Raw genomic sequence first — 72,089 nt, 5'->3', positions numbered from 1 at the left:
CCAGAACAGCCACCTTAGCCAGCCTACCACCAAAGCCAACCCCCTCTATGAACCAACTCGCCTGAATTCTAGGGTGACAGATAGCTTGCCAATTTTTACATGACCAGCAAAAGAGTGCCAGCAATTTCTGTAGAATAACTGGCAGTAAAGGGAACTGACCAAGGTGACCGCTGACTTAGTCTGGACTCAAAGGCAGAAAGTTTAGAGGCAAGAAATGTGAGGTCTGTCGGCTGGAGTACGGGGCCAGTCAGCTTCGGCTCTGGGCTCAGCTAGTTGCATCTTTTAGGTTTGAGTTAAAGACACCCACTGCCTCTAAAAGAGAGAGTCTGGTAAATAATAGTCAGGTTCAAAGCCATGTGAGCCATCATGGCTACCTGGTGGTACTAAAACCAAAAAATAGTTCAAGCCTTTTGAGCAGCAAGAAAGTGAGATAGGTATTGTCAGAGTAAGGCAAGGAAAAACCAAGCCAACTTTTGACCCAGCCAAAAGAACAGCTGGCTGTTAACGAGTAAAGACAACCGGGTCTACCGCTGAGCCAGCAGAAACAAAGGCTGACCTACTACCGTGCCGGCAGATCAAAAACCGACCTGCTACCAAGCCAGCTCCTGGAAGTACTAACCTGCCATCAAGTTGGCCTTCCTAGCAAAGAGCTATGCTATGATAGAAAAAGAGAAGGTCAAACCGAGATTGGCAGAACACGGGAAAGACTCATAGTATGTAATTGTCTATTAACCATACATACACTGTACATATTTGTATACATTTGTGAAAATATATATTGCCTTAGATACTCAAAGTGATGTGATTCCTTGTGGAGTAGTAGAGATTTGCAGCAGATTTTATATTAGGACGTAAATCAGTCTGATGTTAAGATATAAAGTAGTCTGATGTTAAGACATAAAGTAGTCTGATGTTGAGACATAAGTCAGTCTGATGTTAAGACATAAGACAGTCTGATGTTAAGATATAAAGTAGTCTGATGTTAAGACATAAAGTAGTCTGATCTTGAGACATAAGTCAGTCTGATGTTAAGACATAAGACAGTCTGATGTTAAGATATAAAGTAGTCTGATGTTAAGATATAAAGTAGTCTGATGTTGAGACATAAGTCAGTCTGATGTTGAGACATAAGTCAGTCTGATGTTAAGATATAAGTCAGTCTGATGTTAAGACATAAGACAGTCTGATGTTAAGATATAAAGTAGTCTGATGTTAAGATATAAAGTAGTCTGATGTTGAGACATAAGTCAGTCTGATGTTAAGACATTAAGTAGTCTGATGTTAAAACATGCAGTATATTGTATAAACAATGAAACATAAATAGAGCTGATAAAGATTCAAAGTACACTATAGTACATGCACAATTTGAGCAAGAAGAAATCTCATGCCGAGACAAATGGTAAAGCCTAATCAACATTCACTTGGGCTGAAATTGAGACAAGAAATGCTGCTAACCAACTTACCTTGGGCTCTTTCAAGTTTTTTCTTGAGAGCTTCCAATAATTTTGATTTCCATTTATATGATCTCTGTAAGAGTTAACCAACTTTATGAGTTGTTGTAAAAAGGTATAGCTACTTGAATAACAATTCCACACAAAATAACAAAAATACAGATGTGATAGCAAAAACACAAGTTTAAAGTTTTAAAATGGCTCGAACCACAAAAAGGAGAACTGAACAGAGGGTGGAAAAAATATACTTTTGGTACATACTGTAAAAGCGGGAATCAGTTGAGATTTCAACAAACATTTTGGTGTACTTTAATGCTTACGATTCAAGACTTCAACTTGAAGATGCGCTATGATGTTAAAAAAATGGCTAAAATTCAAAATTAGTCAGTCTCTGAGACACATCGACACTAGAATATTTTCATGAGAATAAAAAAATTATTTTTTACTCACATTAAGCTCATTGTAGTGAGATTTGTCAGTAAGCATAAACCCTTCAGGTATTGCAGGCTTTTGGGGCACCTCGGAGCTTATTTGGGCTCCGACATTTCGTCTACCAACTTGTGTATCGAAACTGTCTGAGGAAAAGCCATGAAGCAAAAGACTTTAATAAAATGTTATATTTAGCGTGCAATAAATGCAGCTCCTTTAGCAACAAATCATTTGCTTTAGAGCGCTAAGCATGGTAACAACTTATAAAATAATTTGTAAATGGATTTTACGATTAAACACACTATACTTCATATAGCTGTACTTCTGCAAAGTAATATAACAGATTGACAAAAAAAACATAAGCTATGTCGTTAAGTCAACATTACTAATAGACACATAGCAGAGGCTTAATGTAACATGAATGATAGCTCTAGATACAAACTTAGATGAAAACCTAAAACTTATGTTTCTTACATCAATTTGTTTCAACCATAACATGCGCTTTATCAATTATGGATTTCTTTAGCTAAAAGTATTATAGATCATAAAATATTTTTAAGTTCTGAGTAATCTGCCTTACTACAAAAATATTTACACTCTTTGATGCCTTGAATACAACTGACTATAATATAAGTGCAGCACGGCTGATTTTGGTGATTACATTTTTAGACAACTACTATATTTTTCAATACTAGGCGCTACAATATGCTAATTTCCTCCAGAAAATGTTTATTATTTTTTAATAAGATACTGCGATGGAAAACAATTCCTGTTTTCAATATTTTGCATTTAAAAATTATATTATGACCTTTTTTACATTGTAATAATTAGATGATGTTGCATGTATTCTGTAAATAGTTTTACTTATTCCATTATTTAACTAAGGCTGACTAGTAGACACCTGCTATCCATCAGTTAATTAGTAGGCTGGTTTACTTTACACTGTGTATATCTATGTAAATCTCACAGCTTGTCAGTGTGTACTTTAGTATGTCCATCTATAGCTGTTAAAATTTAGGATTGAAACATCCGTTTAATGCTGGATTTGAACTCACGGAGATTGCAACCGCAAGTTTTAAACGATGCATTTAACCACAGCGATATACAGTCCTTAGCATTCTATCACTCTTATTATATATACCGTATACCGTAAGTACTCACCAAATGTGCACTTTTGATTATTAACTAATATTATCCTTTGCATTTGTTATTATTTTAAATTGATTAAAAAACTAATTTTTTACTACTATTTTACCTTTTTAAATGTGCCATTTTAGTTCCAAATCTGCAGTTACATTTCTAGTCTCGATTTTTAGTAAGGTTTGTTTGCTAAATCTGTGCAGGCAAATACTTTTCAATTGGACAATTGTATTAGCTCGAGAAGAAATAGCCTCCACATTCTCTTTTCGTTCAGTCAGACAAAGAGAGTCCGACATCTTTTTTTTACAGTTGTACCAGTAACAAAGAATACCAGTATCATCATATGCAAAGTTTTGATAAATAGCTTCTAGTGGAACGGAAACCTTTTTTAAATACACACACTTCTATGCACAAATTGTTATTATTAATTCAACATATTCAGGATTTTTATTTTGTTTTTTCAGTTTGTGTTAATTGTATCATTGCTAAATCATCTTTTATTGTAGTAGTAGCAAAACAGATTTAATTTAGCTATTACTTGCTAATTTTTTCACATTTACATTTAAACACTATTATAGTTGTTTTATTTTGTTTCTTAGTTTATTTGACCAGCAAAAAAGTTTCCTAAAGATACAAAGATACGGAGTTTGAGAGTTTGACAAAGTTTAAAAGCTTTTACCATTGTTACATGTTTTCTCTTAACTTATTTAAACTGCACATAACACTTTTTTCTTGATATGAAGTTTGACAGTTAGAATGGTAACTGTTGCTATATGTTAAATAAAAATAAATGTTTTTGGCAAAGACTTTTATCACCCGGGCAATGCCGGGCATTCAGTAGTAAATACACACACACACGCGCACGCATGCACACACACATGAGTACATGCAAACGCACGCACGCACGCACACACACGCACATATATATATATGTGTATGCTAGCGGTGCTACCCGGCGTTGCCCGGGTAATAAAAATCCTCTTATAAACAATGGTAAGTAATGAGAGTTGCCTGTCACTTGCTACTAGCCTGGCACGTTGCCAATGGAAAACTTGAGTACGCCTAATAATGCCACCAGCTTCTCATGACGTTATGCTATGACCTGGTGTAGTAAAAAGCTGTTGAGTATTGGCTCCCATATCACAACATTTATCAGCTAGCAAACAAATCATTCTCTGTGGCCTTTTTGGTACGGCGCCGGACTTACGAATGGGAGGGTCTGAGATCAAATCTTCTTTGGTGCGGACTCTTGATTCCGAAATTTTAATAGCAATAGTCAGAATGCAGACGGACATATTCACATACAACACACGTACATGTACTTTGAGATATATATAGATATGTATATATGTAGTAATTGTAAAAGTTCTAACCAATTGAAACAGTCTAACAGGTACTCAACATTTGTAGCAACGAAGTGAAAAAGACTAATGAAATGTTTGTCACAAATTCCTACTAACATGCCAATATCAGTAACCAGTTTTTAGGTTTTATTTCATGAATTGCTAGTAATATGAAATATTTTCATCTATGTTTAGTTAGTTATTATATAAATTAAATAGAATGGAAATGAGGCTAGTAATGATATTTATATAAATGCTCACGCCAAGGTGTTCAGTACCTTCTGTGACATTTACACTCATTTTAGCAAGACGCCAAGAGTCTAGAGCGAGGGAACTTGTTTTCTTCATACTATCTATTGAGTTCTGCAGATGTCTCCTTGCTCGAGCTTTGCCTTGCTCGAGCATATCTGTATAGCCTTTCATTTTAGATAAAGTGGCCTCTAGTTCTTTGTTTCTTTCTCTCAGCTCCACGATCTCACTCATCTAAACACAAGAAAGTTTGTGCATTACGTTTCTCTATTGTACTAAACATGGAGACTCAAAAACTGCTGCTATGAATACTGACCTACAACATTAAAAATACGTGGATCTATGTATCTTCTACAAAGTAGCATTATTAGCAATGACACATTTGAGTTTTTATTGTTTTCGTGGCATGTAACAACTAACAATTCATCTAACAGATTTACCTTCTCCATTCTTAGTGAAGTCACGCTCTGCTCAGTTTTCTGTTGGTCATTTTCAGCTTTGGCAAGAGCTCGTTGAGCGGCAAGCAGCTGCCGGGATTGTGCTTGAAGGGCCTAAAAATATAGCCAAAGCTATTACCTTGACAGGCTATGATAACATAACACATTGGAAGAAGTTCATTAGATTGAAGTCAAGCAATATAACTTGAAAACCTGTTAGGCAGAAAATTTATTGAAGTGAAATGAGGTGAGATGAGGTGAGGTGAAATGAAGTGAGATGAGGTGAGATGAGGTGAGATGAGGTGAGATAAGGTGAGATGAGGTGAGATGAGGTAAGATGAGGTGAGATGAGGTGAGGTGAGATGAGATGAGGTAAGATGAGGTGAGATGAGGTGAGATGAGGTGAGATGAGGTGAGATGAGGTGAGGTGAGAGGAGGTGAGAGGAGGTGAGATGAGATGAGATGAGATGAGGTGAGATGAGGTGAGATGAGGTGAGATGAGGTGAGATGAGGTGAGGTGAGAGGAGGTGAGAGGAGGTGAGATGAGGTGAGATGAAGTGAGATGATGTGAGATGAGGTGAGATGAGATGAGGTGAGATGAGATGAGGTGAGATGAGGTGAGATGAGGTGAGATGAGGTGAGGTGAGATGAGGTGAGATGAGGTGAGATGAGATGAGATGAGGTGAGATGAGGTGAGATGAGAGGAGGTGAGAGGAGGTGAGATGAGGTGAGATGAGGTGAGGTGAGAGGAGGTGAGATGATGTGAGATGAGGTGAGATGAGATGAGATGAGGTGAGATGAGGTGAGATGAGGTGAGATGAGGTGAGATGAGGTGAGATGAGGTGAGGTGAGTTGAGTTGAGGTGAGGTGAGATGAGATAAGATGAGGTGAGATGAGGTGAGACGAGATGAGGTGAGATGAAGTGAGATGAGGTGAGATGAGGTGAGATGAGAGAGATGAGGTTGCAGTGTGCATTGCAAGAAGATCTAGCACACACATTCATCCAATACGGTTTTTTACTTTCACCTTTGCTGCCCTGGCAGGTTACAAACTCAGAGCAACAATAATCCATCACCTAAATATACAGATATGTTCTTTCTCACAGAAAGCTTGTTTCAAAACCTATTTTGACATAATTGTTTGATGCTTCCATTGGCAAGTTAAGCTGCTGTTGTTTATTTATTGTTACTAAAAACTTTAATTATCTTTTTTAAATGAGTTTTGGTAGAGTGATGTAGATAACGGCGTTAATGAATTTTTAACCATTACTGTTTCTTAACTTGTACGTATCTCTTTCAGCAAATTTCCAAATCACTATGTGAAAAAAACAAGATTAGAGAAGACACATTATTAGATATTTTAAAATTTGATGAACTACTCATGAACTACTAAAAATAACTATTGGTTTTAAAGTTTGATTAAATTATCCACTTGGTTACTAAAACGTTTTCTAGGAGTCTTTCGTCTAAGAAATGATTCAGATCAATACTAAAGCAACCTAGTAGAGCCACGATTGCTGTTATGCTCAGAGAGTTTTAGGAAGCTCAGACAGAGATAATCTTGTCCGCTAGTGTAATCATAGAATGAAGATTTTTCTTGTGTCACACCTGTTCAAACACATGTTATAATTAAAAAAGATAATAATTATAAAGTTGCAAAATAAAGACTATGATGTCATCAATGTCTACACCTTGTTGATGCTACTTTAGCATTGGCTATTTAGCCTCAAGTGAACTACAGAAAAGTTATTTTGCTACTAGGTGAGATATAGCTATTAATAAAACACTAGCAAAGAACAGCTAACTAAAATACATTATAGCTAATCCTCTGCATACCGCTTTCTTATCTTGAAGTTCAATTTGCAAAACAGAGCAATCTTGCACTGATCTGGCTGTGCCATGATGGAGTGCCTGAAGTTGTTGTCTCAGTTGTGCAACCCCTGTATAGGAAGAGTGATTATGAGAATGCTGGAAAAATATTCCTTGCAGTTGAAATACGAAATTCTAACAGCTCTACTCATGGTTGAATACCAGTATGCGAGAGATGAGGATTATAATTTCAACATTAAATATATGTACTGGTGAATCAAAAAAGGCATGTATATTTAAAAAAACAAATTCTTTAATAAATAAACAAGATACAAATCCCTAAAGTTCCAAAAGGCACGTACAATTGCATATTAGCGATTTAGCTAAAATTGTTTCTCCAGCAAGTGAAGTTGAAGGAAATTACTATCATCTAAAATATCAAATATTATTTACCGTAGTCCTTAAATTAATTTTTCTGTATTTTGCTTTATATGCTTCAGAATTATTGCTACTTTCATAATTGGTACTAATGTTCAACGTGGGAAACGCCAAGAGGATTGCTTGCAGAAAGAAGGCTAATAAAACAAATTGTTATCAGGAGCTTTTTATAGAGGTGCGGGGAAATGGTAACTAAAGGAACATGTAGAGCATGATACGATACATTGGACATACAAAATGTATAAAGGCTCGTTTCCACGGTATCGTCGTATGTCATGGTTGTCTTGTTCACGATTATCAGGGATTATGTGTACCCAAACTGATTGCAGCTGTTAAACTTTCTCGATGTTTCGTTGTGCATCCATGATATTCTGTGCAATGTGCCCTACTTCGGCAATGCTGATTGGCTGTCGTAAATCGCTTGATTTACATTTCCCTTTGATATGGTTGCTGCTGGATTATTATTTCATTGTTTCAGTGACTGCATTGTGTAATGAGAATGCTATGCCAGTAACTATTTGTTGATATAAATGCGAATGAGTTTTTGATCGTGTGAGAAATGTTATCCTAGCCGGTCACCTATGGATTGTGGGACATACTGTGACCCTGTATGAGCCAGCCTCAAACGACCACAATAGATTGAAAGTGCATCAAATTTTACGCAAAATTCATATGAAACATACCTTATTTGCTAAAATAGCATTTCTTATTTCCATATAAATGGCTATAAAAATAAATATAAATGTAGCTATTACTATGGACTACATAAAGAGATAAATGAAAAAGACCAACCATAAATAGATGTATCTAAGAAATACAGAGAGAGCTGAATTGAAAAGCGAACAATCATAGATGATTACAGAGTGAAAAAATAGAGCTGCTATGAGCAGACCATAGACACTGTGGCTATTGATTATCAGTAGCCTTTGCTAGAGCTGACCCCTTATAAGCAAGAGTTAAGGCTACATATATTATAGCAGTGGTTGAGGGTACATGTATTATAGCAGTAGATGAGGGTACATATATTACAACAGTAGTTAAGGGTACATATATTATAGCAGTGGTTGAGGGTACATATATTATAGCAGTAGATGAGGGTACATATATTACAGCAGTAGTTAAGGGTACATATATTATAGCAGTGGTTAAGGGTACATATATTATAGCAGTAGTTAAGGGTACATATATTATAGCAGTAGATGAGGGTACATATATTATAGCAGTAGTTAAGGGCACATATATTATAGCAGTGGTTAAGGGTACATATATTATAGCAGTAGTTGAGGGTACATACATTACAGCAGTAGTTGAGGGTACATATATCATAGCAGTGGTTGAGGGTACATATATTACAGCAGTAGTTGAGGCTACTCACATTTCTTGGTTACAGGATTATAGGTCATCTGCTGGATCCCATCAACGCATTTCCTTATGACCAAAAAGGCTGCCTTGGAAGATCTGTTAAAATCAGTGGCCATCGTCTCCTCTACAATAGAATACTCAACATTAGTACAAAAAATGTTTCGTTAAAATGCAGCAATAACACAAATGCTGTCAAGCAAAGTTAATTGTCATGATATGTAAACTACACAAGCTGATGTCAAAAATATTGGACAATTTACTCTTTATTTGCCTACTTTCGTCATTTAATTATGATAAGAACTTCTTTAAAAACTGGAGGTCTTAAAATATCTTATAACAATGATAAAGTTGCATGTATTATTTCCCAAATCATCTTTCAATTTTAATTGTGATACACATGTGTTTCACAAAAGACCCTATCAGTGCTTGCTTTGTGTATTAGCTTACACATCTTTCTTTCTAAACCTAACCAATTAGTAATTCGTAATTAAAATCACATTTTACAACAAACATTTGTAAAACTACTGTAAGATTATCCGCTAGATTATCAGTAAGATTTACTGTAAGGATTTGGATTTACTGTGTAAAGAATGCAACATTCGTCAATTGAGAAAAGGAAATAGTGCTTGTTACTATACTATATCGTTAGTAAAATAAACGTTAAATAACAAATTGACAAATATTCAGACAAACAAGGATGTTTTAATTTGAACTAAAATAAATAATGTTTAAAAAGATTTTTTAAACGAACAGAGATTTTGTATGTATTCGATGACTGTGGAGTGCAAGGTACCAAATCAACATCTAAAAAATATAATGTAGCTGGGAGAAAGTCTTTTGAGCAGCTAGAATAAACTAGTAGCGAACTAAATGTAGATCTAAAAATAAATAGCAAGTATGTAAACTACGAAATGTCGATGCAATATATATCTTTTTGTAACGTATATAATCAGTACAAAACTCACCAAATTTTAAGTTTGAGGTAAATTATTAGCTTCAACGAAAAAAAATGAAAAAGCACCACGTTGCATACACTTAAGTCCTAACATTTTTCTAAACAGAGACGTCGTAATGCGTGGGCGCAATGCTAAAATAGTTTATATGCGCATGTGGTATGAGTTATATGAAAACATCAATGATGAATATACCGTTCTAGTTCTGTGGTAGAGCATCCAGATAAGAATCTTGTTGATGCATTTGTTGTAGGTTCAAATCCATCGGCATGTGGAATTTTAATATTAAGATTTTAATAGCTATAGCCGAAATGCAGACACACAGACAAAGTTTCAGAAATATGAAAGATTTGACAAATACAATTACAATAGAACTAGTTCAAAAGTAAAATAAAACAATGCTTACCTTCAACTATTGCGGGAGGCTTTTTGCTACTCAATTGCTCTTTCCAGCCTAAGATACCAGCTTCCTTCATAACTTTATGACATAAACGCTTTAGCTTCTTCCCGGCATAGGCAGCTGGCAGCAACAGATCTCTAGTGACGATAAATGAAAAGTACTTGAACAGTTTTAGTTACTGCTCTACCAGATGAGTGAGCCAGTTAGTAGTGAGCCAGTTAGTAGTGTCACCGAGAGAAAAGTTAATCATTTATCATATATAAAACAGGATGAACTCTAGAGCATATTTAGCACATTTTCTATTACTTAGTAAACAGCCTACATGTGAAGATCACTATTCAATATGCTACAGTGGAAGAGCACAGGCTACCAAATGCAAAGCAAAAAGCACATTATCACAACAACTTCATAGGTAACTTCATCACTGACAGCTGAATTTTAAGAAAATTATCAAGTCTCACTAATGTAGTGCTTCTCTATTACCTTTTGTCATAGCCAAGCCTTCTTACAATGAAAAAAATTGCATCACCCTCTCCCACTGCGATTATATATAGCATTATTAGTTTATAAAATCGTTATAAGTACACTTTTGCATGACGTTGTATCTTTATTAACACGAAAGAAAAGGAAAAAAGAAATATGGATAGGCTCTATGCGTGGCACGTTTGTTCAGTCTACAAAAGAATCTATATATCACATAGCAAATGTTCTCTGCCCCCACTCCAGCAAGGAGAGCTCTACTACATTTGATATTGAAGAAAGGCAGTTGCGCATTATTCTTAGACAGAAGAAATTAAAATAAAAAAATGAAAAAGCGTGTTCCTTGAGGCTGAACCCGATTTTCTTGACAGAGCCTTGGTTTTTTGGGTGAAGGGGTGCTATTTGTGAAGCACTGCACTTTTTACATGAGGAATATTACAAAAATGTGTGTTTAATAAACCTTTCTTTGACCGTCTACGAGTTGTATCTCTTTATACGTGACAAAAGAGATTTTTTTGTCAACATGACAGAAAATAAGAAAATAGAAAACTTACTCAATGTTTTCGATAGAGTCTATCTCCAACCCTTCTACCTTCCACGGTGTGGCTGCACAAACTCCACATTCCTGTAAATATCGACAAATTGCCTTAATAAGAAAAAAACAAAAAACATGTGCTACATTTTAGTAGCGATGTAGAACGTGTCTCACATAAATACCATCTGAATGTGGTTAATAACGCATTACATTCTCCTAGCTTTAAATTTATATATCAACTACAAAACATTGTAATTTACAGTTATTTCTCCATCCTATTATTTTTAAGTTTGTCTATAGCAAGATATTTTAAAGCCAATGACTTCTAACAGCATCAACAATATGTCTGCAGTACTTGCATCCCATTGGCTGATTCTGCTAGTGATGAGCATATTTTTGTACTTTAGAAAGTAACCAGAAAGAATATGCTTTCCATTTAATTAGTTTAAAAAAATCTATGAGGATCCTTAAATATTGAAAATTAGCATGAGAAAAAGCCCCAACAGGCTTGCTCAACCTGTGTAGTAGTGTGTAGTAGTATGATGCAAATCGCTTAAAACCAGTGCTCTGAAATATTGTTCTTTGTGACCTTTAGAAGCAATTAGTCGAAAGGCCATCGGTTAAGCGGCGTACCAGGTCAGTACTTAGCTGATCAAGCCAGAAGGAGACTTGCTCCAGGAGTTTGAATCTACTGGCGGCGTCAGAGACACGACTTTTTAGCTGGGAGGAAAGGGCTAACCGGTTTTCCAATTCCAATTTTTTGTCTTCTCCTTCTGGTGAAGGAGGCTTTCGGGTTGATCCTGGCTGCGAGATTAAAAAATAGAATATTATTTTACGTGAAAGTTACAGGTTTATAATTCATTTCAACTTACCTGATATGAACATATTGCGCACAACCTCTAACAATTATTTTGATAATATCATTACTGGCTCTTCCCATAACAATTCTCTACCTAAAATCTGATCTTTTAACTCATTCGCACCCGACTAATTTTCAGGCAATTAGCCCCAAATACCGTTAATTTTTCAGAAAGTTGCCATAATTGTTAGTAGAAAGAGGTGATTTAAACGCTACATTGTTTGATATTATAGACTGACTATTGCATTTTTATGGCTTTTGTATGACATAATTTAGAAAACATTTTTGTTTAATATGAAGTTAGTGCCAATAAATAATCAACAAAAGTTATTTATAACAATCAAGTGTAATGCAAAGAGATCTCATAGAATGATTGCAAGTCAAGATATTTCTGTGGAGTCTACATCTTTAGATCTCTTGTATAAAAACATAGATCCATTTTACAAGATGGCGAATCTTACTTGTAGAATCTACTAACACAATTGGCTCTTGCTGCTTATGACCAAATAGTCACTTTCGGCAATGTAAAGAAAATTCTCTCATAAGTGCCAATATGATCAGCTAATATAAAAGACTCATGAAATACTACAGTCACAGTGTATATATGCTACGATATACATTATCTATTATTTTTATCTATCTTTCTATATGATGCTATACAGAGCTTAAATAAAGAGCTTCTTAAAGCTCTAACATACTATAATATAAAATAAGGTATAAAAATAGAAAAGAAATGAAACCATGCAAGGATAGTCTCACCAAAAAGTCTGATTCCATGTTGACATGGGACAAAGCCTTGAAGACCCGGTTCTGGACTTGCTGCAGTCTAGTAGCCAACTCAAGCCTTATCTGGCCTGTCATCGAAAGTAGGTTTGTATCCAGGATGTTAGTTGCCAAACCTTCTAGGCTGTAGGCTTTATCGGTGGGATCTATCTGTAAGTAGGTATCAGACAGCTATGTTAGCAGGTCTATTTGTAAGTAAGTGAAAGAACAGTCAGTAGGTTTATTTGTAGGTAAGTGTAAGGAGATGAGTCAGTAGATCTAGTTGAAGGTAAGTGTAAGGAGATGAGACAGTAGGTCTATTAGTAGGTAAGTGTAAGGAGATGAATCAGTAGGTCTATTTGTAGGTAAGTGTAAAAACATGAGTCAGTAAGTCTATTTGTAGGTAAGTGTAAGAAGATGAGTCAGTAGATCTATTTGTAGGTAAGTGTAAGGAGATGAGCCAGTAGGTCAAATTGTTGATGAATACCAGAAGAATTGGTTATCAGCAATCTGTCTTTACCCTTTCTCTTTGGCTTGCAGTGGGTTGTTTTTCACTCTAGCCTTAGTCATCCTCTTAACAATGATTTCACCTTAATCGTTATACCTTAACGTTCTGATGATATTTGCTGTAGATTTCATGTTTGTGTCAAGGTTCCGCTTAGCATATCTGGTGAGATTATTAAACTCACTTATAAAATAGTGCTGATAGCTGGGCTCACTGTCAGACAGATAGGTTGGTAGGTACTTTGTAAATAAGTTGTAAGTGATGTAGCTTGTCTGTCTAGCAAAAGGTAAGTATCACAGAGATGACCTGCTTTATCTATTTGAAATGTGTTTTTACCTGTGGGATTAACCGATTGAAACACTTTTACAAGGTTGCTGTGTATGAAAACCCAATATTGATAATGTGTACGAATACCGCCTTTATGTTAGTAGGAGAGTTGTAAAAGCAATCCGTCTTCAGCAATCGATACTAATATCAATATATAGTAGTATACTCACCGGCTGCACTCTCATGATCCCCCAGCCAGACTTGGACGCACTAGGAAGGCTGACGACTGGAACCGCTGCGTCATTCTATCAACAAGGCAGCAGTTTGATGAGTTTCATGTAACATCTTACTATTCTATAAAAAGCTGATTTGGAGTCAATTAGCTCTACATCAAGGTTCTAGTGTTATAAAATGGAGTGATAGTAGAAATCGGCCCAAAACATACTAATTTGATTTATGTCAACTATTGCCATGAGGAGAAAACCCTTGAAAGACAAGGCTTTAGATATTTGAGCTCTTTTTACTTAATGGCTGCTTGACATTAGTCACAGGTTAGAATGAACACTCAAAGTGCACATGAAAAAATGGGCTAGAATCATATTCCAGCCCTTATCACATTGCATTGCTTAATCTGGCCATAGACCATTAAAGGCTAATGATGTTTTACAGAAAGGGAGAGTGCACAACTACCGATTTGGTTATTAAACCCAACTACACATGAACCTAGTTAAGAAGTCATTTACAAAACTTGTTTGGCTTTTGCAAAGCAAGATTTTCAAATTCTAACAAAAGCAGAGATTTTTTTAGCAAACTTCAAATGAATACACAAGCGTGACATGTAAATAAACTAGCATAATAATAATAACAATAATAATAATATTAATAATAATAAGACAAGTGAAATTGCTAACATAGTTAGAAAATACCTGGAGCTTTGACTTTCTAAAAGCACTCAGCAAAAAATTAAATCATTATGTATTTATGAAAGAGAACAGTATTATTTTTACTCCAACAGAAGAAATATTTTGACCCATGATGCAATGGTAAGATCATACAGTTTAACATAAATAGTCATTTAATCTCTCATATAAATTCTCTCTGTTAAACAAGTTACCAAACTTACTAGAGGTTCATCTTCTTGAATCTCTTTTGTAACTGCTGTTTTCTTTTGCGATTTGGCTGTCTGATTCTGTCTAAAAGCAACTCTGTTGACTCAAAAATTCTACTTCTACTAAACTGGCCAGTTAGAAATATGGAAACTATTAAAGAATTTCTAGTTTTTTCATGTGTCAATAAACTGTTAGTGAGGATTAGAAGAGTTTTAAAAATTGAATAAATAGTGTGACAAGTAAATTTTGTGGCCCCTAAAGTAAAAGCAAATCTTCCATGCTTACTTTTCTTTTTCCAGCATGTTACGGACAGCATTTTGGATGACTCTGTTTAGTCTGACTTCTGACAAAAGCCTCCTTGAAATTGAATTTCGATTTTCGTTCTCCTCCATGGTACAAATTTATTATATCACTCAATGCTCAACCTTTAAGAACAACAGAGTTTTAAACCGTGCTTGAGTCATATCAGTCTGTATTCATAAACTTATTGTATAAGTTAGGCTTGTAAATTTGTAATACATGTGAGAGAGGTGTTTTATGAACAAGAATGCTGCTAGTACAACCTTGTAAGTGGTCAGCGCTTCGGGTCAAAACATTCCAACATTAAATAAAGCACTAGTGAATTTATAGTTTAACACCCAAATTTCTCAGCAAAACATTGAACCTTCTTTGACTAAAGTTGCAGTGTTGGTAAATTTATGCAAATAGAAGCCTGCCTGCTCGGTTAGTGAAATGTTTGTACTGACCGCATCTTGTTAGTCATGCAATAATGTAAAGGAATCGTCATGAACCCTATACTGCTCCAAAATTACCCATTAACTTTATGAGTTTAAATAATTTATATATATAAAAAATAAGTATATACAAATACAGTCAATGTGCTCAGACAGAAACTGCTGTCAAAGCTTTCCCATGCTCTACCTTTTCTGGCTCCTTAACGAGCTTGGCGTAATTGTAGGTTCCGCCCATTCTATTTGATGGCTGGATGACCAGCTTCTGCCAACCCGACAGCAATCTAGTCGTTTTAATACCAGCTGGGTGCCGGCCGGTCCACTCTTTACCGGCTTGCAGCCAGCCGGTCATGCTTCCGGTTGGCTCGGTCTTCGGAACAGCTTCTTCCCTCAGACTGAGTCTTTCAATCTGACCAAGCCATATTTTCTTTGTCGGGCCGGTGGGCTGGTCGTGCTGCTCTCACTCGGCTCTGAACCCGGTCATCCATGTCCGTTACAGTTCTATACTAGGGTCTGAACAACTAGCCTATAATCTATGCTACACTCAATTGACTTCCTGACCGTTAGTCAGCAGTGTATAGAAATTGCGAGTTGTTTTTTAAAGACATGGTGGTGCAAGTAAGTGGAATACAAAAAATAAAATTTGTACCCTTATGTACCATACAGCATATTGTAAAAGGGTAAATCATTTGATATAAGTAAGTGCAGATTAAACAGAGTTAAGACACCGTTTAGCTAGAAATCGATATTTTTGGTTGCTTACTGTACACAGCATTAAGATAAATTTAAAAGACTTTGTTAAAGTGTTATTTATGCTCAAATACATAACTTCTAATATATAACTTCAACTAAAACTTTGACGTACTTACTTTCTAATAGTTTATAGAACAAACTCACCCCTTTTATCACAAACTAATCCAGTATTTAGCTCTAAGCCTTAAGAATTGTAGAACAAAAGATTTGAACAGAGGCAAAGCTATGGCATCCATGCGCGGAATGCTGTGTGCAAAGTACTGGCTAACTCTGCCAGTATGCATTGTACATCAATCAGAATGAGAGTAAAACTAGTCAAAGCATAGTACTGTCGCACTTACAGTGGTACTGTTTGTGTCACCACTTGTGGACCGTTAAGTTACTTAAACTTAGTTTTAAGTAAGTTAAAATTAAAGTTAGACTTACCCTTGTTGGGTAAGTTTAGGACTAGGCAAATAGAGAAGCATAAGAAGGTTATATGTACATTTCGTATTTCCCTTTTATTGGTGCTGCAGTGTATGACCTCATAGCAGATTTGACTATAAACAAAAGCAGTTTATAAAGCATATTCTAGCTGTACTTCATAATTATGAAGTTTACCGTTTGTATAGAGCAATCTGAGACTGAAAAGGTGGTTTTGATGGTGTTTCCTAAAATGTAAAAACGCCTGCCAACAGCAAGTTCTAGCCACTATGGTTCATGACATCAGTCCTCTGCTGAGTTCAAATAAAATGCCGCCTTGTTACATGCTTTACCTACTGAATGCCCGGTAATAAACAAGTTTTTGCACTCAAAGCGCATAATTTCCAATTTTGAACTATATTTAATCCTGATCAACTCTATACAACATTCACCATTCTACCTTTTAAATAAAGGTGTTGGTTCATTTCAATGTGTGCTATACATGTAAGTTTAATTAAGTCTATGCTATATACATATATTTGTAGCATTTTTGAAAAACCTGGGCACATATTTTTCTTTTAGCAAATAGACTAAAATGAAGCGTGCGTATTTTAACTAACCGCCATTAAGATTTGGGAGGTTTAACAAGCGTGTGCACAATTATTCTGTAGTATAGCAGGTGAGCTGTTTGGTGTGGTAGATAGCACGCCTACCCTCAGATCCAGGGTTCTCTGAGTTCAATTCCAGTACGAAGTGTATTTTTAGCCTAGTTAAGCTTTATCACTATAACTAGACACCCGGACGACAAACACTCACATTTACATGTATGTAGATTTAAAATTTATATATTTATTGAAAGTCATGCTGTAAGCTTAACAGTGCGAATAAGGCTCACAACAGACTAGCGAAAATACGGATATTTACAACCCACATCTTACTCTAGCAGCTTGGTTATTCCACGAGTTTCTATAGTAGGAGTCACTTCTCTTAAAAATGCATCAATAAACCCACTTCACTGGAGTAGGCAGCGAGTCGTTTCACAGGCTAATATGAAATGTCTTTAGTCCACACCTACCACCTTCATAGAACTTATCAGCGTACCTTTACGAAAAACCAAATTTGCAACCAATTGGCTGTCTCATACATAATGACTAGCGTACAGCTAGCTGGAGGTGTTTAGGATCAAGCGAAAGACGCAATATGCCTAGAAACAGCACAGTAGCCACATTGTCTTATAAGCCTAGATAATGTTGCTATATTTCTGTATGAATTGTAGGAAGATCTACGATATGTGATTGTCAGCCATAACATTGCTTACACTTGTTAGTGCATTGTTAGTGCATTGTTCCCTATTGTTAGTGCATTGCATATTTGACATGAACCTTTGGCGGTGTGTTTGACCTTATGACCTTTGCGTGACATGAATGTGGTACATCTCATGAAATTAGCATATGGTGAATGTTGTATATGACTTGGATATACACAGTTGAAAATTCTGAACTGTAAACATTCCCACACTCTCATTATTAATATAGCTGCCTATCCGTACTAACCACCAATCTTGCTGCCGTTGTTTGAGATCACAACCTCAGATGAAGACCTCAAATGTAACAACCTAAGGACAAGACAACTAACAGCTATAAAATGCATTTATTATATTGAATGCAATACCATACAGTGCAATAGCTAACAAAGGCCTCAAGTCTACTAAATCTCCAGCAAATAGCGTTTGGAGACTATAAGATGTACACTCACGGACGGATAGGATAGCAGTAAAAAGGTGCTACAAACCAATAAACTGTAGTTAATGTACTTTGTAAAAGCAAGATGACCGATGAGGGTTACTCAGACAGCCTTAAAACTGGTTAGTTATATTATTAGGATTACAAGCTAAGAACATGACATATAGATAAAACTTGTTTATCTACAATATTTTGTTGAAAACATTATGTATACATGGAGGGATTTTCTAAACAATGAGCTGCGATGAAGCATGAGAACATAACCACTTCTATACATAAATCCATCCGAATTTCGATAGATAATTTAGACAGCTCATCACATCGATTGCATAGAACGGTATGTTAGAGATCTTTCCTTCAGATGCTCGCGTAGAGAGATCCAAAATAAATCTTGATAGCATCCTTGTTATTGGGCAGGTGGGGGTGGAGGGAGGTTGGAGCCCCCGAGCTTGCATTCACAGCAGAGACAATTGATGCTCTCACAGTCACAGTTGCCCATGTTACAGTTGCAATCACCGCACTGGCAGCCATCTTCGCAGCAGCCACACTCCTCAACACAACACCGACACATGATGGCATCAGCGAAGTTCATGTGCTGCAAATAAAGGACAGGACATACTAAACATGTTTACAGTACCGAGTGTAACTAGTAACTTTGACAGCATGAAGGTAACCAACATTAAACTCAAAGGGTGAGAAAACTAACTTTGCGACAGCAATAAACAGATGGAAGCCAATATTAAACTTGCCAACAAACAGTACAGTGTGCCTTCGGGTTACGATGACCTTTTATACGACTTGTTCGTCTTACAAACTGAAGCGCGATGTTTTTTCACCATTGTCATACGACACTTATTGGCCATACGATATCAAAAGATTTTCTCTCGAAATTAAAGTTTGGCAGTTGGCGTGCTCAATATGTCGGAAAAACGAAGATGCCTATATGCTATTCACCAAAATCCTTCCCACAATGCATGATATAAATACGATGCTTTTCTTTCTCAGTTCATTATTAATTATAGTGAAAATGAAACTGGAAACAGATCAGTGATAACATTTTTGCATATGACGAAGCTGAAGTTTAGTAAAATACATACTAAAACTCAACTTTACGTGTTTAGTAAGCTAAATTCATTTAAGTTAAATTCAACATTTATATTATATGTCTCTCTTGAAGGTAAGAACTATCCACGATATGTACTGCACATAGTGCATTGTAATGTTACATTTTATAGCAGATCATAACTATTAAATACACTAAAGTTGTTGTAGGCAATTATAGTTACTAAGGTTAACATCTTTTGTAACTAATTTTTAATATGTGCAGTCCGTATTTAAAATTTCGATGATTTTTAGCAAGGAGTGTTTGCATTAGATAATTGCTCTGGGTTTCTATACCCCTCTACACGACATTTTTACCTTACGATGCCAACACTGGAATGAAATATATTCGTATGGCGAGGGTCCACTGTATAGTTTTGCAGGCCTTAGAGATGAGGTGAATCACGCTCTATACAATATTAAAAATGTACATGTGTTTATGGTACATGCAAGCTGAGAAAATATGAGTGCATCTACCTATAGAAAGTCTAGCATACTAGTTCTAGTAAAACTATAGAAAAGAAACGGTGAGGAGACAAGAATGTGAAAGTTTGTGACCTGTTTCTCAAATGTTTCAATAAAACGACTTTGGAACATTGATTTAGGCAAGTCATTACATCAGTTCAGCTAGTAAGGATACTGGAATACAAAGAGTAGCTTCTTTTATGGCTTCAACTTGCTCAGAGAATAAAAGGAAAAGACAATTCCTAATTTTATGTTGCGGAGTTGGTAACAATCAATACCTTGCCATCAAATTCACGGCCTGCTCATCACACTTAAAATTGAATTAAACAAACATGTCAGGAGTCTCCCTAATGACTTATTTTCTTCCTAAAAATTTCGACCGAGTAAAGCTTTAGACGCAAAAGTTCACCTTCTACTCTCACAAGATGTTATGTTATCTAACAGTACAGTCAAATAAATAAGCTCAAAGACTTTACCGATATATAACATCATATATCATAATACCACTGACACAATCCACCTCTCTGTCAGTAATCTCTTATCTATTGTAAGAAAAACATCGCTAAAAACAAGATTAAAAAATATCCACCAAAAGATGCTTCAATCACGAAAGACTAATTACAATATGTTATTAATGGGAAAGCACCGAGAGTGAGAGAGCATCGAAGGTACAAGTGTTCAGCTGATATATGGAAGGCCCAAATAAAAAGAGAGGAACAACTAGATCATTAATGTCTAGAATAGCTGGTGTTTGCAAGTCTCGCCGCTTGCTGATAAATGAAGATTGGAATTACCTCCTCCGCATGTAGCCATACGACTAGCAGTGTGTCTCAGTGAAAATTTAGCTGCAGAAGACTATAAGACATGCGCTAATCAAATCTAGACTAGTACCTTCGTTATATGACTAGCTATTCATGTAAGGTTGATCTTACCCTTCTCTGAGGGCAGATGGCATCGAGACAACCGGTGACTGTTGGTGACTTGCAATCACAGGAAGCATGGCACGCCTCCACACACCACTGACCACATGATCCTTGACAGCAGTTGAACCGACACTCTCCGCACAGACCTTTGGCCTACAGTATCATCAGTAACTTATCTATACGTATAAATCTCAATGTTTGTCTGTCCATCCAGAGAAATCTGGTGCGCACTGGATTTGAGCTCACAACCTCCAGTTTTGCAGACCGGCGTGTATCCAATACACTACCCTGTTTAACTGGCTATACCATGAAATAACTTGGGCACATAGGCTACTTATTTGTGCATATTTTTTGTGGCTTCTGCAACACTGCAGGTAACGTTATGCGCGAAGCCATACCATACAAAATGTGTGCCCATACATGAATAGAAATGTTTAAAATCACATGGCCAACTAGACTATTGAAATCAAGTTAAACCTGTCGTAGGCACAGCAGCTGTTAGGCACTGTTCCGTACTAACCGATGCTTTTAACCCATTGCCTAACTTAACAGTACCGTTAGGCATTGTTTCATTTTTTCTTTTACCGCTAGAAGCGCACTAACCAGAGATTCCGGTTAATGCACCCTAGCGGTGAAAGAAAAGGCCACAGAATAGCCGCACCCTTATATAAGCCGTATGGCTCAAAACATCAGAAAAAAGTAGCGACTAATAGTCCAAAAAGTATGATAAACACCGGTATTGAAAAGTTAGAACAGTAGAAGTAGATGTTATATATGTTGATTAAAAATAAATCATCTTTGTAAAAACTTTTTTATTACTCATGCAACGCCTGGCATTCCCTAGTAGTTTTTATAAAGAAGCTTTAAAGTTAACTAAAGAAGCTTAAAGGAGACACCAGCTGTCCAAAAGGCTTATACAACAAATTTTCTAAACCATTTCATTTTCAACAAACGGCGTTGCCGTTAACACGTGACACAATCTTCCAAGAAGTTTGAGAGGCGACAAAGAGACTTGGATAAGCTAAAAGCTATTTATGGTAGTTGATTAACCTAACAAAATAAGCAGAATAGCTCCATGGTTTGTGAACTTTCCAAACACCACTAAAAATAAAGGAGAGGTCATGACCCTTCCTGGAGTCTATCATTATATACCAGCTTCAACAGTCAGAAAAATGAAAAGAGTTGTTGTCAGAGAATGTAGTATGAGAAGTTGCTTATAAGCAGCACGGTTGTAGCAAATAAAGAGAGAAGCTATGATAAATATTAAACAATAAAAATGGATTCTCAGATACAAACAAATTCTTTGAAATGGGCAAAAGTAAAATCCCTACTCACAGGTTAATAATGTAGCATAACATAATATGTGGGAAATAATATTTTATTTCCAAAATGCTGTTGTTGAAATAAAGATTCTTATACTGTCATTTGCAAAAGAAAATGTTCGATATGTCAGAATTGCGTTACTTGAGCACAAAATAAAAATCTGCAATAATCAATAACCTATTGATTTCTAGTACAAGTCATAGCTGTCATACTCACCAACACACACTGACGAATCATGAGAATGGTGGCGATTACTACAGCGTAAGCTCCGACAGCGATGAGCACATAAGCAGCGATGGGAATATCTTTCACTGTCTCAGACTGCACAGTTATTACATTGTCCCAGTTGGGAAGGGTTGGAGTCCCTAGCTACACCAGAACAAAAATTCTCATAAAATCAGTAACACGGCAACCAAACATATTTTGTATAATACATGCTATGATACATACACAGATTAAAACAAATAATTCCTAACTGTAAATTCAAGCCAGCCACCACAGACTTGCAAACAGTCAATGAAAAACCACTAACAAACAACACGATATGTTTATAGCAGAAAAGTGCCATAGTTTGTAAACTATAAATAAATAGATCTCATTTACATTGTAGGTCATAGCTCATGAGAAATCTAAATTCTAGCACAAAAAGAAAAAGGTGAAAGGGCAAGAGCTACGAAAGGTGTCAAAGGTCAAAGTTTACCTAAACTCCTTTAAACCATTAAGGCATTTGCATGTCTAATTTAGTTGGTGTAAACCTTACAAGGAAAAAATACACTTATTGCACAACACAGACCGCTATGCAATACCACTTGACAAGGTAAGTAAGTAATGTATTGCTATTTACATGTAAGTACCTTAACCCTTTGAATGTCGCATCATTCGTTGCGCCAAGTGCCACATTTTTATAACTCGAAAACAGGGCATTTCGTTTTGGCTATTGTTTTGTTATTACTTGATCTATCTAGCCCAAGTTATCAATATATATGTCATCAGAACCCTTTCAACAATGAAGTACAAGACATCTCCGGGTTACAATGTCTATGTTATATGGTCTTTTCACCTTACAAGGTCACACACAATGTTTTTTCGTCTTCGTCATATGAGATTTTTTTGCCGTATGACATTGTTTTGCCATATGCCGTCAACAAAAACTTTTCTTGAAATTCAAATCTGACAGTCATTGTGCTGAATACGTTAGAATAACGAAGATGCCAAAATTTTATTTGCTGAAATCCCTTCCGCAACGCCTGAACGAGATGTGATATTCGCTATCTCTCAGTTCAGTGTTAAGTATTCTATGGTGTAGCGAAAACGAAGTTGAAAACAGGTAATATAATTTTAGACGATGACAAAATATTGACGATGACAACTATATAGATCATAAACACTTGTTTGTTTTGATTTGCTATACAGAAGTTAGTAGTATTCAATGTAACTGAAAAGAAATATTAATACAAGCAGCAAGGGCACAGTGCAATTGTAAAAGACTCTCAGAAAGTCTCTAAGATTGAACCAACATTGAACATCCAATATATTGTCACTGAGCTACCTTTTACCACCGCTATATGAAAAGGATCATATCAAAAAAGACAAAAATGATAATCATAAAGGTGAAGGCTTTTAGCTCACATTTAGTGAGATTAAAACAAGAAGTGTGAATTGTTGTGCTAAGCTGAAGCACACCAAAAAAAGCAACAGAACAGGATCACGTGCAAAATGACCAGCTCTCAACTTCAGAAACGCCATTCCTAGGACTGGGCAAATCAAACCACGATCTTCGTTAGGTACTCTTGAAACTTATCTGCTTGAAGTACAGTGTGTAACTCATTTCTTTACTGTGATTTTAGAAGCAATGTTCAGCTTATCCAGCGTTTATTGGTGATTGTGTGGTTTAAGTTGTCAAACCTGATATTGTACAATGTAGTTATTCAGTTCATAAATCGACAAATCTACTGATCGTGATGAGTGAATGCAAAATTTTACAAAAACAATTGGGAAGGAATGCTAGACGGGAAGCAGAGATTCCTTGTCTAGATCTTCACTGATAAACTCAGTTTGAATAAATTTTGCTAACAAATAACAGTAATGTGAGTTTTATTAAGTGATGGTGAAAATGTAGTACAAAAAAGGAGAAAATTTAGGAATTTATTCCAATAAATATAGGATAAATTACTGAGTAATACCATTCTACAAGAAGCTGGTGTACCTAAGCAACTCATTATAACTCTAAGAATACCTGGCTCTAGCTATGAAAGTACCAGATGTTTTAACTCACATTTGAACAAAAGAGAACCAAACAAAGCTGTTACATTACATACAACCGTGTATGACTGAATTCCCCAATTAGCCAGGTCAAAAAGCGTATGTACAAAAAACCGAAACAAAATTTCTGCGAAAACCAGAGGCACTTTTCTACTAACTTGAAGAACTTCTACTTGTTGACGAAAATAATACTTTTAGGAATTCGCATAGCGCTTGCAATGACGCATGCAAACATACCATCGCTCCAAGCGACTAATGAATGAGTGGTATTTTCCACAGCCTGGTTAGACTGCGAAATGTCAGTGGCACTATACCCTTACAACACTATCATTGCAAGGACAGCGTTTTGCACTAACACAACAAAAATAGCGATGCTGCAAAGTTTTCTATAAACTATATAGTTTATAAATAACTTTGCAGCAGAGGTGAAAACAATAGAGATGGTGTTTTCCTATATAGGAAAACACCATCTCTATTCTGTTTTCATCTTTTTATGTTTATTGAATTGTTTATCTCATATCTTTATTTGTTGTTGACCCTTTTTTCCGATTTTTTTCACATTCAGTTTATTCATATTCTACTAAAAATTCAATGTCATTTAATATACTTCCAGTAGCTAGATAAATACATACATGTATATTAGCTAAAAATAAATACAAATCCTAACCACTGTACACAGGCTTGATGAAATGCTTTTTCCTTATTGGCTATAGTGTAGGTACTTAAGCTTGACCGTTCAAGTTAAAATAGAGCTTCTAGATCGGCCTTGGGTGAAAGTAAAAACTATCAGTATAAAATACGCTAAATCATAGGCCTAAGTTTTCGGTGTAAAACTGCTGAAATAAGTGTCTTTGGTTTGTCGAAAAAGCTATCGGCATTTTTGCATGTGCTCGGGCGCTCATTAAAACAGTATTTAGTGTTTTGTTCAATACAGTGTTTAGTTCAATAAAGGACTGTTCCTTTGACTGGAAAACAAAGTGAAAGGTTTCAACTCGTTGCAGTTGTCTTCAGTGTTGTGGTAACTCCAGACTCAACAGTTCCTTCTCTGGTGTTACACTGTCCTTTCCTTTCACATTATAGACGCTCCCCTACTTCCGAACATTCGAGTTACGAACAACGGTACATACGAACATGTCTGCGCGTATGTCCGATGCTATTAGTGACGGTATTACCGATGTATTAGCAGCAAAAAGAGGCACTTCTCAGAAGCACCACTCAGCATCCACCTTCCTCTGCCCAGTTCGATGCAGCACATAAGTGCGTGAACGTATCTCCAGTGTGCGAAGAACTTTTTTTCATTTTTACTGTACGTATTGTAAAGGAATTTACCGGCCTTTAGGCCTACTTGGCACGATCTAGACTAATAAATAAGAGAAGAGAGTGCGTGTAGTTTCATTCAGCTTTTTATTAGCATAGGAAATTTCACTAGCCGAGGAGCGTACGGCTATTTGCTCTGCTCAACTAAGTGAGCGAGCTCCTTTATATACAATAATATCAACCGTTTCGGCTAACGGTAAGAACACCAGCTAACAAGGTGAATAAATAGGACCACTAGCGCGTTGGTATGACAAGAATATAAGTGACGGTAAGTGATAGTGTTATGAAGAAATATCAGATATAACAATAGCATAACAAGTGAAACAACGATATAATAAAATGACAACACATACAAAAAGAAGACAACAACGATAAGTAATAGCATAACGATTAAAACAGCGATATAATAAAAAGGACAACACATGTATACAATAAATAAGAAATGCAGTGTCATGGCTCGGCATCCACCAGTATTCTCTCCATTTTATTAAATATTTTTTTCAGTACAAAACCAATACATGTTACTTATACAAGCCTTAAACATACTTATATAAACCTTCAATATACTTATATATGCCTTAAACATAAATTATAATACAAAATATAACACTGAAGCAACTTACGAACGAATTCACCTTACAAACGATCGTTCGGAACGTAACTCGTTCGTAAGTTGGGGAGCGTCTGTACTGACAAATTGCTTTATTCTGTGGCATCTCAAATGAATGTATGTGATCTTTGTAGCTCGGATCCCACACTTCTGATGCAAACTCTACCTTTGGTTGACAGAGTGCTTTGTAAGCTAGTAATTTTATTTTAGGTAGTGCTGCAGAAAGATTGTGTTTAAGTCTGAAAGTTTTTTATTTATATGGTTAGTTCAGTTAAAATCACTTGCTACAGAAACTCGTAAATATTTAATACTATTCACACGATTTAAAACCACATTGTTTAGTCGGTATTGGAATACTATGAACATTGACTACCTTGGCGGTACCAAAAGTTATAATGGAGCACTTAATGGATGTATTAAGACATTTTCTATTTCTGTGTCCAGCTTTCTCAAATATTTAAATCCTTTTAGAAAATATCTAGAAAGAATAGAAAAAGAACTGGTGATTGGGTAATGCATTAATGCATCGTCTGCGTACAGCCCTACAGTAGAAATTAAAGTGTGGCTAATGACATAGATATAAGTACAATCCCAACTTAAATTTATAAACGCTTAGATAAATTGCATGTTTTATCTAGGCATTGTTGTCTTGGAAGTATTAGCAAAAGCATATGGCGTAATAGAGAAAACTTAAACCACCAGAGATAGACGCATTATTACCGCGAACAAAAAAGAACCTAGTACATTAGAGGACTATCAAAAAAGACAATCATCATACACCCATCTACAAGCGAGCCAGAAACTTCCGGTAGAAGTAATCCATGAAGAAAGAAACATTAATTGGCCTGCCAGGAAATCATGCAAAAGAAATTAGACCTCTACCAGACATGATCAAAACAACAGGAGTTGGTCATAACTTCCAATTCGTACACTCCGATGATTTGCTTAAGACAGAACTACTGAAACGCTAACCCACTACAACATGACAAAAGAGCCAGACTGACTAAACATCTTCTCACAGGCTAACAGAGATATTTATAACAGAGAACAGCTCTAATGAATCAGCTTTTTTCCCTCCGTCTGCTGAGGCCTCACTTCCTTCACTGTTATGGCTCCTATTCCAACCGCTGAGCCTATATATATATATATATATATTAACTGTCATGATTATCGTTTGACTGTCCAGACTCGCAGCCGTACAGGTCTGGGCAAAGAACATGGACCATTGCTCTGTAATAAAAAAAGTGGACGACAAGTACGACACCGAGTTTCCACCATTGTCGTCGCAAAACAAAACCCTTAAAACGGAAATGATAGCCCTGAAAAGGGCTGAGGTGGTTGGTGAGACTACTGGCACTCAAAAATCGATTTTGACTGGTGAGTCCAGCAGCCCGAGAGGGTCACTGTCGTCCCCGATAGGATCTACCGATGGGCGAATGGTCTTGGACCCCACTTCATGCTTGTAAAAGCGAATGAGCTGTCAATCAGTGTGTACCCGTATTTGTAGACGTCAGAATGCGTAAGAGTTGATGACGTCTTTTCTAAGCCTATAATCCGGCAGCTTCAAATTGCTAACTCAACGGATCTATATTATGTTCATCGCAATTCAGACAAATTTGAATAGTCATTTATAAGGCGCACGCTTAACACTTGTCCAATGTAGAGTGTATGTATGTGTGATACTAGCAATTTTTTTATGTTAACCATTTATTACCATATTGTTCTAAGACTTGCATGTTACTATACAAACACTAAAAAAAATTATTAATACTCGTATTGCGTGATTAGTTAGTGACAAATGTTATCGTTTTTGTATTCGAAATATGTTATTGTGGAATTGGTTGACCTGATTACTGTGCAGCCAATCAATTGTGGATTTTTCTTGGGATTGCTATATAACCTGCCGGTTTGATCATTGTTGGTGTGTTACTGCTTGGTACTGAGAGATATAACACCAATAAAGATACTGCGTTCTTTACAAATAAGCTCTGCTTGAGTTTGAAAAGCGAATAGTGTATAACATTCTTGTCACTGTTTCTGATTTTAGCATTGTGATATTAGCCAGCGTATCATAGCTGCATTCACTATAAGTGCTATTGACCGAGCATCAAGAATTATTGCGCTTGGCTTACTAGGGTGTAATAGTTGAGAAAAGACACCATCGAGTCTGTTTATCAGCTCACCCACGAGTCTGTTTATCGGCTCACTCTCGAGTCTGTTTATCGGCTCACCATCGAGTCTGTTTATCGGCTCACCATCGAGTCTGTTTATCGGCTCACCATCGAGTCTGTTTATCGGCTCACCATCGAGTCTGTTTATCGGCTCACTCTCGAGTCTGTTTATCGGCTCACCCGCGAGTCTGTTTATCGGCTCACCCGCGAGTCTGTTTATCGGCTCACCCGCGAGTCTGTTTATCGGCTCACCCGTGAGTCTGTTTATCGGCTCACTCTCGAGTTTGTTTATCGGCTCATTCTCGAGTCTGTTTATCGGCTCACTCTCGAGTCTGCTTATCGGCTCACCATCGAGTCTGTTTATCGGCTCACTCTCGAGTCTGTTTATCGGCTCACCCACAAGTCTGTTTATTGACTCATCGAGTTTGCGTGAACTCGCTCTTGAGTTAGTTGTCTATCCTTGTCGAGTAGAATTTACTTCACTGGTGGCAGCAGTGGGATTTTTCTGCTAGAGCATTCTAGACGAACCCAGAATGCCTACACGCACTTGACGACAGAGGTTAGAAAAAGAAAGGTTGGAGAAAGAGAGGCTAGAAATGGAACGGGGGTGTCGTGACCATTACAGTGGCGATGAGGAAGAAATAGGGCAACCGCACATGAAGGCAGCTGTCCCACCACATCATCCAATCCCCGCACCCACATTTGATGGAACAGAAGATGTAGACACATTCATCACTAGCTATGAAGCCATTGCTAAACATAATAGATGGAGTGATGCTGAGAAGAAGCTACGTCTGCGGCTATCCCTAAAGGGCCCTGCTACAATGGGAGCTACTGGCGACTCATGTGAGGAAGTGTACGATAAGCTACAATCGCAGTATGGACTCACTACAGATATGGCAAATACTCTTTTGTGGGGGTTGAAGTTAAAACCTAAAGAAAGTGTTCATAAATTTGGGGAAAAAGTAATGACATTGGTGAAAAAGGCGTACCCAAACTTAACGACTGATCAACAGGATCAGCAAACGAAACAGGAAGTTCTGTGTGCAGTGTCAACAATGCCACAATTGGCATGGACATTACGGTTGTCACCACCAAGTTCTCTCGCAGAGGCAGTCGATATCATCCATAAATATCGCTCAATGACAACTGCCGATGTAGGGATCCACCGGTTAGAGACAGAGGACGTCCAAGACCTGAAAAAGCAAATAGAGCTGCAGGCTGAAGAGTTTCGCAACTCTCAAAAGGAAATGCTGGATAAATTTGCTTCCATGCAAATGGAACTAACCCAGAAATTGGTGGAGTCACAAAGACAGTTGGCAACCTCCCAGCGTGAGCTGTTAAATGGACTGGCGGCTAACCGGAGGCCTCAAACCACCAAGGACATACGCTGCTACAATTGCCAGGGTTTAGGACATATTTCTCGTGACTGCAGACAAAAGAAGGCGGTAAACGAATCAGTTCAGCAGTCATAGGCCCCGGACAAGCTGAACCAAACCTAAGGGGTGACACACTAGTTAGTTTCTGTCAACCTTTCGAGGCCACATCGTATTATGTTCGGGCTCAGGTAGGAAAGACAAAATTTTTGCTTCTTCTCGATAGTGGTTGTTCCCGATCCATAATTCCTAAAAGAGTCCTACAACAGCTACCCCCGTCTTCCTTCACCCACCCCCTACCTTTTGAAGGCTAGGGTGTGCTTGCAGATGGCCAACGAATTCCATTGGAAGGGACAACGAAAGTCACATTGAAGATGGGCAATGAAGAATTTGTAACGAACTTTCTCATTGCCGAAATAGATAACCATATCCTGCTGGGTTTTGACTTCTTCAAGAACTTTAACTGCCAGATTGATTTCAAGAACAATCAGCTGGTCTGCCAAGGACAGAAGATCGATTGCTGTGCTGCCAACGGAGAGCCCTTGCAGGTCAAGGTCCAGGCCAAATACACTACATCCATTCCACCCCGTAGTGAGAAGCTTGTTCAAGCTAGGTTGAATCGCGTTTGGAGGCATGGGGCAGCGTGTATAGAGCACACTGGCGGGCTGCCAGGGCTAGTAGTGGCCTCATCCATACATCAACCGAAAAATAAAGATGTCTGTATACGCATAATGAACTATTCAGATGCGGAAATTGAGCTGAAGTCGGGACAGGCCATTGCAAGCTGTTCCATAGCCGGGGCGGTGGAAGATAACCCAAACATGGGGCCGACCAACGGAGCGCTTCCGGAAGACCTTGAGAATGCTTTTCAACAATGGTGTCATAGGTTGGACGATAACCAAGTAAAAAGGGCAACAGGGTTATTGCAGAAAAATCAGTCAATTTTCAGTACAGGCAAGTATGATCTTGGAAGGACAGCTGTTGTCCAGCATACCATTCCTTTGGTTAGAGATGCACGACCCATCAAACAAAGGTCTTACCGGCATGGCCCTGTTCAAGAGGCAGAAATAGAGAAGCAAGTGCAAGAGCTCAAGAAACATGGCCTAGTCAAGGAGGGCCATGGCGCTTGGAGCTCCCCAGTTGTGTTGGTGAAAAAGAAAGACGGCAGCTGGCGCTTCTGTGTGGACTACCGTAAGCTGAACGAACTCACCACCAAGGATGCATACCCCCTCCCTAGAATTGATGATAGCTTAGATGCCTTAGGTGGTAGCAAGTGGTTCAGTACTCTAGATCTTGCCAGTCGCTATTGGCAAGTGGAGCTAGAAAGTTCTGCCAAAGAAGCTGCCGCTTTTACTACTAGATCCGGTCTTTGGGAGTGGCAAGTTCTTCCTTTCGGCCTTACCTCAGCACCATCTACATTCGAACGGTTAATGGAAACAGTTCTACGGGGCTTGCATTGGCGCACACTGTTGATCTACCTAGATGACATAATTGTGTTCTCTGCCGATTTTGACACTCACCTAGAACGCTTAGAAGAAGTCTTTCACAGACTCAAGGCTGTCGGATTAAAGCTGAAGCCATCTAAATGCACGCTTTTCGGGGAGAGGGTGCATTACCTGGGGCATGTGGTGAGCGCTGATGGGGTGGAAACCGATGCGACCAAAATTGAAGCTGTTAGCGAATGGCCCTTGCCCAAGCATAAGTCTGATGTCAAGGCCTTTCTGGGCACTTGTGGGTATTACCACAGGTTCATTGCAAATTATGCGGAGCTATCTCGACCACTCAGCCAGTTGTGTTCTACCCGAGCAGAATTTTGCTGGGACAACGAGTGTCAGCATGCCTTTCAGACTCTCAAGAATCATCTGACAACTGCGCCGGTGCTGGCCTATCCGGACTACTCGAAACCATTCATTCTAGATACGGGCGCAAGCCAAGTGGCTTCCGGAGCGGTCCTGGCACAAGAACAAGATGGTCAAGAGAGAGTAATTGCATACTATTCTAAGATGCACTCACCGGAAAAAACGAACTATTGTGTGACGCGGCTGGAGCTACTGGCTATTGTGAAGGCCCTAAAACCTTTCCGTCTGCAACTATATGGATGGAAATTTGAGATACGCACTGACCATGCCAGCTTGCCATGGTTACTGCGAGCTTCGACGCCGACAGGTCAGCTAGCCCGATGGTTCGAGGTACTTTCGGAATTTGAATTTACCTTGAAGCACCGCAAGGGGCTGAAACATAATAATGCAGACGGACTAAGTCGGCAGATCTGCCAAGATTGCAAGCAATGCCAACGCTACCTTGTCCCTGAAGCATCAATAATGCAGCCAGTACGCATTGATGCAGTATCCACTCATCTAGCGGGACGGCAAATTGATTTGGCCAAGGCTCAGGAGTTGGATGAGCACATTGGGGATGTGTATCATGGGGTCCGGGAACAGAAAGCCCCTTCAGACCGGTACCTAGGATGTCAGGCAGAAAAGCTTGTTAAATTATGGGAGCACCTAAAATAAAATGAATCTGGTGTGCTGCACATAGAGTTGCCTTATCAAAGTAGACGAGTCGCAAGGGTGGTATGCCCCCGTGTTAAACAAGCAGAGGTAACACAGACCGCGCACCAAGCTGCCCATCTTGGTTTTAATAAGACCCTGGCCATAATCCGCCAAAATTGGTTTTGGCCTGGCATGACGAGTTATGTCAGGAAGTGGGTGAATGGATGTGTTGCTTGTCAGAAAGCAAAACCAGCACGCCACCGACATTCTGATCCCCAAAACAAGCTGGGGGCCGGAAGACCATGGCAGGTTATTGCAGTAGATTTATGTGGGCCCTTGCCAGAGACTACCGAAGGTAACACCCAGATTTTAGTCCTCGCAGATCATTTCACCAGATGGTACGACGCCATTCCAATCCGTGATGGGCAGGCCTCAACAGTAGCTAAGGTTCTAGATGAGCGAGTGTTCAGCTACTTTGGGATCCCTGAAATATACACACGGACCAAGGAGCACAGTTTGAGTCAGCTCTATTTAGGGCCTGCTGTGAACTGTGGAACTGCAAGAAAACCCGTTGCGCTCCCTATCATCAACAGGGAAATTCGATAGTGGAAAGATTGAACCGGACACTGGGAAATTCCTTGAGGGCTATGCTGGCCGAGTCAGAACACCAGGAATGGGATCACCTAGTGCCCCAAATCATGCGGATCATACGGGCTACGCCACATTGAAGCACTGGAGAGACGCCCAACTCATTGATGCTAGGGCAAGATGTCCGACTGCCGCATGGCCTCCTGGTCAACTACCCCACCGGGTTGGATTTTACAGAGGACGAGTATGCAGCAAAACTACAAAAAGACATGCAGACCGCATACATAAAACTACGACAGCATCAAAAATGCTAACCTCGGACGGATGACAGTGAAGAAGAGCCAAAATTTGTCAAAGGTGATCAAATCTGGCTCAAATCATACTTCAAGACAAAAGGTAGAGGAACAAAGCTTCAACCCAAGTATGTTGGGCCTTACCGCATTACCAAATCTCTGCCCTATCAAACGTACGAAATGGAGCGAAACGGAAAACTGTCTGTACAGCACGAAGGCCGGATTAAACTGTACCAGGAAGCTGGTGCAAGCGCTCTTCCGAGAGAGAATGCTCGGGCCCGCAGACCAAGCTTTGCGGGAAGTGCAGAAGATGTAGCAACTTGTTTTGAGCCCGAACCCCCTGCCGCGGAAACGTCGGTGAAGCCAACCAACCCTGACGTAAAGCAGCGACCTAGGGTAACCAAGAAGCCAATGCATCTACAAAATTATTGGCTCAACAAAATGCAAACAGACAATGATAAGCTATCAGCTATTCTGGGACAGAATTCTGCCTTAGGAGAAGACAGTGTAATAAAAAAAGTGGACGACAAGTACGACACCGAGTTTCCACCATTGTCGTCGCAGAACAAAACCCTTAAAACGGAAATGATAGCCCTGAAAAGGGCTGAGGTGGTTGGTGAGACTACTGGCACTCAAAAATCGATTTTGACTGGTGAGTCCAGTAGCCCGAGAGGGTCACTGTCGTCCCCGATAGGATCTACCGATGGGCGAATGGTCTTGGACCCCACTTCATGCTTGTAAAAGCGAATGAGCTGTCAATCAGTGTGTACCCGTATTTGTAAACGTCAGAATGCGTAAGAGTTGATGACGTCTTTTCTAAGCCTATAATCCGGCAGCTTCAAATTGCTAACTCAACGGATCTATATTACGTTCATCGCAAATCAGACAAATTTGAATAGTCATTTATAAGGCGCACGCTTAACACTTGTCCAATGTGGAGTGTATGTATGTGTGATACTAGCAATTTTTTTATGTTAACCATTTATTACCATATTGTTCTAAGATTTGCATGTTACTATACAAACACTAAAAAAAATTATTAATACTCGTATTGCGTGATTAGTTAGTGACAAATGTTATCGTTTTTGTATTCGAAATATGTTATTGTGGAATTGGTTGACCTGATTACTGTGCAGCCAATCAATTGTGGATTTTTCTTGGGATTGCTATATAACCTGCCGGTTTGATCATTGTTGGTGTGTTACTGCTTGGTACTGAGAAATATAACACCAACAAAGATACTGCGTTCTTTACAAATAAGCTCTGCTTGAGTTTGAAAAGCGAATAGTGTATAACATTCTTGTCACTGTTTCTGATTTTAGCATTGTGATATTAGCCAGCGTATCATAGCTGCATTCACTATAAGTGCTATTGACCGAGCATCAAGAATTATTGCGCTTGGTTTGCTAGGGTGTAATAGTTGAGAAAAGACACCATCGAGTCTGTTTATCAGCTCACCCACGAGTCTGTTTATCGGCTCACTCTCGAGTCTGTTTATCGGCTCACCATCGAGTCTGTTTATCGGCTCACCATCGAGTCTGCTTATCGGCTCACCATCGAGTCTGTTTATCGGCTCACCATCGAGTCTGTTTATCGGCTCACCATCGAGTCTGTTTATCGGCTCACTCTCGAGTCTGTTTATTGGCTCACCCGCGAGTCTGTTTATCGGCTCACCCGCGAGTCTGTTTATCGGCTCACCCGCGAGTCTGTTTATCGGCTCACCCGCGAGTCTGTTTATCGGCTCACCCGCGAGTCTGTTTATCGGCTCACTCTCGAGTCTGTTTATCGGCTCACTCTTGAGTCTGTTTATCGGCTCACCCACGAGTCTGCTTATCGGCTCACCATCGAGTCTGTTTATCGGCTCACTCTCGAGTCTGTTTATTGGCTCCCTCCCGAGTCTGTTTATCGGCTCACCCACAAGTCTGTTTATTGACTCATCGAGTTTGTGTGAACTCGCTCTTGAGTTAGTTGTCTATCCTTGTCGAGTAGAATTTACTTCAGTTCGAGGGTGTAACTTTTATTGGCTTTTTTAACCATTTGTCATTAATATTATTGTTTTAAAATCCTGTAAGTTGTGTATTTTAATTTCTGGACATATAGAATAAAAAAGGTTACCTTTACTGGTAAATATCAGTAGGCCTATTGCTTACAATAGCTTAACACTTTCGCCAGTACTTGAACCAGTAATAATGAAATTAGTTCACACAAGCTAAGCAAACGAGCATAACCTAAACACAGCCAAAGTAGAATAAGATGACAAAGCGAATTCAACACTGATGCTGTGTGTGTGGGTTCGGATCAGTAACTGTTGTGTATAACATATTTTCTCCCAAACCACACATAGCTGATTTCAGCAGAAAAATAAGCAAGGCATTCTGTTCAAACGACTGAAAGTAAGCCCTCAAATTAACAAAACTTACTGGCGCCATGTAGCGTAACAAAGATCGTTTGATTAATCCATGGTATAAAAATCACTGTACGGTCAAAGAAGGAACTTCAAAATTACGAGTGAGCTATTATACATGCATCACGACAGAACAGCGCCATTTGCAAACAAAACATACAGCGACGTAGCTTGAGAATTTTAATCTTTGTAAATTAAAACCATGAAGTTCAGCTAACGGTTACCATATTCAGCGAAATACATCAACGCTCGGTTAATGGAACGCTACAAAAATGTTATTTGCTAAGATCCCAGTCTACATGTTACAAACATTTATGTGCTGTCCAATCATGTTTGTTCCTTCATAATTTTTCCAGAGTATATTTCCAGAGTGCATTTAGTTACCTTCTACAATTCAGGTTCGAGGTATATGTATAAGTGATAGAGGCATAGGTTAGGTATAGCAACGACGTGAACGCGCAATTATTTTGCTCGATTGACTGAATTTCTTTAGCTTTGCTATTACCTAGAGTGAAATCAGCGATTTAAGAATGATAGATGTTGCAAGCAAAATAATTACTACTTTCCAAATAAGCATATGATGTACTGTCGGTCGAAGTGCCAAGAGAATCTGCTAAGAATAGACGTAAGGCCTGAAACGGAAAAAAAGAAAGTACAACTCCCGCTTTAAAGTTTAGTATTTAATTACGTAATTTACAATACGGTCTCCGCTTTAGCAAGCGGAAAATCCCGTTCATTCATCGGACGTGGTAGGAAAATGAACTCACTCTGGTCATGATTGGAAAGCGCTATGGCGCTGTCGTTGCTGGGAATAACCGATATTTCTGATGATGCAAAAAAGGTCTATGTAATTGTCAGTGTTGCTGTTTGCGAGTTGTCGTGACGACATAAAATATGGAAATTTATGGAAATTTACGACATAAATGGAAATTCAATAATAATGTACTTTTTAATTCAGCATAAATGACCGAGACAATTTTAAATATCATCAACATGCCGTTCTTTGACAATACGAAGCATGCTGTCCTACAACGATATAATTCACATCTGAACAACGAGTGCTCTAAATGGCTGATATTCCAATCAGTTGATGGTATGATACTACTGTCGAAAACTTTGTAGTTATGCCTCCTTAATTTTTTGAGATCAAGTCGCAAAACGTATAACCTAAGAACCTGCAAAACTGCAGACGGTTATCGCTTAACCGCACCCCTGTGTTAACACAGGAAGCATCACTCAATCTAAGTTGAGTACATGGGGAGTTCCCATTAACTGTCCGATAAAACTTGGCCGAATTTAGCTAGCTCTTGCTGTACCGAGACGAACAACTGGCTTATGTCTCAAAAGTAGCTAATTGTTCAACAGCGACAAACAATTTATTACTGAGTTTCAGTTTTTATGTAATTTTTGTAAAGCTTCACAGTTACTTTAATAATATTCAATGCAAGGCGTATTGTTTTAGGAAAGTTTTCAAAGTGGTTAATAAATTAATATCATTGGTCATACTTACCGGTATTTGGTATGTCTTTCTTTTTTTACATTTTACGCTTTTTACCAGCAATGGATGAAACTTTGCCTATACAGTATTGCTCTACGCTTGGCATATAGCTGAATAAAGAAACATGTACACATATCTGTATTCTCTCTTTGTTATAGGCAATGGCAAAAGCGCTAGAGCATTCAAATATGCCAGTAGAGTGTGGGTATTGCATGATGGAGGGTGACCAGTTGGTTGATCCACGGACACTACCATGTCAACATATTCACTGTTATCCATGCTTGGTGGCAGGCTTTGACACTAATAGGATAGTTGGGTGTGGAAAATGCAAGTAAGTTTTACTAGAATGTGTAGATATCTATTCTGTAGGTTAAATCTTTACTATTATACCTGATATCAACGTTCTACAGTTGAACATAAAACAGAACAAAATAATACAAGTCACACTGCCATTGCAACTGTTGTAGCAGATTTAATGGAAAAGATTCTCACGCTTATAACATCTGCAGGCTCTGGAGAAGTGATAACTCATCATTACTAGTCAACTTCCAGACCTTAACGATTTCAACAATGAATGCTAAGCATAAAAAAACGGTGAATAACCACAAAAAGTTTGGAGTTTAAATTAAAACCTCTTAAATAATGCAACCTTAGATTCACCTTTAACCAGACCATCTATCCAAGTCAGCACTCAGATGAAAACAATTTGCGCTATGCAGTCTATCAATATCCACATCTGGTATTGCCCTACTCTAAACAAGAACTGATAGTAGTTGGAGATCATTATGATAAAAGCTCTGGCGGTGAAAAATACCAGGAAGTAGCCAAGATCTCCATAAAACTACAATATTCATAATCAAAAACCTGAGGTATACGACCGTATAACTCAGGTCTTTGATTTCTGGACACTAAGACTGATGCCTAGTCAGTATAAAATGAGGAAAATGCACTCATATTTCTGGCTTTTTCAGGAAACTTTGTCATGGCAGACAGACATGTTAGCAAATCAGGCCGAAAAGTCAATTACTGAAAGAACAAAAGAGTGACTATATTTTAAGTCTCAGAAATTTACTTTTCTATTCTTATAACTTAGTCTAAAAATATAACTATTATTAAAATATTAACTCCTCATTGTAGAATAATTGGCAGGATAATCCAGTTCTAGTTTACCAACACAGCATTACGTTGTTCTTCTATACGCTACTCCCTCATAAATGTAGGCCCTACATAATTTTTGAGCCACAAACTTAGGAGCTTGTAGTTACTGCTTTATGTTTTCATATTTTTTCATGTTTAAAAAAAATTACCAATAGCTGATCACTCTAAGTCTTAGATGACTTTAGACACCATGTATATGTATCTAGATCTTGAAACAGATTTTATTAAATCAAAAAACTATCAGAGAACTTGTAGAGAATTACTCTTAAAGACATAAAACCATCAAATAACAAATGTAGCCTGTTTTTCATTCACATTGTCATTGTCTGAGAATGTGAAACAATGGTTGTAGCAGCTGCTCTTTCGATTTGTGTAGAAATCTCACGCTTTCTTTCACTAGTGGTAGTAGTTCCAGATGTGTAAGCATTGGTTATAAGCTGACTAAAAGCTCTTCACTTGAACTGCTGTTGACAAGGCTCTGGTTTATGTCTCTCAATATAAAAAGCAACTGCTCTTCCAACCAGCTCACCCGATCTACTCAACCTGTAGTAGTAACACTAAAGTACTTGTAGTACTCTTCAAACCCATTTTGAAACTCTGCTTGCATATGGAATGTCCTAGTTTAAAATAATCTGCTATTGGAAGTTAATGAACCTGCAGTCTTTTTTAGTTAAAACATCTTACTAACTAACATTACATATCATGCGCGGAGTGTTTGTATCTCACGAGCTGTTGCAAATACAGTGAAACTCGGATAACTCAAACTTCAAGGGACCGAGCAAAAGTGTTCGAATTATCAGAGTGTTCAAGTTATCAGAGCACTGTCACAAGTCCATGTATTTACTTATTTATTAGTAGATACATGAACATATACAAACTATAATATAAATCAAAAGCACAAATGGCTTGTTTCAAATTAAATGCTTCTAATGTAAAGTTTAAAACGTTTTTATCAAAAAGTATAGAGATTTTTCTATCACTTGAGATTGGTTTGTTGTTTGAGGTGATGTTATTGCCAGGACGTTTTTTAAATTGACATTGGCAAAACTTGATCGTTGCTGAAATGCTCAAAGAAAAGACATCTTTTTCTTTTGAGCGTTTTACCCACGATCAATTTTGCCGATCTTTCTTGAAGTTTATGGAAAGATTACCTTACTTTACCTGGGATTCGTTAAGAGCAACACTCCGAGGCAGTTCAATTAAAAGTTTTACGAGGTTTTACGGTACATTGTATATCACTCACGCTTTTTGAATGGATACTTATTGAATGTACACACGTATTTTGTGTTTAGGGCAAACGATGAATAGTTTTTTTAGCTAAGACAACGTATACGTTTGACTACCACAATTCTTAAGACGTTTTAAACATTCAACATTCCGACGTTAATTCAACACGGAAAACTATTCATCACGGGTTAGCCGGGTCACGCACTCAAGGATTTTCGCCACGCAAATACAAAACAAAAACAACATGCTGTTTTTGTTTTGTATGTGCGTGGCGAAAATCCTTGCGCCCGTGACTCGGCTAGCCCGTTCTATTCATCGTATAGCATTATAAATCAAATTTCACTAAACCTTTAGAACAGTCGTTGACAAAAAATATGTTGCCGATGGAGGTAATAACGACGCTTATGAATTACGAAAAGTTGAGGTTTACCTCTATGGCTAGGAATAAAGTGATTTTCTAAAGCGATAGCAACAGTTTCGATAGCCGTTGGGCAAAAAACAGTTCGTTATAACAGTGTTGAATTCGAGTTATATAGAGCCATTTATCATTGCGTGGGAACGGACCAAGCAAATCCAGTCGAGTTAACCATGTGTTCGCTATATCCGAGGGCGAGTTATCCATGTTTCACTGTATATTACTATTATAGAGAGGTTTTTGATGTGACAATATCAAGACTTCCATCTGCCATAAGAAGAGACGGTGACCTACACAACTGTGATGTTTGTGTACAGAAAGGAAAAGCCAATGAACTGGCTGTAACCTATTGCTGTGACTGTAAAAAGAAGATTTGTACTAAACATGTGGAAGTGAGTCAACTTATCTCAGTTTTCCCTGCTCAACATATTCATATGACAAACACTTTCTCTGCTACTCACACTCATTTATCATATTCTGATTATATTTCACCTAGAGCTGTTTTTTTGCTTCACTCCGGAGACTTTTTTAAAATTCTCAACTATTTCATGCATGTTTTAACTGTATAATTTAACACCTTCTTAGTGGCAGTGGAGCCTTATTTGTACAAAATCTGTAGGTCTTAGAGAGCTAATCTCAGACATCAAGAATGACAAGTTATAATTACCTGAGATTATGATAGTTTAATAGTTGATCATATTTCCACATGTTTAGAGTTTAACCTTTCCATGTTGGATTTTTGCAGCAAATGGTGTTGTTAGTTGCACACACAAAAACTTGAGTATATTCTGCTCTGTTCTAGCCTCATGAGGAGTTTTTTCCTGAGCACAAAGAACTTCTCAAAATAGAGGAATATCAACAGAAAGCAAGGATGTACGATGTAAGGAAATGCACAAGACACGAAGATAAACCAATCGCAATGGGGTGTTCTTCTTGCTATAAAGTTCTCTGTGTGGATTGTATGGATGGTTCCAAGGAATGTGATGAAGGTATGTGTCATTGTTTGCTGTTTTTAAGGATGGTACCAAGAAATGTGATGAAGGTAGGTGTCATTGTTTACTGATTGTATGGATGGTACCAAGGAATATGATGAAGGTCGGTATCATTGTTCACTGATTGTATAGATGGTACCAAAATAAGATGAAAGTAGGTATCACTGTTTACTGATTGTATGGATGGTACCAAGAAATATGATGAAGGTAGGTGTCATTGTTTACTGATTGTATGGATGGTACCAAGAAATATGATGAAGGTAGGTGTCATTGTTTACTGTTTTTAAGGATGGTACCAAGAAATGTGATGAAGGTAGATGTCATTGTTTACTGATTGTATGGATGGTACCAAGAAATATGATGAAGGTAGGTGTCATTGTTTACTGATTGTAAGGATGGTACCAAGGAATATGATGAAGGTAGGTGTCATTGTTTGCTGTTTTTAAGGATGGTACCAAGGAATATGATGAAGGCTGGTATCATTGTATACTGATTGTATGGATGGTACCAAGGAATGTGATGAAGGTAGGTGTCATTGTTTGCTGTTTTTAAGGATGGTACCAAGAAATATGATGAAGGTAGATGTCATTGTTTACTGATTGTATGGATGGTACCAAGGAATGTGATGAAGGCAGGTGTCATTGTTTGCTGTTTTTAAGGATGGTACCAAGAAATATGATGAAGGTTGGTATCATTGTTTACTGATTGTATGGATGGTACCAAGGAATGTGATGAAGGTAGGTGTCGTTGTTTGCTGTTTTTAAGGATGGTACCAAGGAATGTGAAGAAGGTAGATGTCATTGTTTGCCGATTGTATGGATGGTACCAAGGAATATGATGAAGGTAGGTGTCATTGTTTGCTTTTTTTAAGGATGGTACCAAGGAATGTGAAGAAGGTAGATGTCATTGTTTACTGATTGTATGGATGGTACCAAGAAATATGATGAAGGTAGGTGTCCTTGTTTACTGATTGTAAGGATGGTACCAAGGAATATGATGAAGGTAGGTGTCATTGTTTGCTGTTTTTAAGGATGGTACCAAGGAATATGATGAAGGTAGGTGTCATTGTTTACTGATTGTATGGATGGTACCAAGAAATATGATGAAGGTTGGTATCATTGTATACTGATTGTATGGATGGTACCAAGGAATGTGATGAAGGTAGGTGTCATTGTTTGCTGTTTTTAAGGATGGTACCAAGAAATATGATGAAGGTAGGTGTCATTGTTTACTGATTGTATGGATGGTACCAAAATCAGATGAAAGTAGGTATCAATGTTTACTGATTGTATGGATGGTACCAAGAAATATGATGAAGGTAGGTGTCATTGTTTACTGATTGTAAGGATGGTACCAAGGAATATGATGAAGGTAGGTGTCATTGTTTGCTGTTTTTAAGGATGGTACCAACAAATATGATGAAGGTTGGTATCATTGTTTACTGATTGTATGGATGGTACCAAGGAATGTGATGAAGGTAGGTGTCATTGTTTGCTGTTTTTAAGGATGGTACTAAGGAATGTGAAGAAGGTAGATGTCATTGTTTACTGATTGTATGGATGGTACCAAGGAGTATGATGAAGGTAGGTGTCATTGTTTGCTGTTTTTAAGGATGGTACCAAGAAATATGATGAAGGTTGGTATCATTGTTTACTGATTGTATGGATGGTACCAAGGAATGTGATGAAGGCAGGTGTCATTGTTTGCTGTTTTTAAGGATGGTACCAAGGAATGTGAAGAAGGTAGATGTCATTGTTTACCGATTGTATGGATGGTACCAAGGAATATGATGAAGGTAGGTGTCATTGTTTGCTGTTTTTAAGGATGGTACCAAGGAATGTGAAGAAGGTAGATGTCATTGTTTACTGATTGTATGGATGGTACCAAGGAATATGATGAAGGTAGATGTCATTGTTTACTGATTGTATGGATGGTACCAAGGAATGTGATGAAGGTGGGTGTCATTATTTACTGATTGTATTGATGGTACCAAGGAATGTGATGAAGGTAGGTGACATTGTTTACTGAATGTATGGATGGTACCAAGGAATATGATGAAGGTAGTTATTACTGTTTACTGATTGTATTTAGTGAATGTATAGTCCTATAAGTTAATGTTTGCTGACTATTAAGATGCTACTCAATAGTTGCATTATAGAGCATTACATGATCAGCATTATATGGTACGTTTTATCATCATCTTTAACAATAATACTAACGAATAAAAAATAGTTTGGAGATTGCCTTCTCTTGTTTATTATAATCGGAGAACATATGTTCCTTCATCTTTTACATACTACCACATATTAGTTGTTGTCTGCTACCAAAGCCTCTGGTCTACATTTAGGGATGGTTCATCAATCAATGTCTCTAAAGGAACTGATAAAACTGCTGAAAGTTAAAAGAGATGATTTGAAAGTTGAGGCTCAGGTTAAAGATGGGGAGTTGTCTGTTCTACTTAAGGATGCTACTAAAGTACTCTCAGACTATGAAAGGAAGACAGAGAAACTGATTAAACAGCTTCATAGCATTAGAGATGAACAGGTGAAGACTGGAGTACTTTATGATATAGTAGCCTAAACTCTATAGTCAGAAGTTATTCATAACATTGTCTTCCTCATCATTCTCTTGGAATTCTACAATTCCTTTGCAACTGATCAACCAGTAAAAGAAATACTTATACGCAATGATAAAACTGTTGTGCAATAGCATAACTAGGTTTTACTTACATCTGAGCTTATTTAGCTCTGTAGCAAGGAGATGTAGCCTTGTGATAGTATTGCTATATAGCATACATATGTGTGACCTTCGTTATTCTACTAAAGGTAACACATGTAGTGTGTATATATAAGAAGTGTGATATGAATATAACAATAGATGTGAACTAAATTCTGTGTAAGTCAGGTAAACTAAGAATATCTAAACGTGATTAACTGGTTGGTTTTGTAAATTCTACATGTATACTGTGTGGTGTACTGATTGCACCACAGTAACCAAATGTATGCTTTACTAGCTAATTCTAAGGCTATTTCAAGGCCATATTTCAAGGTCAATAGCTCATGTTTTCACTTGTAGATTAAAAATAAATTTATTTTAGCCAGCTCAACCCAAGGACAAGACTTAGTGCATTGACCTATTTTATTTTTAAATTCCGTATACATATTTTGTTGTTGATAGTAATTTAGCACGGAGTCATTCAACAGTATAATTTTATAGCTTTCAGAGTTACGTAGAAAATATGACAATCTGGAGAGAGAACTACTGGAGAACAGAAATAAGTCGAAAGAGCAGCTGATAGAATTTATGGAGAGAGAGATTGGACTCAGAATGACAGAGATAAACACACTATTGCTCATACAGGATGCCAGGTTCAGAGATGCTCATCAGGTAATGGGAGTTATCTTTTCAATGACTTGTAGGCCTGCTTAGAAATAGCTTATGGAATGTGATGTTCTGTAATACTGTTCATATTTGATATCTCTCCTAGATGCCTCATTATTTTTTGGCCTGGTTCTCTGTTTTTACGTTAATGGCTAGGAAGGTGGAGTTTGTCTTTGCGCTGTCCAATCAGCCAGGTTTGTTAACTGGTCTTTTTCAGCCTATGTACAAGACGACATATTTTCTAGAATTTAATACATACATGTACATTTAGTACATAACTTACCATATTATATATCTATTGATTAGGTTGACATAGCAGAAGGCTACGCTACTACAGCCAATGAACTCAAGAGGTTTATTGATGAAGATCTGCCTTCCTTTAAACTGACCAATCAGAAAGCTCTCTCTGCTCTAGGTAATATAATAGTTATACAGAATGTCTGAGAGTTCATCAGAAATGAAAGCTGTAAGTTTACTGTAAACTTGCTAGTACTGAGTATGTTGTTAGCTGTTTACCAGTTTTATTAGAATATCAACAACTTAATGATAAGGTTGTACAAATATCGTATGTCATGCATCTTTGGTAAATACCTGGTATTGACTCGAGTTGTGCACTCAAATTCACATGTTTCCTCGAGCAAGCCTTGTAGCTCTGTCACAAGTGAATTGAATCGATTCTTTAGTATATTTTAAATACTGCAGAATTTAGGTGAATCGATGCATCTTAACAGTAAAAATTGAATCGACTCTTTGCTGGCATCTTAAACGAATTGAGGATTCTCTATTCTCAATAAGCTAAACGATTCAGAAGGAGGTGCAATGCATTAATGCTTCCATTTATTATTACTGTATCTGGGATTATCACTGCGTTGACGGAAATTCATCCTGGACAGCGATATTCTAAGTACACCCATATGTTATTTGACGCTCAATGAAGCGAAGATGTCAGTGCTGTCTATTGTTGCCAGCTACACGCATTTCCAGACTTCGATATCACTGCATATATTTTGTTGGTCGATATTATGTACTACACACTAATATAGTATGGTTTTGTGGTTTGCCTACGCAAAAGCTATGGAAAGCCTTTATAATGGCTCATGTACAAGTACATTGTTCATTCTGCCAAAAAGCCTTCATAAAGACTCGCTTTAGTACCTATAGAAGGCCTTAGTACCATTATATACCTCTCTGATCACGAGCACAGAGTTACCAATTCCACCCAGAACGCTTTCCTACAATAAATCTAGGATATTGGGTTTTCATTTTGTCAAAAACGAACCAGTTAGTTTTTCTTGTTGTGAGAAATCACAGCTTAACAGCGCAGTTTCCAGTTTTTTTATTTCCAGTTTAGGATGGGTGAAAATAAATCTATAACACTGGACCTAATATATTTCTGATGACAATATTTTTATATTCAAGAATGTGTGTTTGCGTTTTAATAAAACTGCAAAAATGGTAGCGTTTTTTTGCAATCGGTCTCACTAAACTACAAAAATGTTAAATCTTTCGTTTGTTTGTAAAATGCATTGATTCCTGGGCAAATCGTTTGCATGTAGTGGTTGCTAGTTAGTGATGGCGTTTTATTGTTATTTTGATATTTTGCCATAAGTCAAATTTGGTAAAAAATGATAGGGAATTGATTTTGTCCATTTGGAAAAGTTGAATTTAACCAATTTATTGAAGTTAAATATAGCTAAAGCATTGTGAACTGAATTGTGGTGGTTTGTGCTTAAATACTGAATTGAATAAATCCTTGCACAATCTGTAGCGCAAAATAGTTAGAAATTGACTTGTTAATTTTTTGATGAGAATTAAATTGAGTCATGTTTTTAAGCTTCAAAACATCTCTAGTATTTATCATAGTACATAGGTATGGCGAATACTTAGCATGGCATGACTGCAAGGTGTGCATCAAATATAGCTGCTTCAGGACTATCATGGGATGAATTCAAGTTAGAGACATTAATAACAAGCATATACAGTGAGTGTAGCTAGTTTCTGTTTCTGTCTGAGTCTCTTTCTATTCACAACTCAGCTGATCACAAGTAGACTATATTTTAAAGAAACTGCAGTGAGTGGATTTAGGTGTGATTTCTGTTTGAGTTGTCTGCTGGTTTGATGGCTTGAAGTCTGATATTCTGTTTTTTTGCCATTTTCTGAAATGCTTTGGTCAAAGTATTTCATAAAATGTTTATTCACTGCTTTCTTATAAGCGATAGTGCCTTTATGTTAGATTGTGAGAGCTCAACACTACTTCTGGTTGTTAGTTTTAATTTTATTTAGCTGAATTATTATCATTAATAGAGTGGTTTGTATAGCTCATAAAGAGGGATACTTCAGGAATTGAAGTGTGATTCAGTAGATTTATACATAAAAACTAGAAGCGCTCAAATTTGTTATTGAACTGAAATATCTCTGTAAAAGTATTTTGTTGCAAAATTGCTTTATGCACTAAATTAAATCAATTATTATGTAAAACCAATATGAAAGTACTTCCCAAGTGTCATATTGTATCGTCAGACCTTCAATATGCAATGGACTTGAACAACCTGTTGTCAATTACAGTACATTGGTTAGTCTGAAAGCTTTCTCTAATATTTTAGTTAATTTAGCTGAGTTTTTACCACAGCTGTTGTATAGAATTAATGTTGGTGAATGTCTAGTACATTGAAAACGCTCACCAATGCATCCTCCAACAAATGACTTTATAGGTTTGACAATGACTCACTTTCATTATTTGTGGCGTTGAGATCAATGACTATTATTAGGAGAAATCTTTAATTTGCATCAGCTGTTGAGTATAAAGTGAGAGATACTTGTGCTTAGGACACATTTTGAACGCTTTAGATATGCACAATTTTACTGATTTATTGTTATTTTATCACTATTGATGGGCTGATAAATTTGACCTATAAATCTTGCAAAAGTCTTATTAGGAAAATAGACTTTGGACCTGCAAGTTTCATTCCTTCACCTGTAGCATTCGAGAGCAAACTCAGCCTAAAAGGACAGTATTCAAAGCAAATAATCAGAGTTGCTCCTCATGTATAGAAAAACTGGTAGTTTACTAATATTATGATGTTAGAGCTAAGATCGGTACTAACATTTTTGAGTCACTAGCCCATTGTGTAGTTCACTAGTAGTTGCACATTCACGGTACAGTTCATGTTGAAGTTCAAGGTGGAGAATATATATGACTATATTATAATATTGGTCTCTGTTCATCTTTTTTTTTATATCTACAGCTGAAGCAAGAGAAATAGAGTTGAAGATGGTAGATGCTGCCGCTATACCTGTCAGCCAACTCCTTCCTCCGACATCCCTTAAGTTTAAGAATATAGTGAACAATGTAGGGCAGTGCTATACAGTCTGTCAATATGATGGATTCACATATGTAGGTGGTGGAGGGTCAACTGTGTATAAGATAGATGAGTCTGACAGTTCAGTTACTTCTTTTTCATCCATAAAAGGAATACAAGCCATCACAGCACTCTGTGTATGTAATGACAAATTGTATATCCTGACGCATCCAGGAAAGGTTGTTGTAACTGATATGAATGCTACACAAATCAGTAGCTGGGTTCATCCTGATGAGTGTACTTATGTTAACAAACTGGTTGTAACTGGAGAGAAAGTTGTAGTCCCTGTTAGGTCTAACAAACGTCTCACAGTCTATTCACTAGATGGACAGGTTATTAAACACATACCTTGTCTACAAGATGGTGAATGGGGAACAATGGCTCTCTACGCTCCTGACCATGAATCAGTTGTTGTATCTTCTCATAACACATCAAAAGTGTTCAGAGTGAATATAGAAACAGGGGAGGTGATGTGGACTTCTACTGCTGTGACTTACCCTGGTGGAGTAGCCTGTTATACAAAGAAGTATATATTGGTGACACCTCTACGCTCAGACCCTACAGAGATACACATACTACATGCTGATACTGGTATGTAGTAAGTTTTACTGTTATCATGTAATATAATATTATACTACTTATAGAACCTGTTACACTACTTGATCTTCACTGACTGATATGATTCTTATATTATATTTCTCTAGTCTTACTAATAGTCACTTTAACAGGTAGAACTTGTTACATAACTTTACCTTCACTGACTAAACACTTTACTTTATTATTATATTATATTGTGATGGATGTACCAAAGTAGTTTGTCTCTTCTCGCAGGTCATTATATTGGTAAACTGGTGGATACAGAGAAGAGAGGTTCCTCTGGCATGCCCGATTTGTATGTAACAGGAGACACTCTTATAGTACCAAGAATGAATCAGAAAACAGTGTTGTATTATCAACTGTTGAGTGAGTGACGAGATTAAAAAAACAACTTCACAGCTACAATCAAGAAATATGATTTTTAGTCTGCTCTTACCACTCCATTTACAACCTGACAAATTTAATAGTCTATAAATAGAAACTGGCAGCTGTAGTTCAGATGTCAGTCTGTAGTAAACTTGAAGATAGTTGTTTTATATTATGATTATTTTATTTTTGATAGTGAAATATGGTTCTATTTTTAAAAATACAATAAATAATAGTATTTTTATTATCAATCACGGTTTTATTTGATAAAATACAATAAATAATAGTAATTTTCCTTTCAACTCTCTAGCAGACATTTCAATATTTGAAGGGTGACAAGCTGTACAACTAACAGATGTCAGTATTAACAAGTGGCAGAGAAGATTCATACCCTTACAAATTTGTATCAATAACGGTGAGATTCCAATCTGACCGCATCGTGTTGGCCCTATATAACTCAGCATTGCTATGCCATAAATACCAAACAAACAATGAAATCATGCTAGCTTTTTATTAATATCATATACATAGACCATAGGGTTAGCTGTATTACCAGAACAAGGATGCCCCATAATATTTTCCACACTGAGTCAAGACATGATCAATCAAGTTACAATAAACACTGCATGGAAAGAGAGAGTTCTGAACATTGGCTACAAGCAGATGGAAGCTAGTCTGAAGCCTAAACTAAGAGATAGTAGATCTTTGACAGAAAGCTCAGTGACCTTAGCCGAGATCTTGTAGAACTAAGGCCAAGAGAGAGTCATCATTTTCAGTTTCGTTTTTATTGTAGATACTTCATATACAAGCACACTAGATGTCAGGTCTAGTTGTGGTCTTCTCTGTCCATCACTAGTGCATTCTGTAATATCTGCCATTGCAGTTACAGAGCTTGAGATTAAACTCTGTCAAGAAAAGACTACCTTCATTCATTCGGATATGTTGGCTTATCACACTGACCTCTTGAAGGCCACAATTTACTGTCAAACGCAGTTTCCGTTGCGCAGATGATGCAGATTTGGAATTGTGCGCACCTGCTCTATAAATGTTTTGATGGACATTCCCATGCTGCTGATTAGTGCAGGTGCTTTGTTTAAGATTATAAAAATACTATACCAGATATCATAGCAGTACACTCCTGTCTCACTTAGATTCACTTCAGAGTATTTAACTGACCCAAATAATATACAACAGTGGCAAGTAGTTTGACTCTGTAGAAAATCTTATTCTCAGAGCTAATAAGATATCTCAATGCATAAATCCAATCAGTAAAACCAAAATTGTGGAAAATGTCTGGTGGACAAACAGAGTAGATATTTAGCTTACAATAATAAGGAAATTAGTTGTGGGAAAAGTCTCAAAAGAAGATAATCCTATAATTCATGACACTCCTCTTTCCTTAAAATGAAATTAGTGCCTATCATGGTGAAACAGGCATTATGGCAAACTACCCAGTATGGCCATAAAATTATTTTTAAGATTATTTCAAGTCCTGTGGATAGCATAGTCCTTATGTCATTCTGGTTTATCCCTATTGGGATTGGGGATAACTATGTCTAGGTCTAACTAGACCAACAGAGCAGGTATGTTCCAGCATGCAGGGGTTTCCTACTGGCTGGTGTATCATTAGCATCTCTGTCAGGCTGTCAGCAGTAACACAGTTTATATGAGAGCCTGCATTGATATCTATCTGATATGGAGGTACATGTGAAACTCGGATAACTCAAACTTCAAGGGACCGAGCAAAAGTGTTCGAATTATCAGAGTGTTCAAGTTATCAGAGCACTGTCACAAGTCCATGTATTTACTTATTTATTAGTAGATACATGAACATATACAAACTATAATATAAATCAAAAGCACAAATGGCTTGTTTCAAATTAAATGCTTCTAATGTAAAGTTTAAAACGTTTTTATCAAAAAGTATAGAGATTTTTCTATCACTTGAGATTGGTTTGTTGTTTGAGGTGATGTTATTGCCAGGACGTTTTTTAGATTGACATTGGCAAAACCTGATCGTTGCTGAAATGCTCAAAAGAAAAGACATCTTTTTCTTTTGAGCGTTTTACCCACGATCAATTTTGCCGATTTTTCTTGAAGTTTATGCAAAGATTAACTTACTTTACCTGGCATTCGTTAAGAGCAACACTCCGAGGCAGTTCAATTAAAAGTTTTACGAGGTTTTACGGTACATTGTATATCACTAACGTTTTTTGAATGGATACTTATTGAATGTACACACGTATTCTGTGTTTAGGTCAAACGATGAATAGTTTTTTTTAGCTAAGACAACGTATACGTTTAATTACCACAATTTTTAAAATGTTTTAAACATTCAACATTCCGACGTTGATTCAACACGGAATCCACGTCGGAAAACTATTCATCACGGGCTAGCCGGGTCACGCACTCAAGGATTTTCGCCACGCAAATACAAAACAAAAACAACATGCTGTTTTTGTTTTGTATGTGCGTGGCGAAAATCCTTGCGCCCGTGACCCGGCTAGTCCGTGCTATTCATCGTATAACAGTATAAATCAAATTTCACCAAACCTTTAGAACAGTCGTTGACAAAAATATTTTGCCGATGGAGGTAGTAACGACGCTTATGAATTACGAAAGGTTGAGGTTTACCTCTATGGCTTGGAATAAAGTGATTTTCTAAAGCGATAGCAACCGTTTCGGTAGCCGTTGGGCAAAAAACAGTTCGAATTAACAGTGTTGAGTTCGAGTTATTCAGAGCCATTTATCATTGCGTGGGAACGGACCAAGCAAATCCAGTCGAGTTAACCATGTGTTCGCTATATCCGAGGGCGAGTTATCCATGTTTCACTGTATATCTTTCCTATTCTTTCTCACTTCACAATGACCAGTGTTTATCAGATATTGTTATATAAATCGATGTGTACTCACATGCGGTTGATGTCAAGAAGGAAGCTCTCTCAATCTCCCGACTCCTTTATACTCCTGTAACCTCTCGTACTTCCTGTAACCTCTCGTACTTCCCGTAACCTCTCGTAACTACCTGTAACTACCATGACCTCGGGCATTAGCGTAGCCCGCGGCCCACCAGCTCGATTATACAACATGCCCTTTTTCTTTTCTTTTTTGTATGGGCCACTAACCTTCCTGAAATACATTGGAACTCATTCACCGACTCACCTTGCTGGTGAAGTTTACCTTACGCTTTAACCCAGGTCTTCCTCCATCGACACCTCCTGCGTACCATCACTCTCGAGCAACCCGGGGCTGCTGTCGTACTCGGCCGCACTACTCTCCTGATCTCCTCCACCTCCTTCACCACCTCCGTCACCCCCACCGTGACCTCCGTCACCACCACCGTGACCTCCGTCACCACCACCGTGACCACTGTCACCACCACCGTGACCACTGTCACTACCAACACTACTTCCACCAACCCTGACTAGCCCGGAGTCTTTTGGTTGGGTCAGTAATGACTCCTCAACCTCATCTCCGTCTCTTCCATCTTTACCTCGCTCTCCCCAGTAAGAGGCAGGCTCGACAGGCTTCCTGTGGGAGGTCTCCACCTGGGCCGTAACCGGCTGCACAGGGGATGGCACCACAGAGCTGGGAGTTGGCATAGGCCCAGACCTATCTAGCTCGACCTCACCTGCAACCAGTGCAGGTCTGCTACCAGCAATTCTCCTCTGAACCTCGGCTAACTCCTGCACCACTGCCCTGAATGCCTTGACATTTTCCATCTCCATGACTGCTGCCTCCCGTTTGGCTTTCAGCTTAGCCAATTCCTCCTTCGACTTCCTCCGCACCTCCCTTTCCTCTCTTTCAATCTCTGCTACCTTTTCCTCATGACCTTCTCTGTCTAACATTCCATTGCTGGATACCTCGGCTAAAAAAGAGCAAACCTTTTCCATTAGAGACACTGGTTCAGCTACTTTCTCAGCACCTTCCCTTACCTCATCTTGACTCTGTTCTCTATCACACCCCATAGACACTTGCCCATCTTTGGTGCCTTGGGCTGTCCCCTGTTGGCTACCAATTTCCACGTATTCGCTACTCTTCACTCCCTTGGTTTTACAAGTCCACCAATCTTGACCTGTGTGACCTCTCTTAACTTCGCTCTCTCTGTCAGACTTATTTGTCAGGTTTTGCAACTCAACGTCATCTGAAACATAACTTGACCCAGCAATAATGGTTCTTGACGAAAACGGCTTAACCGGCTTAATACTTCTACACTCCTTAACAGCCTCAAACTTACTTTCGCATAACGCATTTACAACAGCAAATAATTTAAGCTGCCTTAACTCAGTTATGCCCAAGAAGTTCGTTCTCAATCCTTTCACCACATATACCTCTGTCTCCATAACTCTATATTTACTTTCCAACTGAACACCTGCTTTACCGACTACTCTTAGCTTACGACCATCTATTCCCGCCAAAACAGTAGATGGCTCCTCTAGCCGTAGGTTCAGCCTTTCGGCCGTCCCCTCGGTTACAGTCGACACCTCTGCCCCAGTATCAAACGTAAATTCAACGTTCTTCCCATTGACCTTCAAAACCTGTACAATTCTCCTTTCTAGTCAACTGTCATCCTCATACTTATCCCTAGAACCAGAGAACCTAACACTTCTGCCCTTACTACTATCTTGGTACCTCTCCTTATACTTCTCCCCCTCAAACCTATCCATACTGTTGTCCCTGTACCTGCCAAATTTGCCTCTAATCTCGCGGGGGCCTTCTCGGCCCCTGTACCTCTCCCCACTACTGTCCCTGCTACCATACCACTCGTAGCTATTATCTCGACTACCTCCTGACCTCCTGCTACTACCTCGCCTGTCATAACCTACTTCTCTCCTATCCCTACAATAACGGGATACATGTCCTTGCTGTCCACAACAAAAACATTTAATGGAGGGACAACTCCTCATCTCATGCCCACTACGTTTGCAATTGTAGCATACTCTACCTCCACTGCCTTCTCTACTGCTTGCTCTATATCTAGAGACATGCCTCTCCCTGCTATTGTCTCTATACTTTCTACTGTCACCGTCCTTGTTATACTCCCTGCCTCTTGTCCCATATCTACTAGCACCTTGCTCTTCACTACCATAATACTCTCTACTACTCCTAGGGCTCCCCCTAGGGGAAGATCTACCTGCTGAATCATAACTTCTGTCTCCATCATTACTCCAGTACTGCGCTCGGCTATCAAACTCTGATACCTTTGCTACTTCTCTCTTAACCTCACTCTTTAACTCGGTACTTCTACCCTCATTTCTCAAAAATCTATCAGAGCTGTTGGCCATTTCTCGAGCCCTCAATGCCTCCTGCAATAACGCCCAAGTAAGATTGGCATTCTTCATTAACTCTCTGCTTACTTCTCTATCTCTCAACCCGTTAACCGCCACAATAAGGGCAAACCTTACCCTATCATTATCGTTAGTCACCTCTGCATATCTGCTCAAACTCTTTACCCGTTGTAAAAACTCTCTATCACTTTCCCCAAGTGTCTGCCTAGCCGTAAGGAACTTATGCCCCTTTACGAACATACTCTCCTGTCTACCATAATAACCCTGTAAAACCTCCACTGCCCCTTCATAAGTAGAATTAACGCCATCTACGTCAAACCCTGCACCTCTCAATACTTCTCTACCACTGTGCCCAATAGCTCTCAATAGTGGCACTAACCTAGCTCTACCTCTCATAGTAGGCACCCTATTGCCATCTTCATCATTTACATAACCTCTCCTCTCGACAGCACTCTCTATACATAAATTCATCTCCTCTATAAATCTCTCCCACGACCCATCGCCGTGCTCACCGAACACCAGCTTCGGAAGACCACTCTCCATCTCTACCCGATACAATATCTCCCTCTCCACAAATTCACTCTACCCCTCTCGTATAAAATTAGTGTAACTCCCACCTCCGAATATGTAATAAATAATTGCGCCTCAACAACACCGCTACTACACCTCACAACACTACCCTAATAAATAATTGCACCTCAACAACACCGCTACTACACCTCACAACACTACCCTACCTCACGTTACCTCACCTACACGCCCGTGGAAGGGTCTATACAACCGTTTAACTTACCCGCAACCAGAAAAATTATCGCTAATGACAACAAAAAAGGAAAAAAAATCAGAGCTTCGTCAACTGCGCCATCCCAAGTAACAACGACATTCCTGGGATGTTCCGTAACGTTACGCTGAAATAACGTTCCAAAAAAACATTGTCATAACGTTCTACAAACGTTATTTGATGATCATTGTAGAATTATGTTCCAACAATGTCGCAGGACTGTTGCATAGAATGTTGTGTAATAATATTATCATAACGTTCAGCAGAATGTTACAGGAATATACTTTGGAAACGTTATCATAACGTCGTTAGCGAACATTATTAATGAATGTCCCAGGAATGTCCCAGCAACGTTACTCTGGAATGTTCGAGTGAAAACATTCATATAACATTGGCTTGAAATGTAACTGGAATATTATGGGGTGACATCATATTTACATTCAAATAATTGTCCCAACAATGTTTCAGGAATGTTACTTTTGAATGTTCGAGAGTTGATGTTCATATAACATTGGCTTGTAATGTAGTTAGAACATTATGGTGTTACATCAATTTTACTTTCAAATGAATGTCCTAGCAATGTTACAGAAATGTTACTTTTGAATGTTCGAGGGTTAACATTCATATAACATTGGCTTGCAATGTAACTAGAATATTATGGCACGACATCATATTTAACTTCAAATGAATTTTCTAGCAATGTTTCAGGAATGTTACTTTTGAATGTTTGAGTGTTAACATTCACATAACATTGGCTTGCAATGTAACTAGAATATTATGGTGTGACATCATAATTAACTTCAAACGAATGTCTTAGAAATGTCCCAGGAACGTTACTCTGGAATGTTCAAGTGAAAACATTCACATGACGTTGGCTGGCAATGTAGCTAGAATATTATGGTGTGACGTCATATTTACCTTCAAATGAATGTCTTAGGAACGTCCCAGGAACGTTACTCTGGAATGATCAAGTGAAAACATTCATATAACATTGGCTTGAAATGTAGCTGGAATATTATGGGATGACATCATATTTACATTCAAATAATTGTCCCAACAATGTTTCAGGAATGTTACTTTTGAATGTTCGAGAGTTAATGTTCATATAACATTGGCTTGTAATGTAGTTAGAACATTATGGTGTTACATCAATTTTACTTTCAAATGAATGTCCTAGCAATGTTACAGAAATGTTACTTTTGAATGTTCGAGTGAAAACATTCATATAACATTGGCTAGCAATGTAGCTAGAATATTATGGTGTTACCTCAATTTTACTTTCAAATGAATGTCCTAGCAGTGTTACAAAAATGTTAATTTGGAATGTTCGAGGGTTAACATTCATATAACATTAGCTTGCAATGTAACTAGAATATTATGGTGTAACATCATATTTAACTTTAAATGAATTTCATAGGAATGTCCCAGGATATATTTGATATTTTATTCATGAATAGAAGTTAGTTTATTCATGAATATAATATAATTGTAAAAGCAGCATATCTACTCTATACTGCATTTGCAATTGCTAATACAATGGGCAACTCTTGTCATTCACCAGGATATCCAACTAACAACGACATTCCTGGGATGTTCCGTAACGTTACGCTGAAATAACGTTCCAAAAAACATTGTCATAACGTTCTACAAACGTTATTTGATGATCATTGTGGAATTATGTTCCAACAATGTCGCAGGAACGTTGCATAGAATGTTGTGCAATAATATTATCATAACGTTCAGCAGAATGTTACAGGAATATACTTTGGAAACGTTATCATAACGTCGTTAGCGAACATTATTAATGAATGTCCCAGGAATGTCCCAGCAACGTTACTCTGAAATGTTCAAGTGAAAACATTCATATAACATTGGCTTGAAGTGTAACTGGAATATTATGGGGTGACATCATATTTACATTCAAATAATTGTCCCAACAATGTTTCAAGAATGTTACTTTTGAATGTTCGAGAGTTAATGTTCATATAACATTGGCTTGTAATGTAGTTAGAATATTATGGTGTTACATCATATTTAACTTCAAATGAATGTCTTAGGAATGTCCCAGGAACGTTACTTTGGAATGTTCAAGTGAAAACATTCATATAACATTGGCTTGAAATGTAACTGGAATATTATGGGGTGACATCAAATTTACATTCAAATAATTGTCCCAACAATGTTTCAGGAATGTTACTTTTGAATGTTCGAGAGTTAATGTTCATATAACATTGGCTTGTAATGTAGTTAGAATATTGTGGTGTTACATCATATTTAACTTCAAATGAATGTCTTAGGAATGTCCCAGGAACGTTACTTTGGAATGTTCAAGTGAAAACATTCATATAACATTGGCTTGAAATGTAACTGGAATATTATGGGGTGACATCAAATTTACATTCAAATAATTGTCCCAACAATGTTTCAGGAATGTTACTTTTGAATGTTCGAGAGTTAATGTTCATATAACATTGGCTAGCAATGTAGCTAAAATATTATGGTGTGACATCATCATTAACTTCAAATGAATGTCCCAGAAATGTCACAGGAACGTTACTCTGGAATGTTCGAGTGTTAACATTCATATAACATTGGCTTGCTATGTAGTTGGAATATTATGGTGTGACATCATATTTACATTCAAATGAATGTCCCAGGAATATTCCCAAAATATTACCTTTGAATGTTCCAGCGTAAACATTTATATAACATTGCCTTGCAATGTAGTTAGAACATTATGGTGTTATATTGTTTTTACTTTCAAATAAATGTCCCAGCAATGTTACAAAAACATTACTTTGGGATGTTGGAGTGTAAACATGCGTATAACATTAGCTTGCTATGTTGCTATAATATTATGGTGTAACATATGTACATAGTTGTATAACTGGTTCTTTTAGAGCTTTTGTTGGTAATTTAATAAATACGCAGACAACAAACCATTAAGAAAAAGATTAATTTTAGTTTTACCCATTTTGCCATCCTCCTATGCAAATATTGTTTTGACTAAAACCAATTGATAGAAATCATTTGTCTTTTTCATCATAACAGCTGTCTGCAATCATTTTACTTTTCTCATTTTTGTATGGGAATTATTAATAGCTCTATCGATATTCATTATTTTGAGAAATCGAGCACAATGGTACAGAGAGTTTTAGACATTAGCCAAATGTGATTAATTATGAGTTGCAATCAGGAACATTATGGTCAGGCAAGTGTATCCTGACCATGACGGTTTCCACCGCTAGTGGTCGCTTCTAGATCCCAAATTTTCAGCTGGGAGATATGCAATAATATTTAGAAAGAAACATATTTAAACAAATTATGAGCTTGCATCTAAAAGCAACAATGCTGTTGACATATTTGCTCGGAGCACGCCACACAATATTTATATTTTGCATACAAAATTACATAGAAGTTACCTTCTCATTTTGCAGCAAGATACAGTAACTTCAAGTGATGTTTTAATAATTTGGGAGTTGTACCACTACGCTTTAACAGAAGGACAACTTTTAGTTTCACATTAACTCCTTTTTATTAAATTGCTATAATAGTTGATGCTTGCAGTTTTTTGAAACTAACATAGTTAAACTGCAGTAGTCAATAAAATGGAAAGTAAGATTATTGACTTGCTAAAATTTACGAAAAGAAAGACACTGTATTCACTTTGCATACAGTTTATAGATGCTATTAACTGAAGATCCTAATTACTAGGTATGTAAAATAATACTACAAAGTTTATAGCAAGAATGACAGACTATCGCTGTATGCGTTTTGACCATAAACTCATTAGTAATAGTTACCTGTTAAAAATTTGAGATAAATGCAAATATAGTTGAAAAGAGCAAATTTCAAAAATAATACCAACTGGTACTGGTACTAACTTCAGAGAGCGCTGAAAAAGTAAAACATTAGCTAATTTGATAACAGGCCAACGCAAAGAAGTTTGAATGCAAACAAAGAGTTTCTAAAGAGGAAAGTGTAGCAGTAATATAAATGTAACGAGGTTATAAAGCTGCAGCACTTACTAGTTCACAGTAGTTGCATCCGTTTAGAGTGTTCTACATATACATTTGGTAAATAGGCATAAAGCATTCAGCTACAATTGTAATTCTTAGAAGTAATGATGATGCAAAAAACAGTCTTTATATAAATTGACAAACGACATTTTATTAACAAGTACTTTGATTCTATGTGTGTAACATCAACTGATATGTTTTAGGGGAATTAATAATACTACGGCAAGGTTTTAAAAATTGTAGCATTAAGTACTGAAATTCCAAAAACGATAATTCAATTGGCTTGCCAGATATTTGTTTTTTTATCATTAAAAGCTTTTACAAATTATATAGACAAAATACAAGTAAGTTTAATATGTGTATTAGTACATTTTAAACAAATTTTTCATGTTTAAATTTTGTTTTGTAAGTTAAATGTTTTCAACCAATTAATTAAAAATGTATTTTGTTGAAATTATTTCAAAAGACTTGAGTCTGCTGTTGTGAGCCTGTGCAATATTTTTAAGCATTTTTGGTTTGAGTTTTGATTTATTATACCAAAACAACATTGTTTGAATACTTTCAAATTACTATTCAATACTCGATTTATTCACACATTTTATTTGCATAACATAGTACCGAAAGTATATACCTTTCATTCCGCTAAATAATTTAGTTCTGTCATAATGTTAGAATAATAATAAATGATGATTTTACCAAATATGGCAGTTTTCATCAATTTAGTAGTTATACTAAAGACCTGGTAAGGAGTTGTTATACTGTGGTGTATTTTATCAGGATGTTTCATAGCTTCTGTTGTTGTCAGGTTTCAACTCTTTTGCAGAATCACATGGTACTAAGCATAAGTTTTAGGGTGCAGTAAGAGAAGTTACCGGAGGTTGTATCAGATAATTGCTAGTAATTCTAGAGAAATGCTATGAGGCATGATTAACACCTCATAGATGCAACCTTCCAAGGAGGGAAAACTCTAACTGGAAAAAAACTGGGTAATCTGTTATTGAAATAGATTGCAGCTGAGTACATGCTTGAACTGAATCAGTGTTTTTGCATTACATAGAGAAATACATGTGCATGTAGAGAGCTCCAAGTCAAGTCATGTTTATGAAAATCTTTAACAAGTTCACATTAAATTAGTTTAAAAAAATTCATTTTTATCATGTTGCAGTTCAGATCCCAATAGGACCCTGAAGGATAAGCTAGATTAATTTGGCTTTAGAAATGTTAAAATACATCATATATAGATTTGATACTAAGCAAAATGGCTATAGTACAATGCAACCACAAATGGTTTTTCTATTGTCTGTTTGGGTAATAGGGTTTGTGCATTTAAGGTATATCATAATCCATTTACCATAAAGATAATGTTCAAGTAAAATGCTTAGACTAGCAGTTAGTATCGCTACGGCTCAGTAGTCCACATCAGACAGCTCTTAGCTTTAGGAACCAGGGTTGTATATTAGAAGACACAACATCATTGCTCAGGCTTGTCGACACATTTGGTTTTTGCTTGCCTACTTGCTATCATTTTCCATGTGATTTTATTTGCGTGTTTTATGCAAAATTTTGTGGCAACACTATGTACATAGCCATAATCTGCAAATGGAGCGTTTATTTTCTGTTTTTTTTGCATTTCTGGCTAGTTGATGTTCTAAACCAGTCAATCACAGATGTCACTAAAATAATAGACATGGGCTTACATGTGATTCTTGATAGACTAGAAAAGTAAGCTGAGCCTAATGAATTAACAACAGTCTATATATATATATAGACTGTTGTTAATATATATATATATACATATATATATATATATACATATATATATATATATATATATATATATATATATATATATATATATATATATATATATATATATATATATATATATATATATATATATATATATATATATATATATATATATATATATATATATATATATATATATATATATATATATATATATATATATATATTAACTAAAAGCAAGTGCAAAAGCGTACAAAAAGCGGATTTTAGTACAATTGCGTCTGAGGAGTGCTTCGCACGCACGAAACAAATTTGTAACGCAAATACTAAAAGTTTACTTTTTTCGCAATAATTTTTCAAATATATATATATATATATATATATATGTATATATATGTATATATATATATACATATACATATATATACATATATATATATACATATATATAATATATATATTAATATATATATATATAATCAGAGTCACTAATCATGGTAGCCCAGGAGCAAGTGCTCCCAACAAGGCAACTCCAAACGAAAATCTATCACACTAGAGACGATCCTAGATGCAGACCGTGCAAAGATGCACCTGAGACCATCCAACACATCATCAGTAGATGCAAGCAGCTAGCAGGGAACGCATACACTGAGCGGCATAATCATGTCGCAGGTGTTGTGTATAAAAGTCTATGTGATGAGTATGACCTTAATAAACCATAACGCTGGTGGGAAGCTCCTAGTAAGGTCAATGAAAATGACCGGGCTAAGATCCTCTGGGACTTCTACATCCAAACTGACAAGCATGTCCTAGCAAACCAACCAGATATAGGGGTGGTAGACAAGGAAAACAAGAGGGCTACTATAATAGATATACATGTAGCAGTACCCAATGACTACAATATAGCCAGCAAGGAAAAAGAAAAGGTAGAGAAATATCTCCCTTTTTGGAGAAGAAATTGAAAAATGCTGGAATGTAAGAACAACTGTAATCCCAGTAGTCATTGGGGCACTAGGCGCAATAACACCGGCGCATAGAATGTGGCTTGCCCAAATACCAACAACAATCAACTCAGGTGAGTTGCAGAAAAGTGCGCTATTGGGAACAGCTAAAATCTTGGGGCGAGTGCTCAAACTCCCAGGTCTCTAGTAGGAGACCCGAGTTAGAGCAGAATTTACCACCCATACGGGGTATCCGGGGTGAGGAAACAATTTTTTATATATATATATATTGTGGAGGACTAGACAAATGTATTACCTATGCTCTTATCCTTAGATATCAATGTTCTGTATTACAACCTTATGTGTGCTTTTCTATTATACCCTATTATGTAACACTGCATATCTAGGCCTGCCTCACAGGCCTGCCGCAACGTAATTAGGTGTTATGTAATCATTATGTAAGTGGGCGACGCTGTGCAACGCGTATTCATGATTATATATAATAAATAGGCTAAATTCACTCACACCGACTGATCACGTTTATGCCTGCCTGGATGGCTTAGTCAGGACCATTCTACCAAAACTGATCTAGCTTCAAGTAAGGACTGCTTGGGAGATACCTAAGGAAGGCTAAGGGTTGGCTACGCTACAACAGGACCTGATCAGAAATGCGATAGCATTAGAGATCAGGCCCTACAGTAAGCTAGCCCGGAACCTAGACTAGCCAAGATAGGGTCTCAGAGAGCAGGCTGTGTTAGCGTTCCAAGTGAGCCTGAGATTGGGGCAACCAGCCGTGGCCTGATCAGACCACTAGGTGTGTCAGGCAGGCCGACGAGGGGAAGGCCCAGAGTTCAGGCTGCACCGGCTTGTTAGGATAGTAAGGTTGGCTCAGCTACCGGGCCAAGCCATTACAATATATATATATATATATATATATATATATATATATATATATATATATATATATAATGGGTAATGGGATTTGTGTCCCTTGCCTAAGCTCTGAGCTGCACTGATGAGGCTTCAATAGCCGAAACAGTACTGTCTGTAGCATGAGTATATGCTCCCTCACTTCGGTTTGGTTGAGCACTCTGTGAGAGGTGCGGCACTATTAGCCTTTGTGCAAAGCTCATCACTTTTGTGATTTGAGCACTCTGGTGCCAGCACATTGACTTTCTTAAAGTCTGCGAGGCAACTTAGTTGTTTCGTGGCAGGAAGTCAACTCTCATGGGTAATGGGATTTGTGTCCCTTGCCTAAGCTCTGAGCTGCACTGATGAGGCTTCAATAGCCGAAACAGTACTGTCTGTAGCATGAGTATATATATATATATATATATATATATATATATATATATATATATATATATATATATATATTAATCTGTGTCAAAGTGTAGTCCTGTTATAGCAATGATAATAATTACCATCTAGCTTCAGGGCTCATAGCCTCACTAGCTGAATGCCTGGCATTGCAGGGGTAATAAAACAACTTATAAACAGTTGCAGATAATGTACTGTAATTGTAATGTAGTAGGTAATGTAGTGTTTATAAGCAGTTTTATTACCCTTGCAACGCAGGGCATTCACCTAGTAATAAATGAAGCGTTGTGCATGTCTTGACAATGTTCTAATGAACTGGAATGTTTTGCAGAGATAAATTAATCATATTAGCAATGAGCATATTAGTCTTTTTAGCAATGAACAAGATGAATGTTTGAAATATGTGACATATTATCTGAAAACCTACCTCAAAGAAGAATAATGGCTAATTTTGTGAATACTTTTTACAGAAGCAGCGGACCATTTTAACCTTAGCTCAAGTGTTGTTTTTGTTGGCCCAAATTTATTTTGGCTTAGTTTAACTTTAACTTAAGTGACCTCATAACACCTTTCAGAGGTACATGTATATGGTTTCATTTGATACCATGCCTTCAAAGTTTGCTCCATAATTGAATTAAGGGCAAGTCAGTTAATGTCAACTCATGCATACCTCAGATGTTTAGATTTGTCACTCTGTAGCTTTTAAATGAAATAGACGTATTGAAAGTGATTGTGAAGTATCCCTACCATAACTTTGCTAGTAGATGAACTAGGAAGCCTCATACTAAGTCATACACTGTGAAAAGAAGAAAAGCGATGAGACATGATCAAAGTCAACTAGCATTTGCAATGATTGGTGAAACATGTTTATTCATATAGAAGAGCAATAAAGGTGAAAAATTCAAACAGCAAGCAATAAGCGCTGTAAAATAGTCAGCTTGTCTGAGGTTGGGTGAACAAAATCCTCCATAACATGACAAAAGCAATCACAAAGATTCTGTTATAAATTCTGCTGATGTTCCAAGTTTTAGCTGCGGGTAACAACATCTGTAAGGGCAAAAGCTTACAAAGATGTTTGATGTCAAAGATAGTCAATGACTCCGTCCAATGCACTCGCGCAACTGCATCAAGCTTCAAAAATATAAATTCTAACTGTTTACATGTTTCAAAAAAACAAATAAGTCTGGTAAATCTAAAATTTTACTGTGCAATCATCGGTGGAGTTGTAGGAAGTTGCAGCTATGTGATTGCAGCCAATTTCATGTGCAACTAAAATTGATAGTAGTTGCTGCAGTGTAAACACACCGTAAGACATTTCCACTGTAAGCCTATTGAGTGATGTCATAGCGAAGAGGCAAACTGGTAAACATGACTAAAATAGTAAACTTTTGATTGATTACTGTTCATGCAGTCATAGAGCTTACTCCATGAATAATACCTACTTTGGGACAGCCATAGCATTGCTCAATGAGCGAATGATGGAGATGCGATGCACATGAGACTGGTGGGTTTAAATATACCATAGTCATCTATTTTGGCAGCACAACTAAATGTCTGGCCAGGTGTTTAGTTGTTAAAGGTTGACTTGCAACAAAGTTCACATTACCGTTATTTGATATGAAAATATTCACTATGTCTTACTCTGTTGTGTTGTAGGTGCAAAATATGTGGAAATGTGATTACAAGCTCTTAAAAGCTCAAAAACGAACATAAAATCGCAGCCCCACGAGACCGCCGTAGTTTGGATTCCCTTTCCAAAACGGCTCAAACGTGATGTAGTTGTGAGAGATGGATTCTGTTTACACTTTCATGCAATCTTATTTGTCAAAATGTTTTCGCAAATATACTTCACGCATTCAATCAAACTATGTCTATTGTTCTTACGCGTCAGTTTTATCGTCATTGTAATGCTGTCACTTTTAGCACTGATATCTTATAACTTATCGCAAAAGTTCATTAAATATTTTAACCTTACCCAGAAGGAGTACATATCATTGTCTGATAATCATGACGAGCCTGTTGGTCACCTTTGATGATCGAAAAGTGCTGCAAAATTTATTTGCGAAGTGTTGGGTCACATTATCAGATTATGACTTGCCAATTAGACCAGGCCGAAGCAAAACTGTAAAGTAGTGAGCATCTATATTTGATATGCGGTCTTTGGTAAAACCCAAAGTGTTTGTCATAAACTATTACTACGATAAGTTTTATATTGAGCTTTGTATTGGCCTTTCAATTCGCGTGAGAACATTCGTGACAAGACAATAACCAAACTTCGTGGTTACGTCATCGAAATAAAGAGATTCTAAGCTATGGCGGCTTTTCGTTTTTGAGCTTTTAAGAGCTTGTAATTCCTTTTCACATATTTTGCACCTACAACATAACAGAGTAAGACATGGTGAATCTTTTAATTCCAAATAACTGTAATGTGAATTTTATTGCAAGCCAACCTTTGACACAGCTGCAACTATAATGGAAGACAGCTTCAAAACAGTGCCATTGTATGTTGTAGCCACATAAGTATCAAAATGATTAATAAAAATTTGTGTGTATTTCTATTTTCAGAATGGCTGTAACATATATGCAACATTCCAAAACATTATGGTTAGGATGATGTACATAGCAAAATGCTTAATTATTCATATTCTCTGATTGTAACGCGCAGTCACTCGTACTAATTCCTCATTGAAGTTGAGAGCACTTTTGCAGGATTTTATTACATTCAATTTACTCTTTTCTACATTTCAAGTGAACTTAGGTACAATACACCAACATTTTACTCAATCGAGGCCTGCATTTGTTTCACCTATGTTGTCATTTAAGTTCCTTCTATTTTATTGTTTGCATGCAAAACTTTAGCACAGAATAGAAAACCATTTTAATATTTAACAAGGCTCTTTAAAACACAAACAAAATTATTATTAATGAAGTATCCTTATTCAGCTTTAGTCTTGCTTCATGCAATGAAAACAACTTCTCTATAAGATATCACTGTTTTTCTGCAACAATGCTTTATTCAGTTGCAGAATTTAAAAAAAACTTTAGATAGGTTATTTTAAAATCTAAGCAACAATCTTTAGCTGTTTTATGGTTATAAAATACCTGCAAATTTTCCAAATGTATAAAAGGAAACCTTATTGCAAATATCGTTCACAATAAACGAGCTGCTCTGTTTAAAGATCGGTCTATTGTTAGGGCAATGTTAAAAGGACTATAACTATGTTTCCATGGTGCGCAGTACTGCGATGCAGCCCCCTCCGAAGTCGAAGGGATTGTACGTTACCATGCTGCGCAGTGGTTTTCAGCAAATTAGCCAGAGAAGAGACATTTTATAAATCGAATCGCCTGATGGAGAAATTGAATCGATCATGGATACCGAACATCAGAAAAGGTCTTTTTATGCTTCTGTCATCATTATACTTTTATTTACAATATACAATCACAATGTTTTACAAAACTTAACACAATTTTTACAAAGTAATATATTTTTAATAAGAATTTTTTAAACAATATATTATTTAAACGTTATTTAAGACGTGCCTCCTGTTTTTCGAAAAGTGTTGGCATCGATAACAAAGTCTGGGAAAGTAATCACCTCATCCTTGTGGGCGCAGACCATAATTAAATATAGGTGAAAGAAAATCAGATTAGAAAAAAACAAGATTAGCAGGATAGCTTTTGTACTATTTCATGGCCCTCGAAGAATCCGTTTTCATGGCATGGGAGATATGTGCAGCCACTGCGCAGTTGCTGTTTCCTTGTTGCAAATTTGCACAGACTTCGCACTGATCAGTGCGCAGTGATTTCAGTGCGAAGACGCCGTTTCCATGATTCGGAAAGGGCGCAACTCCGAAGCACTGCGCATCATGGGAAAATAGTGTATGTCAAAAACCCTCCTAAGAAGGTTGAACTGGCTAATTTTGAGCACGTAATATTACTGCTGCAATATTTGGGTAGCCCTTTTGCTAGATTAATTAAACGCTCATGCTCTAATATTGTTCGATTCATTTTGGTTCAGTAAATGTTTGTTCCAGCTGTCTCAAGCCATTTTTAGTCCTAATAGTCAAAATAGTCCTATAAAACCACGGGTACGGGTACGCTGTAAGCCTCATAAGGACACAACAGAGAGCATTTAAATCCAAATTGCTGATTACAGCTGATGTTTGATCAGAATTTTGCAGGATAAAAATAAACTAACTTGAATTGCATAAAATTTGCAAAGTTCTCACTATTGTATTCACATAGTTAAACAGCTGCAAAATGGCTGAAGACTGTTTTGCCATAGATATGTTGGAGATTATATTCATGACCAGGGGAGTGTCCTACTACATGACTGACCCTGACACTATATTGAACTCATGAGTGATGTTACCACTTATACCCCATACAGAGTGAAGTAGCAGGGATAGCTCAATATGTATGTGTGCCTGTGTGTGTTGGTCTGCGTACTGCTACTCATGTTTAATTCTCAGCTTGACCTTTGGTGTATTTTAAATGCCAATGCGCTGGCTGAAGCTCACTACCCTTTCTTGAAGGTGACATTTACGAGCCTATTTAAGACCTATTAGCTATAGGAGACTGGGCAATTCAAAGCCGTGGTGTCCTACATAAATAGCCGCATGCTTTGTGACAGAAGGGCAATGCTTTGTTCACTTGCAGCTGGTCAGGCAAGTGAGTCATCATTGTTTACACTGAAAGAATCAAGAGACATTTTTGTTGCTACATGTAATTTGATATAACTACTAAAGCACACAAGATATTTGTTTCAAATTTTAGATACAACGCTTATACACTATGTATTTCCTACCCTGCAAATTTATAAACATAAAGTTGAATATTTCATATAAAAAGTGCGAGTAAAAGTGTATATTGATGCACATGTATTCCAAAAGATATTGCAAAATTATCAATGTTGCCATATGCTATGGGCTAACATGTCAGATAGCTAGGTGTACGAACTGATTTCAAATGCATACACACTGGTACATCGTACGCTGATTGCAGTCTGCCATGAATATAAATGTTGGGTCTTGGGTGTTATGCAAACAGCATCAGCAAACTCGTAGAAAACAAGCGACAAATGGTACACTTTTCTAGACATACTGTGAAAGGCTACACATGACTAAAGACGACCAGTCGGCTGAGCCTTGATCTGAGATTCCCTTGTTAGCTGCTACCTTTGTAGCCTCCTGATGAATTATAATCCTGAAATATCTGGAGGTGATATTTTAACTAACGTTGCGCTGTGCAGTGGAACGAGCATGGAAATCCCTGATGCAAATTGCTTTGTAAAACCGATGAAAGAGTTTTAGTGACCACCAGCTTGTGTATGTCTGCAGTGATTCCTTGTAAGTCGACACCCTGCCGTATGCTCAGTTCTGAGCCTAGACATATCTTTGTGATGACAGGATGAGGTGGAAACAGACCACCTCTATCTTTTACACTGATTAGTATCGCATAATCCCCTGATGCGTAAACCTGGACAGGAGGCTATAAAGCTGGTGCAGTCATTGCAGTTGAGTTTTAAGCTCTGTACCTCATAACCTGCTAAATAAATATCATATGCTAATATTATTATAAAAAGCATATGTATCAACCATAAAATAAATTTACCTACATTTCACTGATCTGCTGCAGTATTATTTCAAGCCACTCTGCTTTCTGTATATCTGCTTTATACACTAACAATAAGTGAAAGTAGCTAATACCAAAATACATTTATATACCCAAATTATGCACCACAATATGAGCAGCTATGCAGTTTAGCATATGCAGCAAGGCTGCAATGTGTGCCAGATATTTTGTTTTGTAGAAAACCTGGATATATTGGTCATATTTACCTACCGATGCACTCCACTATGTCCGAGCCAGACCTTGACAGTTCGATTTCCAGCTGTTCGCTTGATTCCAAATCATCATGGAAGTCATCGTCACCTTCTACATGACTCTTTCTTGGTTTAGATGAGAGAAGTAGGGGCAGGAGCCATCTGCGTCATTAAAATCAAGTTTTAATTGCATAACACAATTGCAAAGAATGCTATTTTTAATAAATTTCGGTAGGTCTCAGGATCTTTTCATGAGTGACATCGGAATACTGTGCCAAAATTTATCCAAAGTTTCCAAACCAGCCATTGTACCTACCACTTAGATTTAATAGCAATTACTTTTAAAAATATTATTAAATTCACATAAAAGCTTTGCATCCATAAAGCTGGTTGACGTATGACATTAAATAATACTCAGCATTTAAGTGGCTGAATGGCATGTAGTAGAGTCGCAAGTGGTGATAAGTGAGCATGCTAGTCACAGTAAATGTAATAAACATGGGCTAGTTAAGTTGAATCAAAAAGCACTAGAAACAGTATTGCTGTTTTTCTAGCAAAAAAGCCATTTTAAAGCTGATCCAAAAAATAGGTGCGAGCTTAGCAACAAGGGTAGTTACCATTTTTAGAACACATTCTCCTATTCTGTAATATATTTGATTGTTAATGTGTTTGCTTGCAGATTTCGATGCCATCTACCAAGTCCAGCATACTAATAAGTTAAGACGAAGAATCATAGTGCTATAATTTTAAAATTATAAAATAAAATACATTTGTCTACCTTTGGGTTGTTATGTATAGAGTTCCATTATAACATGTTTTATAGAGAAAACAAATAAAGCAATTGAGGATTTCAGGCCTATGCCAACAATAATAAGTCTGACAAAGATACTAATGCTCAGCAAACCAAGCCAATCAATGATTAACCAGATTTTTGAGAATACAATAGAAACACTCATGAAGAGATCTGCCATCTTACAATATTCAGTTATGAGATACACAGTTTTACAAGCAACTTGTGTGGAGTATAGTATGGAAGTTAGTGATGTACTTGCGGTTATTATACAATGTATATAGTTAAAATCAATACACTCAGATTTTCAACAGTTTTGCTGGAAACAATTTGCTGTTAGAAAGTTGCTGGCAGCAAAATCACAAACTACTATCTACAACCACCACAAACATGCTGCTTCAGTAATGAACTTGTCAATTGAATAGTTGACTGATGACATAGAAATTGTAATGACCCTCTGTTTAAAGGATTATTAACTATATATAAGTGCTGGATTGGTGGTTCAAGTAGTTGGTTTATGATTTGCGAATTTATAAAGGACTGTATTTTAGGTGTAGATTTAATGTCAAGAATTAGACTGGTTTGTTTTAGTTAAAAAACTTTAAAACAGAATATATTTATTAAAAATTCAAACTTTCAATTGCAAAAACATAAAATATATGAAGGCTAATCAAGTCAATGGCCGATGCTCATTGCGCAAGTCTAAAAATATAAAGAGTGATACAAGAGCAGAGTGATACGTAGAGCGTGAGTAAAATATGGAGTTCGAATTGTTTCTGATCTACACAGGCTTATATATGTTTGCCTAATCAGTCAGGCAATCGTCACATCTGTAGATCACAGACGATTGGGTGCTGCAAAGCTTCCTAGGCAGTAAGCGAGTAAGTACAAGGAAGCAGATAACATTTATGCTAAGCAGTAAAATAGCAGGTGCTAGGAAGTTGGAATAATAAATCTGCGTGTCAGGCTAGCAAGTAGCCTGGGCATGGCTCTCGTGGGGATTGGGAGAGAGAGCCTGGGACACATCGCAACACGCGGGGAAGACAACTCTAAAAGCCGACTTCTGAAGTCGCTAATATCACAATCGTTATTTCCGAAGGAGTATCATGTGACGGTCTTATTTATGATCTACGCGAGTATTATGTATTATTTTTAATCTGAATTGGCAGCAAACAAACGCTGGTTAGTAAGTATGAAATGTTGGTTGCATAATAAATCAATCACGACAGTTATATTATTTCGTATGTTCAATTCATTATGTTTTGATTTAATTATAATAAAAAATTGAATCAATTGAATAAAAAAAATTCACAATAACAATACAAACATAGCAAACGAATAGCAATAGAACAACAAAAATGAATTGCACGCTGCTAGTAAAGAAAAGTTTATCTAGTAAAAAGTAATCTCAGTTTTATTTTACTCACGAGTATTATTATTCGCGACAGTTATTATGAACAACTCGGACCTACCACTGCAAAACGGTGCCATCTGAAAGCAAATACTCTTTCCGAAGCCAGAAGGAAGAACTATAAATTGGTCAAGACCTGCGATAATATGTTGTAAAGCTTGAAACTGTTCTGGTCTCAGTGCGACTATGCCTAGCTTTGATAGTAATTTTTGAATGGCTCCATTTTTATCAGTATAGGAAATGAAACTGCTAACGTGAAAACGCAAGAGAATAGTAGCCTATGGTTCCTATCGTTTTATTACCAAAGGAGGTATTTCGTAACCACCCAGCCTATCAAAAAAATAGCGCTTTTTACTAGATCAAGTCACGTTACCGTGACAATAGGCTTTTAAACGCGCCACATCTAATACATCGTGAGATACGAATCTAACGACACGCTTCCATTAGTATCAGTCTGAGCGTCATATGTAACATATGTCGCTCGTTTTGCAGAAGTTATCTTACCTTTTTTTCGCTATGTGTCCCAGGCTCTCTCTCCATATCCACCACGAGAGCCATGCCCAGGCTAGCTAGCAAGAGTCCAGAAAGCTGTTTCCTAATCACATCAGAAATGGTTAAATAAAAGGGGATGAGTGGTTATGTAAGAGGTGTATAATACTCTTAAGACAGGATGCATAAATACTAATATAGAAGTTGAATAACATGATGAGTTCCTTTGTTTCACAATGACAGGTATTCATGGGGTGTGTAACTAAAGATTACAAATGCTGGTCGCTTCACAAAATGGCACCACAATGCACGATTATATTAGCTCAAAATTCAAAGGCAGACACTACCACTGAAGCTGCAATAAATTAGAACTGGAAACAATTGCCAAAAATGAACTAAAGTCAGATATATGCTTCTACTGAGAATACCCTCTAGAGAAGAAAAAAAACATCAGTTTCTATTAAGCCCCTACAACAAACTAATAAGCATTAAACCTGACACCACTGCCCTACTAGAGCAGATACACGATGTGACCAACCAACAATATTCGTTATAATAGCTTTTGCATAACATAAGTTTCCTCCTAAAATCAGAAAGCTAAATCTAACAGACTAAAGCTGCGGTCACAGCAGCCGATTTTGGGTCAATTCTCTGACCAATTTTTCTACTGACCGAGAATCGTATCGTGTGAACAGCGCAAACAAGCCTGATACCGATATAGTCCAAAGAGAAAATTTTTTTTCAAAGCCGATATTCTATTTGAGTAGCCAATGACATCTTTTTTACCGTGAGTCATAGTGTCATTAAAGCCTGGTTTCCATATGACAGCACAACGATCGTGCGCAGCCCAGTGATCGTGCACAATGCATTTCATGGGCCGCGATGCGGTGTTTCCATATCGCGCGTAGGCACCACGCTTGCATTGGACAGAGTGGATAATTTCCTTACTTTTTCGTAGGAGAGACAGATTTTTTCGGAAAACAGCCCTCCGTTTGAATTATGG

General features: G+C 37.3%; 2 protein-coding genes and 1 long non-coding RNA gene across 3 annotated transcripts in view; 1 reads left to right on the top strand and 2 right to left on the bottom strand.

Moving 5' to 3' along the window:
- Positions 1 to 18,094: 18,094 nt before the first annotated feature.
- LOC137387825 (keratin-associated protein 5-4-like) lies at positions 18,095 to 35,636 on the bottom strand. The gene is made up of 4 exons (XM_068074337.1): positions 35,497 to 35,636; positions 22,184 to 22,336; positions 20,654 to 20,797; positions 18,095 to 18,750 (listed from the first exon to the last, which is right to left on the bottom strand). The coding sequence occupies exons 1-4, from the start codon at positions 35,503 to 35,505 to the stop codon at positions 18,562 to 18,564; spliced, it is 495 nt and encodes a 164-aa protein (XP_067930438.1). The 5' UTR covers positions 35,506 to 35,636; the 3' UTR covers positions 18,095 to 18,561.
- A 175-nt stretch (positions 35,637 to 35,811) lies between these two features.
- Positions 35,812 to 48,769, top strand: LOC137387113 (transcription intermediary factor 1-beta-like). The gene is made up of 9 exons (XM_068073416.1): positions 35,812 to 35,878; positions 37,137 to 37,309; positions 40,011 to 40,170; positions 40,581 to 40,779; positions 43,118 to 43,314; positions 43,987 to 44,157; positions 44,458 to 44,566; positions 47,397 to 48,101; positions 48,342 to 48,769. The coding sequence occupies exons 2-9, from the start codon at positions 37,140 to 37,142 to the stop codon at positions 48,479 to 48,481; spliced, it is 1,851 nt and encodes a 616-aa protein (XP_067929517.1). The 5' UTR covers positions 35,812 to 35,878; positions 37,137 to 37,139; the 3' UTR covers positions 48,482 to 48,769.
- An 18,532-nt stretch (positions 48,770 to 67,301) lies between these two features.
- Positions 67,302 to 72,089, bottom strand: part of LOC137387815 (uncharacterized) — a 10,912-nt gene continuing 6,124 nt past the window's right edge. Inside the window, exons 2-4 of the long non-coding RNA XR_010977954.1 lie at positions 71,102 to 71,192; positions 68,416 to 68,558; positions 67,302 to 68,118 (exon numbers count right to left, since the gene is read on the bottom strand). This is a non-coding gene — a long non-coding RNA (uncharacterized lncRNA). The remainder of the gene's footprint in view (positions 68,119 to 68,415; positions 68,559 to 71,101; positions 71,193 to 72,089) is intronic.

The sequence above is a fragment of the Watersipora subatra genome, chromosome 2 (assembly GCF_963576615.1).
Source record: "Watersipora subatra chromosome 2, tzWatSuba1.1, whole genome shotgun sequence".
Taxonomy (NCBI): domain Eukaryota; kingdom Metazoa; phylum Bryozoa; class Gymnolaemata; order Cheilostomatida; family Watersiporidae; genus Watersipora; species Watersipora subatra.
The sequence above is the reverse complement of the archived record's forward strand: the minus strand, read 5'-3'. Positions and strand labels throughout refer to the sequence as shown.

Coding starts and splice junctions, on each gene's coding strand:
- LOC137387825 (XM_068074337.1), bottom strand. Junction 20,798..22,183: donor TGATTCGTCAGTGTGTGTTG/GTGAGTATGACA, acceptor ATGATACTGTAG/GCCAAAGGTCTGTGCGGAGA. Junction 18,751..20,653: donor CCATCTGCCCTCAGAGAAGG/GTAAGATCAACC, acceptor CTTTATTTGCAG/CACATGAACTTCGCTGATGC.
- LOC137387113 (XM_068073416.1), top strand. CDS start 37,140: ATGGCAAAAGCGCTAGAGCATTCAAATATGCCAGTAGAGTGTGGGTAT. Junction 44,158..44,457: donor GGTTCAGAGATGCTCATCAG/GTAATGGGAGTT, acceptor TCTATTGATTAG/GTTGACATAGCAGAAGGCTA. Junction 48,102..48,341: donor CATACTACATGCTGATACTG/GTATGTAGTAAG, acceptor CTCTTCTCGCAG/GTCATTATATTGGTAAACTG.